The sequence below is a fragment of the Dasypus novemcinctus genome, chromosome 13 (genome assembly GCF_030445035.2).
Source record: "Dasypus novemcinctus isolate mDasNov1 chromosome 13, mDasNov1.1.hap2, whole genome shotgun sequence".
Classification (NCBI taxonomy): domain Eukaryota; kingdom Metazoa; phylum Chordata; class Mammalia; order Cingulata; family Dasypodidae; genus Dasypus; species Dasypus novemcinctus.
The window spans coordinates 22,608,929-22,681,017 of NC_080685.1; the positions used below are offsets into that span (position 1 = coordinate 22,608,929).

The 72,089-nt window shown below is 42.8% G+C and overlaps 1 long non-coding RNA gene and 8 other non-coding genes across 9 annotated transcripts; 6 read left to right on the forward strand and 3 right to left on the reverse strand.

Annotated features, from left to right (window-relative positions):
- Positions 1-11,191: 11,191 nt before the first annotated feature.
- TRNAE-CUC (transfer RNA glutamic acid (anticodon CUC)) lies at positions 11,192-11,263 on the forward strand. The gene has a single exon. It is a non-coding gene; the product is annotated as a tRNA-Glu (tRNA).
- A 591-nt stretch (positions 11,264-11,854) lies between these two features.
- On the forward strand, positions 11,855-11,926 carry TRNAG-UCC (transfer RNA glycine (anticodon UCC)). Its single transcript has one exon. It is a non-coding gene; the product is annotated as a tRNA-Gly (tRNA).
- Positions 11,927-12,559: 633 nt separating this feature from the next.
- LOC131280872 (uncharacterized) lies at positions 12,560-15,417 on the forward strand. The gene is made up of 3 exons (XR_009188525.1): positions 12,560-12,601; positions 13,568-14,713; positions 15,239-15,417. It is a non-coding gene; the product is annotated as an uncharacterized lncRNA (long non-coding RNA).
- Positions 13,253-13,324, forward strand: TRNAH-GUG (transfer RNA histidin (anticodon GUG)). Its single transcript has one exon. It is a non-coding gene; the product is annotated as a tRNA-His (tRNA).
- Positions 14,421-14,493, forward strand: TRNAK-CUU (transfer RNA lysine (anticodon CUU)). The gene has a single exon. It is a non-coding gene; the product is annotated as a tRNA-Lys (tRNA).
- A 9,410-nt stretch (positions 15,418-24,827) lies between the features above and the next one.
- On the reverse strand, positions 24,828-24,901 carry TRNAN-GUU (transfer RNA asparagine (anticodon GUU)). The gene has a single exon. It is a non-coding gene; the product is annotated as a tRNA-Asn (tRNA).
- A 4,558-nt stretch (positions 24,902-29,459) lies between these two features.
- Positions 29,460-29,623, reverse strand: LOC111761144 (U1 spliceosomal RNA). The gene has a single exon (XR_002794596.2). It is a non-coding gene; the product is annotated as a U1 spliceosomal RNA (small nuclear RNA).
- Positions 29,624-35,386: 5,763 nt separating this feature from the next.
- Positions 35,387-35,550, forward strand: LOC111761143 (U1 spliceosomal RNA). The gene has a single exon (XR_002794595.1). It is a non-coding gene; the product is annotated as a U1 spliceosomal RNA (small nuclear RNA).
- Positions 35,551-58,661: 23,111 nt separating this feature from the next.
- Positions 58,662-58,733, reverse strand: TRNAH-GUG (transfer RNA histidin (anticodon GUG)). Its single transcript has one exon. It is a non-coding gene; the product is annotated as a tRNA-His (tRNA).
- Positions 58,734-72,089: the final 13,356 nt, after the last annotated feature.

Consider the following 72,089-nt stretch of genomic DNA (forward strand, 5'->3'; position numbering starts at 1 on the left):
AAAACCAACTTGGGGGAGCCAGTGTAGCTGCTCAGTGGTTGAGCACTGTCTTCCCACATACGCGGTCCCAGTTTCATTCTCTGACCCCAGTACCTAAAAAAAAACAAAAACAAAAACAAACAAAAAACCCAGTAACTTCGCTGTGACATTCCAAGTGGGATACACTTTAATGATAAAAAGAAGTGCAAACATACCCTTAGTCATATTATTGGTGGTAGTGCTGGTATTGTTATCCTTAGACTGTTGTGGGTATATTGCGGGATAAAGTAATAATACTGTTACTGTCTTTGAGAACCAGGATTTGATTATGAAATAAAGACATGCAGAGATATGATTGATGGAGGTAAGTAAAATCTCTGTAATTCTGAATTTAAGTGGAAGTATGAGAGAGAAGGCTCATCTCCAGCGCGTGCGGAGCGCCGCCCGCTCTCCCATCCTGGGTTTATAGCATTAGGGCCTCGAGGACCCTTGGCCACGGAGTCGGTGGAACCCAGGAGCCGGGCCCTGAGCGCACGCACGGGCCCCCCGCGGGCAGGGAAGGCACGGGAGCTCCGGGAGGGACCGCGAAGAACCGAGGCAGGGTAGGCGCGCGCCCGCGAGCGCGAGGAGCTGTCTCCCTCGCGCAGCAGAAGCTGCGGCCTCTGGCCGGGTTCAGGGTGTGTGGAAACCCCTATCGAGCCCTGGGTCTGCAAAGCATTGCAGGGGGACGGTGGTTTGACCCAGCACTACCGCTGCTAAGCACCTGTTTTAAGGTAGAAATAAGAGGTGCATAGAAGATCTGCCTACATCGCGGTTATTTATAGTAGCAAAATGTTGGAAGGCCCTTCGTGTTGACGGAGTTAAAGTGGATGTTTGTGTGAAGAAAACACGCAGCCGTGGAGAAAATTTTGTACGAAGGCTTTGTAAGGCTAGAGGGGCAATATGCATAAAATGCTAAGTGATAAAACCAGATACGGATCTACGTGTGATTTCAAGTGTGTAGGGAAAAAAAATGTGCCAGCATGGAGAAGGGGCTTGAAGGAAATCCTGTAGATTAGTAGCTCTCCTTTACTCTTTTAAGCCCATATGTAATTTCCAAGCCTTACAATTCAAGTGTTTTAGTTCTCATAATAAATTTTAGAAAGTGCTTTGCACATTGAAAAATAAATAAATAAATGGAAGTATGACTATGAATTCAGGGTATACTTTATTCTAAAAATTTTACTAACTTAACTTTATTCTATGAAGGTATAGAAACAATGACCCAGTAGCAATGAACACTTTTTATATCCAAATTGGCTATATAAATATAATCTCCTATTAAAAGGAACCAGGGAGAAATGATTGATTCAAGTTTGGGACTGGAATTGTGGAGGTAAGCACAGAAGCATTTGAAGACTATTAGGATTGCATCAGAATTACTCAGAAGCCAATTAGAATTGTGCCTACTGGCCAAAGATGGCACAGTTTGAGCATTAAAATGGATAATATCTTCAATGGATAAAAATACATTTAAAAACACATCAAATATGTTTAAATCCGTGAGTTCACATTGCTATTTGAAAAATAAAAGCTCATTGATTATCACTGGAAAATGCTAGAGGAATGACTCATTATTGTGAAAACTGCTAATAATCAGAAAGAATCAAGCATTTATCCTGCTTTTACTCTAGGAACTGTATCTCAAAATGAGGGGGAATTTTTTCTTTATGAAAGTGTTCTAGGAAATAAATGAAGAAGAAAAATATAATTAGAATATCAATATTTTATGGGAAACAGACTTGGCCCAGTGGTTAGGGCGTTGGTCTACCACATGGGAAGTCCAAGTTTCAAACCCCCGGTCTCTTTGACCCATATGGAGCTGGCCCATGCGCAGTGCTAATGCACACAAGGAGTGCGGTGACACGTGAGGGTGTCCCCCAGGCAGGGGAGCCCCACCCGCAAGGAGTGCCTCCTGTAAGGAGAGCCGCCCAGCACGAAAGAAAGTGAGCTGACACACAAGATGATGCAACAAAAAGAAACACAGATTCCCGGGCCGCTGACAACAGAAGCGGACAAAGAAGAAGACACAGCAAATAGACACAAAGAACAGACAACGGGGGAGGGAGGGGAGAAATAAATCTTAAAAAAAATATTTTGTAACTCCTAGTGAATTAATAGGTACAATCAATGATCAACAATGGCCATTATCCTTCACAAAAAAGAGGGGCAAGCAAACATTTCTTCCTGATGGAAGTACACAACTCCACTTATGAAGCTATCTTGCAAAAGAACTTGAATTTGAATTTGGTCAACCTCTAGTCTAGAGCTAACTACCAATATGTGTTATAGGAGACATCAAATGACACCTCAGAGATGCAAATTCAGACTGGGAAATTCTACAGGACAGATGATTTGGGCTCTTCAACAAATAAATTGGGAAAAAATGGAGAGGGAACTTATAGCCTAAAAGAGACCTTCTTTTTTTTAAGATATCAAATAATCACAGAGTTTCGACCTTCTTGGATCTTAATTTTTTAAAAACTTTAAAAAATGAGACAGTTGGGGAAATTTGCATGCTGATTGCACTTACAAGATATTACATGATTTATAAAGGATTATTGTTGAACTTGCAAATGTGATAAACGGTACTTTTAAAAAGAGTTCTTATCTTTTAGAGACATATTCTGAAATATTTGCATATGAAAAGATGTATTTAGTATTACTTCAAATAATATGGGAAGGGAAAGAAGTGGGTTGGGGTAATGATGAAACAAGATTGAAACGTGCTGATACTTGCTGAAACTGGGTGATGGATACACCGGGATTCAGTATACTATTTTCTCTCTTTTCATAAATGTTTGAAATTTTTCATAATAAAAGTATTTAAAAGCCATAAGTTATCTGTGGTCCCTTTGATAAGTATATATTTGTTCTTCATGCAACAGACTGATATTGGAAAATTTGACCATTTTCTTTTGGGTTAATTTGATTTGCTGCAGCAAGGGAGAGAATGGTCCATTGGAATTAAGGGAGTATTTCAGCACAGGGAAATTAGGAGGAGCCTTGTATAGAGTTTGGGCTTCTCTTGAATGGTTCTGAAGATGGATTAGAATAGCAAAGTCTAATTTCAGTTGGATATTATAAAAAGGTGGGGACTCTAGGTGATTGAATATCTAAATAATTTTAGCTAGGAGGTGGGAAGATTAAAGAAGGGTCATTGGTAAAGAAGTAGCAATTATTCATATTAATCAGAAGAGATGATGTTTGGCCATTTTTGTGATTGCAGGGTGGTCTTTTTTCTATTTTGTTCCAAAAACAATTGTGATGTGGCTCTGCTAAGCTTTGTATTAAGAGTGCTGAAAGATAATAATTGACAGCCTAGAATTTTATAATCAGCTAAAATATTATTCCAGAATAAAACTAAGTAAAACATTTTTTTTTTTTTGCTTTTTAAAAAATTTTAATGTAAAACATTTTCAAACAAACCAAAACTTGCAGGAATTTACCACCCATAGTTGCTCATCAAAAGAACTATTAAAGGATTTTCTATGGAAATAATTATTTTTAGCTCCAAAGGATGGATGAAAATTAGAGAAGAAACGATAGACAAAGAAATAAGGAAATACGTGGCTAGATTTAAGCAAACAATTATTACATTTTTAAAAGGACTGCTTCTGGAAGGAAAAATCAAAAAGCACAATAATACATATGACAGAATTTAAGCTTTCTGAGGTGCTCCTATTATTAGAGAGGAATACATTGAAATTGATTGGATATATGCTTTATTAATGTAAGTATGAATTTTAAGGATAGCCACCAAAATAATAGAAAAAAATAGGGTATCATTTCTGAACCAAAATAGGGGGAAAGGCAATTAAAATAACAAAAGAAGACAAGGAAAAAAACAAGAGGAGAAAAAGCGTAAAACAGAGTGTAAACTAAAAGCACAAAATAATAATGTGGTGGGTTGTATTGTGTACCATGGGTATATTGGTCTTGATCTGTATCTTTGTAGGTGTGTAAATAGGATCTTACCTCAGTTAACCAAATCAGTCTGGGTTTTAGTCCATATTGCTGAAATCCTTTATAAGAAGAATAAAATGTAGTCATAGAGAGGGGAAGCCACAGGGAGCAGCCAGAAACTCAAAGTCAATGGAACCCAGAAGGTGAAGAAGACGCCACCATGTGCATTGCTATGTGATGAAAAAGCCAAGGAATCCCAAAGATTGCCAGCCAGAAGATACCAGCCCTAGGAAGATGCAAACCTGTTAGCCTCTGAAACCACGAGCCAATAAATTTCTGTTGTTAAGCCAACTCATTATATGGTGTTTGTTTTAGCAGCCTGGAATTTAATTCATAATCTAAATTTTTATTTTTATTTTTTATTAGAGAAGTAGATTTACAGAAAAGTCATGCATAAAATAGTTTCTATATACCATCCTATTATTGACATCTAGCATTGTTACAATTCATGAAATAACATTTTTATAATTGTACTATTAAATATCTTTCATTTACAATAGGGTTCACTGTTTTGTATAGTCCTATGCTTTTTTTTTTTTTTTTTTTTTAATTTAATTCCCCTCCCCTCTCCCGGTTGTCTGTTTTCTGTGTCTTTTTGCTGCGTCTTGTTTCTTTGTCCGCTTCTGTTGTCGTCAGGGGCAGGGGAAGTGTGGGCGGCGCCATTCCTGGGCAGGCTGCACTTTCCTTCCGCGCTGGGTGGCTCTCCTTATGGGTGCACTCCTTGCGCATGGGGCTCCCCTACGCGGGGGACACCCCTGTGTGGCAGGGCACTCCCTGCGCGCATCAGCACTGCGCATGGGCTAGCTGCACACAGGTCAAGGAGGCCCGGGGTTTGAACTGCGCACCTCCCGCGACGCCTTAACCACTGGGCCAAGTCCTCCGCCCTGTCCCATAATTCTTAAATGTATAATTAGCAGGAGTTCCAGATGGTGGAAAGTTATCAGACTTCTTAGACCAGAACCCACTTAAAATTGGGTTTTTCATGCACCCGGTGCTCACTTTCTTTCCCTTCCAAAAGATGGATGTCTTACCTGAGGCTTCCTCTGGACTCAGCCTAATTCTAATATGCCCAAATAAACTTTGGAGAGCTCAGATCTGAGAACTGGCCTGTGACCTCCACATGTAGTAGAGCAGTAAGCACAAAATGGCTCCACGGTTACTTTCACCTGGTTATTCATTGCTCTCGGGATGAAGGGGAGTCTGCTTTGTATCCGACTTCTTAGGTCAAATTTCGTAAAAGAGAAACTGAGGAAATTAAAAGTTTTTGTTAAAGTTTATTTGGGCAATAAATGATCGCAAATCTCAGGCAGGCAGCACCAAATGCCAAGTGGTAAGGAACTTCACCTCCAGAGGGAGTAGAAAGTGAAAGCTGACCCACTGGCTAGAACCTATCTGAATTGTCTAAAGGTAGCGGCAGCTGAAGCTGATTGGAAGAAGCCTCTTTGGAACTAGTTAACAATGTTTCACATCTGCATGTTTCCCTCTCTGTAGAAAGCTTGTAGAATTCTGAACAAACGCAACATTTCTCTGCCAGTAACCTTGTATAAGACTCTATTCCTAAGTCCTTCACATCTTCACCTCCCATACTGCAACTTTCTAAACTCTGCTACCTTGCTTTCTCTACCCAAAGATGGAGAAGACCACAACTGTGTCAATCCAGGTTCTCTGTTTTCAACTCTTCAAGTTGACCTAAAGGAGACTCTGCTTGAAAATCCTGAGTTAGCGATTTATGTTGACTGATCATTTGCAAAAGACTCCCAAAAGGGAGTGGATGTGTCTCAAGCAATTAGGCACCTCCCTGCCACATCTGAGGTCCTGTTTGGTTCACAGTGCCCCTATAAAGAAGACCAGCACACAACAAAGAGACACAGCAAATGCCAAACAATGAAGGGGTAGGGAGAAAAAAGTAAATAAAATAAATCTCTTTTTTTAAAAAAAAAAGACTCCCAAGGAAATTTTCAGGCAGGATATTCTATAACTCAATATGAATTAATAGAAAAAGGGAGCCTCCCCCAATGTTAGTCTGTTGAGCCAGAAGAGCTGTATGCCCTGACCCAAGCATGTCAGATTGCCAATAACGAAACTGTAAATGTTTAGACTGATAGTAGATATACATTTGGAGTGGTCCATGACTTTGGTATGCTCTGGAAATATAGGGAGTTTCTACACTCTAATGGGGGCAGATGCAGCTCAGTGATTGAGCACCTGCTTCCCATGTACAAGATGCCAGTTTCAATCACCCATACCTCTTAAAAGGGGGGGGGGGGGCAGGTTAATGAACTCTTGCCTGCTAGCTTATTGCCCTTACAAATTGCTGCCACAAAAATTGAGGCCCACACCCTTAGAGCTGAACCTGAATATCAAGGAAATGAAAATTGTTGAACCAGCTAGGGTGTGCAACTTGAATGAATTCCATAAAATTGATGCAGGAAAAATAACTTATGACAATTTGTTTGACTGACCATGCTGTGCACCTGACTTGCAACAAGAGAAATGGGAACTAGAATGATGCAAATTTAATTTAATAAGAGACCTCATGGAGTACCTGGACAGCTGTCTGGTCCTTCCTGAGTCCTTAAAATTACCTCTGCCAGAAGTCTACTTTCCATCACCCACCATTGTGTTGATAAGATGATTCAAATAATGAAAAAATATTGGTGGGGAGATTGCTCTAAGGTGGTCAGAATGGTTTATAATCAATGTCTGATCAGTTAAACTCACAACCCAGGAAAAACCGTTAAGGTCTCAGACAGTGCATTTCCACCACCTGCTGGTCCATTTGAACATTTACAGATGGATTTCATTCAAACACCCTCTTCTATGGGCTACCAATATGTACTTATTATAGTAGTATAGCTGTTTGGAGAATGCAGGAAAGCCTTTCCTTGCAGGAAGGTAACAGTCAAAGAAATTGTTAGAAAATGTGTTCCCATTGTATCCTTTATGAAAGTGATAAAGAGACCAACTGCATGAGCCAAAGAATAAAACAAATTCACAAAGTTCTCCAGACACTCTGGCACTATCATTGTTCCACTATCTCTAATCATCAGGAAAGGCAGAAAAAATGCTTAGAAAGGTAATACAGTAACTACGATGTTAGAAGCAAAAAATCTCACTTAAGATTGGATCTGTCATAACAAACCTAAGTCCATTCATGACCTCAGAAGACCCTTTGGTCTACCTGATTACTAATGTCTCTCTTTTTCCAAACGCTTGTTTCTTTTAATCAAACTACACCAATAATTGCATATGGGGTACAAATACTAGACTCAAGTCCCCTTTACATTGTTTTGACTTATCTTGGACGTGTGACCTTATTTTAGATGTAACTGGTCTAGAAAAATATAAAGGTATCTTAACAGAACTAGGACACCTTTTAGTACTAGTCCACATGCTTCTGCAAACTACAAATTTTCTTAACAGCTCATGTACAAGATTAAAGCTGTATATGCCCCAGAAAAACATGTTCTTACATTTAATCCATTTCTGTGCAGTAGGAATTAGAACATTTTAATGAGACTTCTTCAGTTAAGGTGTGACTCCTCTCACTCAGGATGGGTCTTAAATCTACTATTGGAGTCCTTTGTAAGAGGATGAAATTCAGACGCACATAGAGAGAAAGCCATAGAGGAAGCAGCCAAAAGCTGAAATCAATGGAAACTGAAAGAGAAGGGAGAGACAAGAAGATGCAGCCGTGTACCTTGCTCTGTGACAAACTGAAGATCAAGGATCACCAGCAGGCTGCCCCAGAATGCCAGTCTTTGGGAAGAAAGAATTGCTTTGATGATACCATGATTTGGACTTTCTTTTAGCCTCAAAATGGTCAGCTCATAAATTCCCTTTGTTTAAGGCAGCCTATTGCATGATATTTGCTTGAGCAGCCTAAGAAACTAGACCAGTGCATATCCAAGTACAAACCCCAAACCCCAATTGTGTGAAAAATTTAAAAGGTGATTACACTATATTCATTCTTTGTTTGTACTCCCAATGTCACAGACCCATGGTTACTCAGGGCAAATGATAGTTTTCCCAGTGATTAATCTATAAACAACACTACCCTGGCTAGAATTACATGTGTTCCACAAGGCTGCTTTTATTTGTGGATACCCCAAGAGAACAAATACCCCATTTCCCTGGGCACTGAGTTGTCTTAATAGTTGACAAATGACTGGACAATGTGCCTGGTCTCCTCACTACCCCTTTATTCGTGTGTAATAAATCAGAAACTGAGTACAAGACTACTTTAAATTTTCATAATTTAGTAAGACAAAATTTGCCTGGGGGCATCCATGATTCTGGATTTGATTCCTTTGGCAAGTCTCTTCTCCCTTTGCTGGGAATGAAATGTTAATGAAGCTATGATTAGAAATTTATCTGCAACCCTAGGTGAACTTGCTGATGAAACTGCTAAAGCCATAGCCACCCAACAGAAGTCTCTTGACTCCCTTTCTCATATAGCTTTGGACAAGATAGATTTAGACTATTTATTGGCTGATCAGAGCAGAGTCTGGGCCAATAATACTTATTGCACCTGGATAAACATTTCTGGTATTGTAGAAACTCAATTGCATAAAATTACTGGACAAGCCACTTGTCCTACAAAATGTTCCTGTCTCCAACTCCTTGGATCTGTTCAGCAACCATTGGTTTGGAAGTTGGGGACCTTGGTTGAGGAATGTGATGGTTAGGCTAATGTGTCAACTTGGCCAAGTAATTGTGCCCAGTTATTTGGTCAAACAATCTCTGAGCTGATTATAATACAAGGACATTTATGGACTTTAGTTATCAGTGAATTTACTGCATAGGTAGCTGATTACATCTACAATCAACCACGGAGATTGCCATCAGCAATGAGTGGTGCTTTATCCAATCAGTTGAATGGCTTAAAAGGGGAAGTGATTTCAGCATTTAGAGAAAATTTCCCACTTCATCTGTGGACAGTCAGCGTCTCCCAGGAGCTCATCAAGGACCTTCATCGGACTTTCATCAGAGCCCCTGGTTTGCAACCTGCCTGTGGAATCTGGACTTCTGCATCCCCACCACCATGTGAGAGAATTTTGTAAAATCTCATACTATTTACAGGTATCTACTGTAGATTCTGTTTCCCTAGAGAACCCTGATTAATACAAGGAGTCTCCTTCAATTTCTTGGTATTATCCTCCTTGTAGTCATCATAGTACTGTCCCTGATACACTAAATTCTCTAGAGTCTTAAATGCTTGTTCACAACCACTAACCTATTACATGGTTACATTGCAACTTGAGCAACAGAAACAAGAAGACAAAGAATGGATGTTAGAAAGAAATCTTCTGGAAGAAAATAAGGCTCACTCGATTGTGGAGAAGAAAAGAATTTATTCTCAATCTTGCAAGAAGGGGTGCACAACCAGAAAACGTGCCTGGTGCGCCGAACAAAGAAAAATGACACAATTTATACCCCTAAGCCTAGCACACAAGCCCTTCCTCTGTTTCTCCATAGATTGGATACTTCAGAAGTTACAGCCTATCCAAGAAGATCTAACTTTCCCGCGCAAAAGTTCGTGATTAACCGCTTCTCCTATCACATCCAACTATTTTAGTTTTTTTACCTGCTCCCCTTTGCCAAATAAAGAATGGAATTTAGTGCTGAATTGGTATTGACTTAGCTCTTTCTTGGGCATCTTTTTTACTGCCTATAGGACTGGCTTAAGCTGGTTTCCTTTGTTGCTGTTTAACCCGGGTGTAGGAGACTGAGGCAGTAGGCTGCCAGGTTACATTAATCAATATTTTCTTCCTTTATGTGAAAACGAATCTAATCTTCGTTTCTTACAATGGATACCACCAATAAACCTGACCTCTGACCTGCAACTTCTTCAGAGAGACCAAATATGTTTAAAACAGTGGTGACAGAGAATGGCAATAAACTCAGGTTTTGGTCTGTTTCTCAGAGCTGAGAGGATGACCCAAACGGGGGAAATTGTTAAAATAAAATAGGAGGACATCAGAATTGCCCAATCCCTGACCTACAAACCCAAGTAACATGATCAAAACTTGGGAGAGGTAGCCTTTTGGTGAATACCTGCTGTACTTAGGTGGAACTTTAACACCAGCCAATCAGAAATATACGCTTTAGGCAGGGGCTTTCCATTGCAAAGAGCCCAAATAAGGCAATGCAGCTTCAATAGCCAATCAGAAAAATTTCTTCACTTGCTTCTGCTCTTTTTAATATAAAAGCTTCCACTTTCCACTCCCACTGGAGGTGGATTTCCTTATCACTTCCGGTTTGGCACTGCCCGTTCAGGAGTCGTTTGTTGCCCAAAATAAACCTTAACAAAAATGTTTAATTGTCTCATTTTATCTTTTAGACCTTAAAAGTAAAGTAAGACAAAAAAGGCCCACAAACACTACAAATCCTACCACCCCTTTTTTTTCTGTCAAACACTGCTAATAAGCACATTAATATAATTGATAGTTCAATATTTTAATTCTATTTTTCATTTATTATTAGAAGTATTCTTCTGATGTAAGTATGATGATAAGATTGTTTTTAAAAAAGGTCTATTTGTACTCAAACGCAGAGCATTAATCACATTGTGGTCATCTTACCAAAAAGGCCAGGCGGAGAATTTTTTTGTTCCATTTTTGTTTTTCCTAACTTTAAAAAATTTCAAACCTACAGAAAAGTTGAAAGGATAAAATAATGAATGACACTTGATTACCCTTCATCTAGAGTCACTGTTAGTTAATATGTTACCACATTTGTTTTCTTTTTCTCTCTGATATATATAAAATATAAAACTATGTACATCGATAAGGATTATTTAAAAAGTTCCTGTAGTCCAGGCATTCGCCCTGATTTTCTTGTATTTTTATTTCTTCCCTCTCTTCCTTTCTCATATTTAAAAAATGTAAAGCTCTGAGACCCAGTTCTTCTTTCAGATAGATCCTGGTGTGCATAGAGCCTATGACTGATAGGCTGACTTACTTTTCTGAAACATTTGTTTTAACCACAGAAATTGGTCTAAACTCACACGAGATGAAAAAACCTGCAATAGTCCCAGGTTTCTTAAGGTTACCCACACGATGTCCTTTTTATTCCTTAAGGAAAAGGTCTCTGCAGTTTTTGGCAAAGGCCAAACCGGAGCCCTTTTCACTTTTACTGATTACGAGTCAGGAGAACTTTCGCTTGTTAGAATTATATAGAGTATATTGCAGCACTTATAACAGGATCCCTGGTGGTCTAGTGGTTAGGATTCGGCGCTCTCACCGCCGCGGCCCGGGTTCGATTCCCGGTCAGGGAACTCAAGTTTTTCTTTTCCGTGGGGTGTGTGTTTTAATGATTAACATCATTTCTTCAACATCGGTTCTTATGATGTATTCCTTCATCCACCAAAATCGCTAGAACAGGAAATGTAGAAAAACACGGAGAAAATGAGTAAGGCCTCTCAAGATTCTACAACCCAACTAACACCCGAGTTTTTGAAACATAAAATGAAATCATGTTATACACGTATCATTTTACTACCATATAATTTTTAAACTTAATATTATTTCCAACACTTTCTAGTGGAAATAAATATTCTTCGGCAACGTGACATCTTATTTCCATTTAATTTTTGAAAATGTAATATATTTACACGGTCAGTCCTCGAATATGTAAAGGGATGTAACTAAAAAACCTGACTTCTTTCTCGGCCATCTACTGCCACTCTAATGAAGCAACCAGAGTTAATAACTTTTTAAAGTATAATGTTGAAGAAAATTTTTTTTAACTCTAAAAAAATTTAATAAATAAGGTATCCATTAGAAAACTCTTCCTCTTCCACCTTTGGATTTATACGAAAACCGGATGATCTAGTTCTAATATAAAACCCATCAAGAGCATTTATAGTGCGTTGGTGGTATAGTGGTGAGCATAGCTGCCTTCCAAGCAGTTGACCCGGGTTCGATTCCCGGCCAACGCAAACTACAGTAGTTCTTTCGGTATTTTTTTTTTCTTAAGTTTAAGAATACGGAAAAAATTATATCGAAAGTATAAGGGATTCCCATGTACTCCGCCTTCTCCCCCTCTCACATTTTCCCCTATTAATAACGTCTTACAATTGTGTGGTACATCTCTTAAAATTGAATAAATATTGAAGCATTGCTGCGAACCAAGGTCTATAGTTTACGCTGTGGTTTACACTTAATTCCAATGCCCCACGTTCCACCTCTTATTGCCGCCTTCTCCCCTCAGAACCTCTGGTAACCACTATCTTTATAACAATGTTACATGATCTTCCATTACTAGAATAATAAAAGTCTACTTTGTCCATGGTTGCATTTTCCCTTTACGTTTGTTCATTCCTCAGCCTTGAGGATTTTGGGATGGTGATGCCAGATCTGCCGCAGATTGAGATGGTGCTTAGATCCTACGGGGCAGGTGGAACTGCTTTGCTTGCAGTTGTAGATACTCCCCGTTTATTGCGATGGGGGTGCCCCAACTTTTAAATTTGAGGTCCTAAAGGGACTTTGGCATCTCCTATTCTCTGAGACCATGAGCTCTCGGGAGGGTCTGGTCTCACGAGAACGAGCCCTTCCACTTCCTGGGGCCTAAACCCATCTGTTGGGCTCGGAGGCTGACGTTGCACGAGTTAGCGGTAAATATTCATTTGGGTATCGATTTTCTGAATCAGTAGAAGTAGTTTTGATTTCCCGAGGAGTGAGGATAAGGAAGTCAACGAAAGAGCGCTCGGCGCCACTAGCACCTCGAGGGAGCAAGAAAACGTAATCGGGAAGGGGACACTCCCCTTCCCGCAGCTCACCTCCCCCCCTCACAGACTTCTCTTCCGGTGTCACGGTTCCGGGGACCGAAAACTCAATTCCAGGCCACAGGCTGGAAACGTAAACCTGAAAAGTTCTTCAGGACTGCCTCTCGCACCCCTGGGCCAGGCGGCTTGATTTTTTGGGGGGAGGAGGTGAAAGAGATAAGTTAATGCTAGAGACGCGGCGGAGGACGCGATCGGGGACTACAGCCTCTTCTCTCTTTCTCGCTCCCTGCTCGAGTCTAGACCTGGACCGCCACCACGGCGGGGGCGGCGGGATGTGTGCGGGAATGACGAGGGCGCTGGGATCATGGGATTTAGGGCCTCGGAACCCGATTCGGAGGTTACGGTTTCGAAGTTGCTTAGAAAATGATTGGGATTTTGACCGGTGAGAATCACAGGGATTGGATAGAGAGGACGTCAGTTGTGCTTTTCTGTTTCAAATACTATTACTTCGAACGCTTCTTCGCTGCCTACAGGTGGCGCGCCGTGATCGTATAGTGGTTAGTACTCTGCGTTGTGGCCGCAGCAACCTCGGTTCGAATCCGAGTCACGGCAAGGAGGCTAGTTCCTTTTGAACCTCTCAGGGCAGGGGTATGTGCGTTTGAATTGAAATTTAAAGAAACGTTACGCTTGTGGGACGTGTGGGTGCGGGTGTGATATATTTATTAAATAATACGCAGCATAGTGGACTTAGGGGTCGTGGTTTTCACCTGACTGGCAAACGGGTCCGACCCGTGGGAACAAAAAAGGTTAATAACCCTTGTCTTAGGGTGATACAAATCCTGCCTTTTCTCCCAGCCGCCCCCAGCAGGGTACTCGAGTTGGGTGAGTAGTAATAGCTTCCCTTCGGCTCACTCGGCATCTCATCTATTGAGGAGAATCTGAGCCCGACAGAGAGAGACGCCTAAGTGCTGGCTGAAGATGCGCGAAACCGACGCCACGGCTGCAGGATGCCCGCGGGGTTAGCCTTCACCTGCGCAGAGCAGCGTCCCTTCGCGGGTTAACCCAGAGCCTAGCGCGTTTCCAGAAGCTGCGGCCTCAACGCTTGGCGCCGTGGACTGAAAGCTCCCTGGAGCGCGTACATCCGAGGTTCTGACTCCTACCCGAGTTTAACGCTCGTGGCACCGCTACACGTAATTAATATGATCTTTCTTTCACTCAGGTCACACAAAATTTTAACATTTCAAAAAAATTTTGTGGCCCAAATAATTAGCGAATGGATCTATTTTCCCAGGAATGTGTCCCTACCCTCACCCCACGCCGTCGTTAAGATTTAGGGGAGAAAAGGATTTCAGACCCGGAGGAAGAAAACAGGGACTGTAGCCCCAAGGTCCCGAAAGCACGAATCCCCTTCCTGCTCCCTCGGCAGTTTGCGGCCTTCAGCCTAGTTCTCTCGCGCTCTTCCCTCTTCAAGGTCCCATAAACCGGCCAGGCGTGTTCCCCAGCGCGAATTCCGTGAAATGCTCGTGTTCTCAGCGAAGCTGCTCGGTCTCACGCAACCTCTATTAGCTTCTTCGAGCCTCGGTTTTCTCAGTGGTAAAAAGCAGAAGTGTGTTCGTTGAATCCTGTTCTTCCCCGCTGAAGTGGGTGTAGACGGTTCTCTCTTCGTGAAAGCATGTGATAGTCATTTAGGGGCCTTCCAGCACCGGGCGCCCGGCTAGCTCAGTCGGTAGAGCATGAGACTCTTAATCTCAGGGTCGTGGGTTCGAGCCCCACGTTGGGCGTTGCTAGAGTTTTCGTGTTTTGTTGAAGCATATCACAGCCCCCGGCCCCCCCAAGCTTCCACATTATCGTGGCTATGTCTGTAATTTTAAACTTTGGTAACTGACCTCGAGAATTTCCTACCTTCGCCCAATTTCAACTGAAAGAAGAAAAAAGAATCCGGGCCGGGATTCCAGCGTCTCTGACCCGCAGCCCAGGCTGATGCTTCTCCGGTGGGCGAAGGTGAGACTAGCCTGAGCGGATCGGAGGGGAGAGTCCCAAAGCTTCTGGGGTCCTCCTTGGTCCTCCCCGCACTCTGCTCCAAGGACTCACGCCTTAGGACGTGACCAGATGGAAACACATTCATTCTCTTATCGTTGGGAATTTTTGGATGAGATTTTGAAGGGCCTCTTTTAGCTAGTTAATATGTTTTCCTCCAGGTGCTGGGGAGCATCTGTCTTTGCTTTTTAGATTTACAAACGTTCTTCAGCCGCAAAGTCTGTAAAATACAGCTTGTGTAAGAAGGCCCCCAAAGAACGCCCGGGTAAAGCAGCTGGGGAGGCGGGAGGAGGGAAGGGGAAAGGGAAGGAGGGTGGGAAGGAGGGGAGCTCTAGGGGAAGGGGGCGGGAAGGCCCGCGGGCGTTCCCAGCCGCAGTGTTAGCGCTTGCGTTTTGAGGCAGTTATTGATCCACGGGAGAAACTTTCTTCTATCCCGGAAGCCTGAAGTTGTTGGTCTGACATTTCTTCTTGCTGTGTTTCCTCTCACAGTTTGGAGGGGTGACGTGAATTAAGTTGGTTTGCAAGATGAGTGGAAGCCGAGCTAAGCACCATTCAAGGGTGACCAATAGGCTTCCCCACAGCAACGGGGACATCCCTTTTTATGTCCTCCTCCTCTCCCTAAGGATCATTTACCAGTCTTTTTTTTTTTTTTAATAAACTTGTAAATGGGTAAATATGCTTTAGTATTCCCTATATATCCCGCCAACCATCTCCAAAACGACCAACACAGTAGGTCAAGTATTCGCAAATAATTGGTCCCAGGACAAGCATCAGCATTATCACTTGTAAACTGCGAGAAATGCAAATACTCGGTGCCCACCCCAGACCTACTTAATCAGGAACTCAGCGGGTGGCCTCAGCAATCTGTGACTTAACTAGCTCTCCGGTTAATTCGGCTGAACGCTGAACTTTGAGAACCACAGCACTAGGGCGGTAGCGCTAGGGACTTTCCTTGGCCTCAAGAAGAAGAAATAACAATCCTATCCCACCAGGCCTCCCAGTCAGTCCCTGTCACTTCCCTGGGTGACCCTGAATTTCCCTCAGACTGAAAGGGCAGAGAGCCAAGGCTGCTGGGCTCAAAAAGTGGATGTAGCCGCCCCAAAGGGACTGCACTCTTTTCCTCGGCTCATGACTCATTTTTCCTCCTTACTCTGAACCCATGCTCTACTACGTGGCCCTGAGACCCCTTTTAAAAACTACATTCCTAAATCTTGCCAAAGAAAAGATTGTACCTGTCAATGTTAAACAGGCAAGGGTGATTTTATTCAAGAACAACTGTAGCAGAGAAGAGAAACTCAACTGGATCCAAAGGACAGCAGGGTTTTTAAGGGCTGGGGTGGGGTAGTGCAAACTACTAAGGATGTGAAAGCGGGTTGATTGCTGGGATGGGCAAGTGTTTTCCTACGTTTGCAATAAGGACCATTTGGTTTGTAATTTTTTTTTTTTTTTTTTTAATGCTGTGATTATGTCTTCTGGACCCTGTAAGGGCAGGGAGAGAGGAAGAGGAAATAAGGAACCACCTAGTTAGTCTCCTGGACTGCTTAAAGGCCAAGGTGAGAGGGAACAGAAAGTAAGACTTTCTCTTATATTCTTTGCTGAGCTTGGCCAGATTTAGTTGTGTTTGTTTTTGTTTTTTGTTTTCTTTGGAAAAAAAAAAACAACCCAGCCGAGACACACTTCTCCCCTTGAAGAACCTGGATGTCCCGTTTTGTTCTTATTTGATGATAATCATGTATCCGGATACAACCAAAACCTCAGATCCTTGGACGTCGTGAGAAATAAAGAACTTGAGAGCCAGTTTTTCCTGAACAACATACATGATTGGTTTCTGTTAGAGAAACGGCACTCACTGGGACATGGAGACTGACGATTGCAGGCAGGAAGTTTATTGAGAAGCTCTCCCAAAGGAGGGGGTCTGAAGATTAGATTTCAGCCCACTGGGGGAAGGTGGTGGGTATGACTTTATACAGTACATCAATAGGCGGGGAAACATTTGTAAATCGGTTGAGAGGGGGTTAGAGTCTGAGTACAGCCTGGGGTCAGTAAGGGGCTGTAAAAGTGAATTCTTCTTGCGTATGGCTTGGGGGTAGTGGGCTAGGAGGAAGGGTATTCTTGGAATGAGGGAGGGTTTGATGGGCCTGGGCCCGGAAGGGGCCTTATGTGCTCCATTCCTGCTGTGATATGGCTCGTCTGTTCATTCTCGGGGGGAGATGCGCTGCCTTCCCACACATAGGCACCTTGCTCAATCTGACAGAATGGAACCACAGCTTTACGACCTGTCAGTCATTGCAAACCTTGTAAGGGGGAACCTCTAATAATCCTAGTCTTTGATTATACATATATATGATGAAGGACCTAAGTAATGGGAATACTGGGCAGAACGGAAGGGTGAGGGCATTCAGAGTGTTGACTCAGTCTGGCTACTTCCTGCTATTAGGGGTGGCAAAGGGTTCCCTTCTATTCCGTCCACTGGGTTCTGATTTCTGATCCCGAAGAAGTTGGTATTGGCACTCATGTAGCAAAAAGATGCCGTTCGCATATTCCTGAATTGTTGAATGTACGATTCAGAGAGTGGATCGGACGAGAAGCAGTAAGAGACGAAGACCAAAAAGAAGCAGCAATCCTATCAGTAATGATGCTATAAAGGGTAAAAGGATTGATTTTAGGGGTGAGGAAAAGTAAGAGAGAAATGAGGATAGCCATGATTGATTTCCATAGCTGTTGTCTCGGGCCCGCTGAATGATTTCTATGTTTTCCTTAACGGTTTTGAGGTTTTCTTTTACCTGCCCTGAATACCTTCTATATTCTGTTAATATAGAAACAACAAGTTTCATTTATGATTGCACAAGTGCCTCCTGTGACAGTGGCGAGGACATCCAATGCTCTTCTACTTTGTATGACAACTAATGCCAGGCTGTTAATTTCCAGTTGTTGATTGTTTATGGCCTGCATGGTTGCATTCCAGGATACCTGTAATGTGAAGGAGATATTTAGGATTGCTTGTTCTAACATTGGGATACCTGCAAACCAGAACAGGCTGTGAAAGATGGTGTGGCCTGTGACAGGCTTTCCAGGACTGGGTTATCACGGGCATCATATCCAAATTCTGGGTCCCCTAAAAAGCACTTCTTTTTTCATTCAATCAATTGTTGAGGTTGGAGTGAGGTCCCACAAAGACCTGAGATTAGCTATTTGTCCAGAGGAGGCCATATCTTGGGGTTTTAGGATGGTGGCATTAGGAATAGTAGATGCAATAGTGCAAGTTCCCGTCCATACGGTAGGAAGTGTTAGGTATGCAGTGTTACCACACAGAAAACAGAAACCTGTGCCCACAAGCATTAGTGCCATTGAGGGGCCTGAGGGAATAAAATAAGAATGTGGGTGATTGGAAATATTGAATATTTGGGTTCCACCATATACTACATTAACACATAATGCAGGGTTTGGAAGTTTTGTATATTAGGTTAGTCTGACAGAGAAGATTTCAGAAAAGAAAAGTGAAGAGATTTTTGGGTTTCTTCTAGGTTTTAATTTGGTTAAATTATAAATTGTCCTAATTGTGCTCCTATCCCAAATAACATGATTTGTTTATAAGAGTTATTGAAGCACAGTATGTCTTCACTATAATTTTTATTGCTTACTCATGTAGGTAGTGTTTGATTGATGCCTGAGTCGTTCCAAAATAGAGTTGAATTAAGATGCTTGTTTGGCACTTTCACATCTACCTGCCAGTGCAGTGTTAAATAGTAGAGTATGATTACAAGATGCAGTGGGTGTATGTCCTAAATTAGTTGCTAAGGTCGTGTGGATAGGTATTTAAAGCATAAAAAAGGTCTGTCCATTAGGACTGTGACCACACTAATAGATTTTTAATTTTCCCCCAAATGGAGATGTTTCAGGCATGACAGAATAAGTATACCTTCATATTCTGGTAAACCTATGTGTGTGTGGGGGGTGGTTCTGTAACCGTTTGGCCTCCAAGACCAATTTATTGTGGGTAGACATGCTGGAGAGTTTCTGGGCTTAGAGGAAAGGCGAGTGAGGATATAGTTTCACCATGGGGTGCTCACGACATCTCCAGCAATCGGAATGGTTAATTGAAGTTGCTGTGGTTTGGATGGTGTCTGTAAGATGATAAAAGGGTGTTTTTGAGAGGGTAGTACAAAGAGGAGTGAAAGGGTAAAATATAGGATGCCCATTGTAGAGGGACCTTAGTCAGTAAATAAAAGGAATTGGGTGGCAAAGGAGCAGAGGATTTCTTCGGGGTAAAAATCAGAAAGATCTCTTTGTAACCACAGGTCCTGAATGATGTCAATGTATTGCTTGAGTGAAAGGGTAGAAGGGGTGACAAAGTCGGTTAAGTGTGAGGAGAGAGAATGATACAAAACTTGTTGGCCTTGAGTAATAACTTATGAATAGGCACCGCCAGATTTAAGTGTAGTTACGACTGAATGGCAGGAAGGAAAAGGGAGAGAGATTAGAGGGAAAGAGGGGCGGTACTAATTGGAACGTTGTCAACTGGTTTTTTTGTGAGTTTCAAGTATAGGGCTCTGAGAGGTTCACAGGTGTATATATCTTGAGCTTCAGGATCTTGTAATTTGCTGTCTACAGAAGGCAGAGGAGTAGGCTTTAATCTGGAAAAGTATCTACAGTGGAAAGTTTAAAAGTTTTGCTGCAGTGGAAGTGCTTAGGAGAACAAGAAAAGGACCTGTCCACTTAGGAGTTAGAAGGCTCGGGGTGTAAGTCCTTTAGGTACACCCAGGCACCTGGATGAAGAGGCAGCCAGGGCACAGAAGGTTCCAGCGCAGGAAGAGTAGAGTCAGCTGATGCAGGAATAAATGGATTTGTGTTAGGCCGACTATATTATTTTCGAAATCTGCTGATTGGGGGGTATATTGGTAAGGCTGAAAGGCTGTCCATAAATGATTTAGGAAGTGTGATTTTCAAGGAAGGGTTCAAATTCTCACGAGAGCAAAGGGCAGAAATTCAACCCATGGTGTCTGTACCTGCATTGTTAATTTGGTTAAGTGTTGTTTTACGATCCCACATTCAGCTTTTCCGGAGGACTAAAGTCTGTAAGGAATATGTAACTTCCAGGTAATTCCTAAGGCACTACAAACCCCTTTTTGTGATCCTTTGTTGTTGTTCAAACTGGACAACATGATTCTAAAGTTTAAATAGAAAAATAACAAGCAGTGATATCCAGAAAATCTCTCAAAAGAATAATATGGAGGCCTAATCTTCAAATATTCAAGTGCTATAAATTAAAATAATTAGAACATAAGCTATAGTGTGGGAATCCTCAAAGATAAATGAATGAAGTTAAATATATACAAGGTTATTCATGGATCATTTTTTGTTATAGCAAAAGATTGGAAACTTTGGGGGGATAATTAAATAAATGACAATACAATTAAATACAGTTAAATACAGGTCAGCTAGCTATTAAAAAAAATAAGGAAGCCCTTTATATTTTAATATAGTACTCTGATAGATTGGAAAAAAATGGTCATAATATATATTCTGCAGATTCTCCTATCAAGAGGTGGAGTCTATTTCTATATAAATTGCTTTAGGCAAGAATTAGGAGCTTAGTAAACCTGACTATAGCAGTTTTATATAGTTATGAATTCAAAAATAGATATTAGATTTTGTTTGTAATCCAGTCTGTATCTGGATTTGACTAAGTTATGATGAGGGCTTTGATTGGGCCACATCATTAGGGCATTCGGAAGAGAGGAACCCTGAGCCCAGGAAGAGGTAAGCCCTGGGAAGAGAGGAACCCTGAACCCAGAGAGAAGCAAGACCGGGGAAGGAAGGAACCTTGGAAGCCTGAACCCTTGCAGATGTTGGCTCCAACACATGAAAATAGACTTTGGTGAGTGTATTAGTCAGCCAAAGGGGTGCTGACGCAAAACACCAGAAATTGGTTGGTTTTTATAAAGGGTATTTATCTGGAGTAGGAGCTCACAGATACCAGGCTATAAAGCATAGGTTACTTCCCTCACCAAAGTCTATTTCCATGTGTTGGAGCAAGATGGCTGCTGGCATCTGAGAGGGCTCAGGCTTCCTGGGTTCCTCTGGGCTCAGCTCCTCTGTTTTCTTCACAAGGTCAGCTGTAGACTATGAGGCTCTCTAGACTTTGCCTCTCTCCACAAGGCCAGCTGTAAACTATCAGGCTAATGGCTCTTTCTCTCTCCCTGGGGTTTCTGCCTTATCTAAGGAGCCATCTCTATTCCTCTGTGTTGTTCTCCTTGCTCAGGTCCTCTTCTCCTGGGGCTTGCTTCTCTTTCCTTTGCATGTTGACTTCCTGGGGCTCCAGTTTAAGGCTTCAGCATCAAACTCCAACATCAGAAACCCTCAACTCCATCCTTTGCCGTGCCTTTTATCTGTGAGTCCCCACCCCTTAGAACTAATGACATGGCCCAGTCAAAGCCCTAATCATAATTTAATCACACCCAAGTTCAGATCAGATTACAAACATAATCCAGTATCTATTTTTGGAATTCATAACCATATCAAACTGCTGCAGTGAGGGAAGTAACTTATTCTTTATGGCCTGGTAGCTGTAAACTCCTACCCCAAATAAATACCCTTTATAAAAACCAACTAATTTCTGGTATTTTGCATCAGCACCACATATACTGATACAGGCAGAGCCTTGAAAAATATTTGCACATTGGGATTTATCCCTTTCTGCTGCTCTTGGAATCATAAAACCATAATCTGAACACCCCAACCTAGGCTGCCGAAGCCATACATGGAGAAAGAGGTTCGCCCATCCTATCTTTTCCAGCCAACACTTCTATACCCCAAACATGTGAGTGAGGCCATTGTAGACATTCAGCCCCAAATGAATGAGCCTGGACCAGTTGAATTTGAAGCCAACCCACAGAATCATGAAAGAATAATAAATTGTTGTTATTATAAGTCACTAATTTGGGGATGGTTTGTTCTGCAGCAAAAGCTAATTTATGCACTAACTGAAGATTCTAAGGCAAGGAACAATCTTATGCAATCACACAGTAGTCATTGTGGGAAATAAGTATACATCTTTAATTGTGAATGTGTAATCATCTCTGGAAATATAAGTAAATATAAATACAAGAAATATAAATTCCCACATTAAAGAGCCCAGCACAGTGGAAGAAAACAGATCCACACTGTGGCAGTTTGAGATTATTTTATGAATCCCACAAAGAGAAAGATTATGTTTTTAAACTAATCTATTTCTGTGGGTATTATACCCTTTGACTATATTAAATTAGATTACTTGATAAGATCAATTTAGGGCTTTTGATTGGAATACTTCAATGAGGTGGGACTCAGGTTGAGTGTCTGCCCCCTTGATGGGTCTGATATAAATGGAAACACAGAGAGATACGGACACAGGCAGAGGAAGCCACCACATTCGATCCTGCCCTGTGAGAGAATGGTTTTGCCCACAGCTGAGCTGTAGGAAGAGAAGCCCTCAAGAGGCTCAAAGAGCTGAGGCCCACGGAGAAAGGCGCCATATGTCTGTTAGCTTCCAGCTGAATTAGGGAAGAAAGCGGAGCCGCTGACACTGAGAGAGGAGGCCCAGTAAGAGACAAGCCCCGTGCCAGGTTTGCCTACAGCTGCAGAAAGGTGGGACCCCAGCAGAGATCAGAGGCCCTCTTGCTTCCCCATGTGGCTGCTGACTGGTGAGAAAGCACCTCTTAGGGTGCCTTGAGTTGGACATTTCACAGCCTTGGAATTGTAAGATTTTACCCCAAATTAATCTGAGGCAGGCTAGTTTAGGGAGTGGGAAGATGAATCTGCAAAACACGACCCGGCCATGGAACCGGCCTGGAAACCCCCTGAGGGAAATCCCCACCGGAAGGCTGCGGGAAAATCCTCCATTTGGAACGAGCTTTCATCCAGGGTCAAGGAAAAGCCCTGGGTATTCTCAGGGGGCCTTAACGTTGACCCCACCCCCACCCCTGGGGGGAATTGAGGGATGGGGTAATCAATCAAAACAGCAAACAGCTGGGACCCCTCCGCTGAACATTAGCAAGGAGAGGAGTAATTATTGGTTTAAAAAGTAACTACACAAGCTAAATCTCTCTCTGCCTGCAGCAGCGGCAAGTACTCCTGGGGACTCGTAATCTATTTTCTCCCATTTCTATCCTCTTCTCCCATTTCCTTAATAAACTACTGGCCTAACTAAACTAGCATGTTCTTAAATTATGTAACACAGCCAAGAACCTAGGAGAAACTGGCTACAAATTCCCTTAATAAAAGCCAACACATTTATGGTACTTTGCATCAGCAGCCCTTTGACAAACTAAAACACACACAAAACATAACGTTATAAAATTTCAAAACTGTAATGACCAATAAAATATCCTATAAGATTTTGGGAGGGAAGATGGGAGAACGGTTTAATACAAACAACTAAGGATCAGAATGGCATCTGTCTTCTGTACAGTGCTGATGCCCTCCAGTCAACAATTAGCAGGACTAATCTATGGTCACACAAAGTTGGGCTTATTGGCTGACTGCAGCAAAGAAGACAGCACACACCATGTGGAGGAATGCTATGATTGGGAATCTTAATAATTTCTCTCTAGAAATTGAGAGGAATGGAGCAAGCCTAAATAAATAATCAGTAAAAAAGCAGCAGTCACTCGTAGTAGTTGGAAAGGGAGATGTTTGATCATTTTTGTGGTTTGGACAGTGTTTTTATGTTTGTGCACATACATGATCATGAAGTAGGCTTGTTTTTATCTTGCCTCATCATGGTCAGAGAGTGACTGTTTGATATTGGTATTCTGTGAAATTTTTTATTTTTAACAGAAGAACATCATGGCTTGCTGTTTGAGCTAGGCCAGCTCTAAGCTGACAGCTCTCAAGGGCTATTTTTTCTTTCTCAACAGCAACTCTGGAAGATAGAATACAATGGAGCAATACCTTCAAAAATCTGAGAGAGAGTTATTTTCAATCTAAAATTCTTCATTTAAACTCTCTCTTCAAAATATCAATTAAAAATACAATATAAAATGTCAATGAAGTGTATGGGTACAGAAGACATCCTAAGACAGGCAATGTCTCAAAAAATTGTTCATAGAAGGTAGAAGTGAATGGAGAAAGAAGACTCAAGATTCATGAAGCAGGGGATCTAAGAAAAGAGAGACAATGGAAATCCCAAGACGGTGGGGAAATAAAGGGAGATATTGCTGTGGGGAAGGTCTGAAGACCAGTAGCTCAGCCTGGAGCAGGACTTTAACTTTTGTAAGGGAACGGCTGTGCGGTGGTACCCTGGCGACTTCGCACGTACCCACGTAGAGTCTTGAACTGACGCTGTCAGAACACCTGGTGAGCCTCCCAGAACAAGAGCGCAACGGGGGTTGTGAAGTGGTGCTGTGAGACTTCCCTCTCTCTCACCTGAGCAGGCGTCGTGGGACAGTTTCTCATTGCCTCACAGGTTCTGATGAGATGTGAATTTAGCTGCAGACTGTAAAACACTTAGCTGCTGTCTGGAATCGGCTTCTCAGTAACTGGGTATGACAACTTGCAGAGCGGTCATTTGACCCCTTTTGTTTAGGTATTATCCTTTGCAGTGTGAGATGAAGAGCCAAGATGTTGATAACTTTGGCTACTCATCCTTTTGCAGTTTATTTAAAAAATAAACTGTCTGAATCTAAGGATAAACTTGTTACATCTTTGACAACTGAATCACTAAGGCCTTGGCCTTGCCTACTGATATGATGTGCTTGACTAATTGCATTTAGCCACCAAATTCTTAAACTCTTTAGGTAGTTCAGTGTATTAATCTTTTCCCTTAATGCTGCTGAGTTTTATGTCATTCAATTGTATTAATCTTTTCCCTTAAGACTTCATTCTTAGAAAAGTTTGGTTCCAACAACTGAAATTCTTCTTAGGCTTAGTTGTAAGGAAGAAATGTGTACTTTTTCTGCTAATGAGCTGATGAGAGACGCAACTTGAGTCTTTGCCCTGCATTGTATGGGGTCTAAAGTTGGGTCCCCGAAAATCCAGAGGGTTCTGGGTATAGGATCATTAAAGAATGCCTAAAATGGACAGGAAAAGCGAGGCTGAGCGTCCCTGGGTGGGCTCGAACCACCAACCTTTCGGTTAACAGCCGAACGCGCTAACCGATTGCGCCACAGAGACTTAGGAGGCCATCGCTGCAAGTTCATCTCCTGATGCCATGAGCTTCTCTTAACCGGCGGTGGCTGACATCCTGTCATCTTTTTTGGACTTTCTAACCTTGTGCGCTCCAAAAACCGGGGATGCGGGAGGTACTGAGACAAGAATCGTGTGGGGAAGGCTGGGGAAACCCCGATGCCTGAACTCCAGGTCTCCGGCCTCCGCGCCTTTTCCTGGCCCCCGCGTAACCCGACTGCCCACTGCCCGAGTCCCTCCTTGTGCTTAGAAGCGGGTCGATCAGTGGCCTCCACCGAGACTTTGTTCCGAGCCCTGGCACGGAGGAAATCATTCAACTCTGCAAACCTCAGTTTCCTCACCAGCAACCGGCAGACGATTCCTTCGGTCTTGGGCTCAGGTATTTTACGTTTAGGCAACTGACCTCAAGCTGCTTTCTAGAAAGCAGAGAAACTCACGACTTTTCATCTTCCCGCCAGCTTAGTTTGTAGCGTGCACCTTTTAAAACTTTTAATTTTAAAATACTGTCCAACTCACAGGACAGTTACAAAAATAATACAGACCCCATAAAGAGAACTTCAGCATATAGCTAGATTCCCAGATTCACCGATTTTAACGTTTTGCCACATTTGCTGTGTCATTCTATCTATTCATCAATCTATCAATCCATCCATCTATCTACGTGTCCGACTTTTAATTCCAACGCTGAGCATCGCCCAACGTCCAGTGCATTTTGCTTGGTTTTCTTTGGACCCGGTGCCGGCAGCTCCTGTGGTCGTGCCGATCCCCGCAGTGACCACGAGAGGGCGCGTGATCCCTCACCTTCGGAACTCTGCTCCAAGGACCACAGCTTTTTCTGTATGGCGGTTAGGAAGAACGGTGTCCGGTGGCTTCGATTTCCCTGAGACCGGCAGGCCCCAAGATTTCCTATTTTCGACTGTTTCAATTCTGGGGTTATCTTGGGTCGATCGCGCTTCTAATGCCCGGGGAGTTGTTTGTGGACTCTCAGCAAGCTTCTCAGCTTAGCTCGGGTACTGCTTTTCTCTATCAAACTGTGAAAGTCTTAGAAAGAGCTAGATTTGAAAATAAGAAGTCTCCTTTGTAACTGTAAATGTTCTGTTCTACACTTAGAATATTTATTAACAATTGTTAGTATTAAAAGCCATTATTACTAAAAGAGTGCGCAGGCTTCGGCAGGCAGGCCATCAAAATCCTCTTTGGAAGGGTCATCGCAGTACCAGCCTGCAGGCTGACGCGCTGCATAAACGTGGGTGAGAATGGGGAGAAAGACTCAAAGGAAAGAGGGACAGGGTTGAAAGGAGGAAGAGGAAAGGGGAGGAAGATATGGAGACGGATTTCCAGTGCAGACCTACTCACTTGCCACCAGTAGTGGCAGCTTGTCTCTTTGCCCTCTGCCCCCCACTTCGTGCTTCACTGCATCTTCTCATTCTGGGGATTCTAGCATTGTTTACAGGGTCTACCTTAGCAGGACCAGTACTGGCCCCGTATGGGTCTCCTTTGCCAATCCTCTTTTGTGATCCCAGGAGAGTCAAAAGCAATGAAACAACACCCCAGAGAATGAATATTCAGTCCAGGCTTCCTTGTGGTGTTGTGGATTTCACCATTCTGAGAAAGAATCATCTAGCTCTCTCAGATCATTATTGGTTGTATTTATTTATAAAATAAAAAGAAAATCCTTGGTCCAGATAATTTGTAAATATGAAAAGTGGGCTCTTGAAAAAAGTGGCCTGGCAGCAGGGATTCAGGTCATGCATCGGTTCAGCAAAATGTGGTTCCACTGGCCAAGGCTAATCTGGCTACAGCCACTACTGAGTGCCCAAACAGCCAATAGGAGAGCAACTCTGAGCCCTGATATTACACCAGACCTGGGGGTGGGGGTCGTGTGTAGGGAGAGGGGTAGTATCTGCCAGCCACATGATCAGTAGGACCCTTCCATCATGGAAAGGGCAGTGCTTTGTTTTCACTGGAATATACAATCCCTCCATATAGTTTTGTTTTCCCTGACTGCAATGGTTCTGCTAAAATAACCATCTGTGTGGACTAATGAAATGCCTTATTGCCCATCATGGTATTCCACATAACTTTACTTCTAAGAACCCATATGATAGTTGCATTGAGCATTGAATGGATTCACTGGTCTTGCCCTGAAGTAGCTGACCTGATGGAACAGTGGAAAACTGTTTCATTGCCATCTGGATTACAACACGTTGAGGATCTGGGTAATATACAGGATGTGGTATATGCTCTAAATCAGTGACAAATAAATGGTGCTCTTTATCCCAGGTATGGGAATCAAGGGGTGAAAATACAAGTAGCTCCTCTATTACCCCTAGTGATACCCTAATGAAAATTTTGCCTCCCACCCCAGCCTGGCTGAGGTCTGCTGATCTGGAAGTCTTCCACCATCAGATGGCATAATGGCAGTGATAAAGAAATCATCGAAGCTGCCACCTGATCATTTTGGACTCTTTATGACAGGGAATCAAGAGGTAAAGAAGGACATTATCTTACTGGCTGGGATGATTGTTCTTGTGGTTACGGGGAAGCTGTTGGCACTACACAATATGCGTAAGGAGGAATATGTATGGAATACAGGAGATTCCCCTGGGGGTGCCCCTTAAGACTCACCATGATTAAAGTAAAGCACCTTATGATTAAAGTAAATGGAAAACGACAGCAACCAATACAGGCAGTACTGAAAATGTTTCAGACCTTTTGGGAATGAAGGTTACCACACTGGGCAAGGAACCAGAGATAAGGTATGTCATTGTGGTGCTTACTGAGGGCAAAGGAAATGTGAAATGGGTAGTGAAGAAGGTAGTTATAACTACCAGCTATGAGTGTGCCCTTAAGGATGTGATTGTAATAATTACAAGTATTTCTTCCTTATTTTTAAATGAATACATTTGTGTATATTTTAACAAATATTTTTCTTTTCTTATTCTTTCAATATTCCATTTCCCTACCAGTTAACATAAGATTAATAGTATTTAACCATATTTCTCAGTATTTCAGCTTGGGATATCAAAAGGAGAAAGACTAAGCTAGAAATGAAATGAACATCACTCAAAGACGAATAAGGGATTTTGTATCCTCTTGTGGAGAAAGCATTAACATGTTTTCATTATATGAGGAAAACATGATTTTGCAATCATCTTTATTTGAAAGTTAAGAATGATTTAAAAAGGAGGACGATGAAGAGGGGAAGGAAGAGGAGAAAACTGTACATGGATGCCAAGTCAACAAGAGGCGGTCTGTAGTGGATTTGTATTGTGAATTGCAAGTTCATTTCCCAAAATTCCCATCTCTGCATAGGTTGGGGTTAGCTTGGGCCATAGGAGACATTTGCTGATATTTGGAAGGTAGAATTGAAGTGACAACCATATTCTTTTGGATTCTGGGAGAGACAGGGCAGGGCACAGGTTGTTGCAGCTCACACACGTTGCCATTTTATCTGCTGTCTCGTCTGATGGGCATGGGTCAAGCAGTCAGGCTTGTAGCACCTCAGCACCTGCTGGGTGTCTTCCTTCAGCTTCTCTGATTCAAGTCAATGGCTATGATGAAAAGCACCAGCTTCTCCTGTAGGACACTCCCACACTCAAGGTTGTAAGTTTAGAGGCTGTGAGAGAATGAGGCAGGTTCCAGTCTCTATTTTTTTGTGGGTTTTATTACATTGTACATGCAAACATCTGCAGAGGATTCCAGAAAGGGCTTTGTCACATCCAATCTGATACATGCTCTCATGTTATGGAAATCACAGGATATATGTGGGAAAATATCGTTAGAGTTTCAATAGACTCTCTAAAAGAACAAAGAAAATGAACAAACCATGGATACCATGAACCAAGGAAACCCATGTCTAAAACAACCCAAACAAAGCAGAAAAATTGCACTAGACGAAGTTAAAGGGTAAGGATAACTTTATTTAAAAGCTATTATTGAAATATGGGAGAGAGGCTAGGACTCAGTAGATACAAAAGGTGACAGGGCTTTAACGGATGGAGTGGGCTAGTAGAAAAAGTACTGAAGAATGGTAAGGGATGGATATTGGACCACTAAATGGGTAAATGACTTACGAAATTTGCAATTAGAGGCATTCGTCTTGAAACATTTTCCTTTGCTGTGATTCGGCTACCTGGACCTTGTAAGAAAAGTCGCGTCAAGGAAAGAAAGGTAAAGCACTCTTTAGGGATCTGGATAGTTTATAGAGCATATGAAGAGCAGGGTGAAAGGGGCTGAACAGCTTTTGTTTAGGAGAAACATGTCCAAAACCTAAAGGCTATTGGCATCGATTTCTCTGTTCTGTTCTCTGATGTGTGCAAGGACCACTAATACAGAAGGGATGAAGACTAAAGGTGCAACGTCAGTAAAAACACACCAGCGATGCGGTCCTACCGTTTAAAGGCGCACTTTAATACCCTTTAAAAACTACAAGAAACATAAAAGGATAGAAAAACACACCCCCACCTCCAAAAAAATATAAGGAAAAATTAAATAATGCAAAAACACTATTACCAAATGATGTCTACTATTTAACAAGAAATACCAGGGGAGAGCGCGAACGCAGTCCCCCACTACCACAAATTATGCAGTCGAGTTTCCCACATTTGGGGAAATCGCAGGGGTCAGCACATCCGGAGTACAATGGATAAGCCTCGCCCTGGGAAAACCACCTTCGTGATCATGGTATCTCCCCTGCCAGGTAAGTATGAGTGCCTGCTTCCCCGCCGCACCACAGCCTCATGCTCCTCACACTGTTCACACACGGTCACCGGGCTCCCCGCGACCCTCACCGCACCCCCTCACCCTTCCCAACCCCGCCAAACACCTCGTGAGCCCAATCTCGGCCAACACGCCTGGACTCCTTCCACCGGGGGGAATCGTTTCGGGTTGAAGCCGCAGATGCCCAACCAGCAGCCACTGCGCCGTCTCATCTACATAAGCCCCGCCCCGCCACGACCAGCCACCGGAAGCGCCCCGGCCTCCGGCCCGCGCCGCGCACCCCCGCCCGCTGCTCGCGCCTCCCACCGCCCAGCCCGCCCTCCAGCCCCGGCAGCCCGAGGCGGCGAGTGACGTCCGCCGCCTGGTTCCGCCCAGACGCGCGCCCCGACTGCGCCCGCCGGTGGGGAACTTTCTCCTTCGGCGATCGGCTCAAGCCCGTGCACCCTTCTCGGAATAGGGTCTTTTTTTAATGCATAGAAAGAACATTGAAGATTTAAAAGGACACCAGTTTCTTTTGGGAAATTGAAATGATAAATGATTTTATTAACCGTCTTGATTTGCTTGAGCTTCCATTTTATCCTGGGAGTTATAAAGAAAAACCGGAGGTTAATTGAAGCAGGCTGACATGCCAGTAATCCTTTAGGTGCTGATAAAACCCCCTGCCCCAGCCTGGGAGGAAGAATTGTAGCAAAGGGTTCAAGCAGACACCGAAGGCCTGCTAATCTTCACCAGATATCTACAACTATACGTGACACCCTGCTTGCTAAATTAATGAACTGGGCCTTGAGGGCACCCTGCTCAAACAGCCCCATGAGCTAGGAATGCGCGAAAAGCACAGAAAACAGTACCAAGCATAGCTCACGTTCCCCTCAGCTCTCCCCATTTCCCTCACCTGCCCTTTGTCTCCAGCAGCCCTATAAGCTGCTCCCCCAGCTGTCCCTGCGTTAATGCAACTTCAGTTCAATAGACTTACACTGCACACCCCCTTTTTCTTTGCACCCCTTTTTAAGTCTTTTATTTTCAGCATAGTACTTCAAATCCAGTTATCTACTGATTGTCTTTGACAATCCTTGTCTTGTACATCATCTTAGGGGGAAAGTTTTCAATCCATCACCACTAAATATAATGATAAGTGTGGATTTTTTGTAGATGAACTTTGTCGGTCTGAGAAAGTTCCCTATTATTCCTAGTTTTTTGTTTGGTTTAGTTTTAGCGTTTTTTCTTAGGAGGAAATTGGGTTTTGTGAACTACTTTTTTTTTTTTTTGCAACTGAGATGATCTTGTGGTTTTTTGTTGATATAGCTAGGAAGAAAGCCAAGCAAACTCCAAACCTGCAGTCCTTACTGGTTTTATTTACCATTATTGGTTTTATAAAGACTGTTGTCCAATCTAATTTCATGAATCCAGTGGGATTTTTTTCAAATATAAAAGCATGCCACCACAGCACAGATGATTGCTTTTTTTTTTAAGATTTAAAAAATTTCTCTCCCCTTCCCCCTACTCCCCACCCCCTGCCAGTTGTCTGCTCTCTCTGTCCATTCGCTGTGTGTTCTTCTGTGACCGCCTCCATCCTTATCAGCAGCACCCTGAATCTGTGTTTCTTTTTGTTGTGTCATCTTGGGTCAGTTCTCCTTGTGTGTGGCGCCATTCTTGGGCAAGTTGCACTGTCTTTCATGCTGGGTGGCTCTCCTTACGTGGTGCACTCCTTGCACATGGGACTCCCCTACATGGGGGACACCCCTGCGTGGCACGGCACTCCTTGCACACATCCAAACTCACATCACACATGGCGAAGGACTTGGTCAACTCTCTGATGGCCATTTCCAGTCCTCAAGTGTTTACCTTATATTAGCACTTCTGTTGCACAAAAGCAGAGACAAAAACTATCCAAATCTGACAAAACTGTTCTCAGGGAAATTTTTCCTGAGGTGCTTAATAGATGATTACATATAATTTTCACAATTGCATATAATCAAATTACATATAATTACATGTAATTATCATAAACCAGGAAAAATTGAAGACAGAACATGGCTTGGAACACCCAACTCAGAGACTGCTTGCATACTTACAAATGGATTTTATTCTGCTCCAATCCCAAAACATGAATGGGGGAATTCTCCTCTGGACATATAAAAGCAAAGAATCTGTGATATCATGGCCAGTGAGCACACTGGAGGACAGAGCAACTATGTAGCAAAGAATTAACCTTACCCTAGTTACATAAGCAGATAGCTGTTTCTCAGGAAATACACATAGAAATATTGTGTTGAAGGAGCATGATGTTAACCTTCTCCCAAATCGTTAGAAAGCAGACAAATTAGATAAATAGATAATAGATGGATACTATGATACAGCAAATATGGTAAACTGTTAAAAGATGGTGGATACAGTTACCTGGGGGGTAAGTTGGAGTTTTCTGTGTGGGTTTTCCATCATTTTTGCAACTGTCCTATATGTTGTTTTTAATTATTTCAAAATTAAAAGTTAAAAAAAAAAAGAAAGAAAAATTCACCTTATCAAAGAGAACTTGTATCCTGGTATTGTAAGGACTTAAATCCCATGTGTTCCCTTGCATCTTTGAGCCTGACAGGGCTCCAGAGGCTTAGCCATGAACTAGCCAGGTACTCTTCCTCACCCAGAGGGAAAGACCCCACCCCTGGCTAGTTCTCCTGTCGACCAGACTAGCTGCTATCCACCTGGTTCTCAACCTAGTTAGTTTGATTTCCCTATCAGCCCACAAATTTATTCAAACAAACCAATCACAGCCAGCTCAGGAACTGGAGATTACTCCACCCTTTTGTTACTACAAAGCCTGCCTTCCACACGCCTGCTAGCTCAGCCTGCTCCTGAGGGTCACCTCTCTGGGGCTACAGGGGCTGGTAGTAACTATAAAACCTGAGGTCAATCTCATCTGTCCAGTGCCAGCTGTCCTGTTTTCACCCATCCCCAGAATTCTAGGGTGAGGAATGCCTCTCTTACAAATGGACTGGACAGAAGTGTGGCCTTTGCCCATGGCTCCTGGGAGATGATTTCTAAACCCTTGGACTGTCCTGCCTTGTAAGAACAGTATTGTTTACCTGGAGGCCTGATAATGTGCTATATGGGGGCGACTTTGGACTGCGTGGTATCAGCTTGACCCCCAGAGGGGCTGGAGACTAAACATCTGTCAGGTGGGCGGTCAACCTGCCCTGTTTGGCTGTGAACCTACAGAAAAGGTCCCATCAAAGTTCGATGAGCACTTTAAATGGAAGAATGAAGCAGTATACTAGTAACAGTTTGTTAGAGAGCTGACAGACAGGAAGCTGGTCTTGGGTGGCCACAGGACGTTCCAAGTAGTGCTATGCCCTGCCCAGATGGTTACAGAGAGTTACCTAAGGCAAGAACAAGGAAAGCAGTGAGCCAAGTCCAGGCTTGCAAGATCATAAATATGTTTATTTGAAGTTACTGATTCATAGCAGGAGTAGTTTTAGTACAGATGGCTATCGTATTTAGGAATGTATATGTGCTCTTTCTGATATACATAGAGAGTTTTTTTGGGGTTTTGTTTTTTTTTTTTGTCTTACTAGGAGTTTATCTCCTCTTTGGATTATGGCCTCACAACCCCAGTAATAACTCTGAAAACTAAAGTCTTGGGTGAGCTTTCCTAGTTGACAATAGTCCATGTATAAAGTCACACATAGTAACCTAGGAAAGGCAATGCTGCCTGCAACTCCCCTGGAAATGGACAACTGGAAGCTTCACACTTGGAACTTTCCTGACTGTCCCATGGTCTCTTCCCTTGGCTGACTGTAATCTGTACCTTTTGCTATAATAAACTATAACCATGGGCATAACAGCTTTCAGTGAGTTCTGTGAGTTCCTTCTAAAGCACTATGAAAACTGAGAGTGGTCTCAGGGACCCCTGGCCTTGGGATTGGTGTCAGAAGTGAGGGTGGTGGTGTGGCTACTCCCTAACCCTGCAGCACCATACAAAAGACGAGGGATTAGGTGACAGTTGTCAGAAAGAAATCTCTTTCTGGAAGAAAATAAGGCTCACCTGATTATGGAGAAGAAAATTTATTCTCAATCTTACAAGAAGGGGTGCACAACCAGAAAATGTGGCTGACTTCCTGAAAAAAGGAAAATGCCACAATTTATACCCCTAAGCCTAGCATACAAGCTCTTCCTCTGTTTCTGCACAGATTGGACACTTCAGAGGTTACAGCCTATCTGAGAGGTCTAACTTTCCCATGCAAGTTCCCCAGTTTTTGATTAACAGCTTCCCCCATCATATTCCAACTGTTTTGGCTTTTACCTGCTCTTTTTGACAAATAAAGTATGGAATTTAGTGCTGAGTTGGTGCTGACTTAGCTCTTGTTTGTGGATTCTTTTTACCAGCAAAAGGACTGGCTTAAGCTGGTTTCCTCTGTTCCTGCTTAACCCAGGACTGAAGCAGTGGACTGCCAGGTTACATTAATGAATATTTTCTTCTTCCCTTCTTTACATTACTTTTCTGAAAAAACTAAACTGATCCCTTCTCTTACAACAACAAAGCAATTGAATGCTGAGTGCTAAATCCCCCATCCATTCCCAGAATTCTGGCAGTCGGACTCAACCTCCAGGCAGGGGTGAGGATCTCTTTCTGGAGAATTTGATCATCCTGAGTGCAGAGACCTGGCGTGACCTTACAGTGGAGCTCAAAGTTGAGAAACTTCATTTTCTCAGAGTTTTCAGTCAGTTTTTTAGGTCTCTCCTCTTAATCAAGGATTACCAGGCACCTGAGGATCTGACATTAGTGAAGGCTCTGATAGGAAATATGAGGTACAAACAAAGGGCATGATTTGAAGCAAATTTATGACAGGAATATTTATAAATGTGTCTACAGGATTAAAAGAATCCGATGAAAGATGACTGAAGCACCTGGGACCTGAAAACAACAGGGAAACCATTGCTGCTTCCAGGCCCAGATGAGGAAGAGAAGGGAGTGGTTACCAGACCCACGGAAAGAAACCTGTAGCCTTGGGGTGGGTCACTGGGCGGGAGGACTCCATGGTCTCTGGAGGAGGAATCGGTGACTGTCAAAGGAATATGAAGTTTAACTTACATATGGAGACAAAACTCACTTTTCCAAAGAGGGTTGGGAGAAGTCAATTAAAATCACTACCAAAAGAGAGAGATCATACATCTCAGTGACTTACAACTCAGTTACAAAATAGCTCACAATCAGCAGGTAATTGGGTTTGAAACTAACCGGTCTCCTTTTAAATCTTCAATGTTCTTTCTATGCATTAAAAAAAGACCCTATTCCGAGAAGGGTGCACGGGCTTGAGCCGATCGCCGAAGGAGAAAGTTCCCCACCGGCGGGCGCAGTCGGGCGCGCGTCTGGGCGGAACCAGGCGGCGGACGTCACTCGCCGCCTCGGGCTGCCGGGGCTGGAGGGCGGGCTGGGCGGTGGGAGGCGCGAGCAGCGGGCGGGGGTGCGCGGCGCGGGCCGGAGGCCGGGGCGCTTCCGGTGGCTGGTCGTGGCGGGGCGGGGCTTATGTAGATGAGACGGCGCAGTGGCTGCTGGTTGGGCATCTGCGGCTTCAACCCGAAACGATTCCCCCCGGTGGAAGGAGTCCAGGCGTGTTGGCCGAGATTGGGCTCACGAGGTGTTTGGCGGGGTTGGGAAGGGTGAGGGGGTGCGGTGAGGGTCGCGGGGAGCCCGGTGACCGTGTGTGAACAGTGTGAGGAGCATGAGGCTGTGGTGCGGCGGGGAAGCAGGCACTCATACTTACCTGGCAGGGGAGATACCATGATCACGAAGGTGGTTTTCCCAGGGCGAGGCTTATCCATTGCACTCCGGATGTGCTGACCCCTGCGATTTCCCCAAATGTGGGAAACTCGACTGCATAATTTGTGGTAGTGGGGGACTGCGTTCGCGCTCTCCCCTGTTATTCCTTGTCAAAAAATAGATCTGCTTCTGCGAAAGTTTATTTTTTGGGTAAACAGAATATTGGTATTCTGTCTTACTATTTTTCTACTGTTCAGGTTATAAGCATGTAAAGTAGCTTAGGTTTGTTTTTTGAGGTTGTGGCGAAAGTTTGTGATTTTTGTTAGTATCGTAGATTTAGCTAAATGGTTTTTTCCTACACTTTCCTGGAAAACCGGTTGTTGGGTAGTGTAAAACCTACTTGAGAGATCGCTTTCCTGATAATCAACTAGAGGACTTTCAAAAGCTACCGAGATTCCGCTCTGTGCTGCGTATGTTATTTTACCAGTGAAAATCCCAGTCTGTTTTTACAGCACCTCTGGTTACTTCATTTGCTGTCTATAAGTATCTGAATCAAAACAGGGCTCGTTTCTTTACTGAACTTGTCATGCGTTGATTTGCCTTGCCCTCTGCTTGGTACCTTGTACTCACTTTGAATTTTACTGAACTCCAAGGCATGGTGGGTTTACCAGAATTCTGTGCTCATAGGGGCTATCTAGAATGTTGTGAGTGAATTGGGTTAACGTATTGCACACATCTTTTTCCGTGTGCGTGCTCCATTATCCCATTGGATTTCACTTAGAAAACAAGTTCAAAGATAAAATTAATAAGAATTTCAAGAGGATGACAGCAGAACGTTAAACCCAGGGTGGGAATCCTGAGTGTGGTGCCCTCTGTGACTGCTTAAGTCACATTCTTATGAAGCTGGTTCTGCATGGAGGTCCAAGAGCAGATGTCACCATTAGTTCAAACTCCTCAAAGAGCAGAGAAAAGCTGCCATTCTGCAGAGCTATCCAAAGAAGAGCCAGAAGGTACAGGAGATGATAGGAGGAAAACGCTTTTGTGTACAGTCTTCCCTTTCCTTGGATTCCTCATTAACTACTAATCGACACAGCCTCTGGCTCCATTCGTTATTTCAATTCAGTAGAAATTGTAACACATTACTTTTCGTTGTGAGGGGGAAAAAGTAGTTTTTTCCTTTATCTGCAAATATCTGAACATTGAACTATATTTAGGAAAAACTCTAGGTCCTGTACTGGCAGTGGGGGACATTTTGTCAGGCTCACTCAGCATGTGTTCTTAACTCATTCTCACTTGAGATCAATAATGTCCTGGTAAACTGAAATTACTCAGAATCTTTTTTACTAGCCAAACAGAAAAAAGCCAGTGGTTCCCTTACGGAAAGTATCATGGCGCCTCACGTAGCTACCATGGGGACTGCACACAAGTGACCCACAAGGCCCCAGGAGCTGTTGGTGAAACTATGCCAGGTAAACAAGGGCAGGTCCAAAGAAAACCAACTAAAAGGCACAGAATGCTAAGAGAGTATTCAGGACACCAATAATATTAATAATAGAAGTCATATGCCCTATGGACTGATCTAAGTCCATGAAGAGGATGCGATCAACTTTTCTTGGCTGAATTCAGCAACAGCAGAGAGGTTTTCTTGCCCAAATAGAAAATATCTGAACCAAGACCGAAATTTATTATATCTTACCAATGAGAAAACTGGGATTTGTAGAGAATTTAAGGAATTTCCTTGTGCCCAGGCTGTTAGCACTGAGTTATGCTCCAGATCCCTGATGCAGACGAGTTTCTGACTCAAAGGAGTTGATCAACTTAGTGGCTAGGAACTGCTTGGCTATTAAATATACCGAGGTTATTACAAAGACATCCAGTCAGGTCTGTGCTTAGGAGCACTGGTTCTGGGAAAGCTTCCCTTCCAGTCCTGGGCCACCATTTGCCTGCTGTTTCACCTTGGACCAGCTTCTTCCCTTTGCTAGGCTTCAATTTTTTTAAGGACCATATGAAATTAATAATATTAAATACCTCGTAGAGTTGTTTTTTGTGCAGATTAAATGAGATGACTCAATAATACCCTTGACGTAGTGTATGGCACATGGCACATATTAAGTATGTGTTGATAGGAAACAATATTCAAGATAGTTTTTTCCCTTAATTGGAAAATATAAAGGAAAGTGTATAGATCTCTACATTAGGTCATGATAGAGTAATGGAGATGGGATTTACCCTCTAATTGTAAACAATTAGAAACAAAATAAAATATATGAAACAGCCCTTTTCAGATATTGGACCACAGGAAGTGCAGACGCACTCAGAACATACACTGAGCCAGGCACAGCATGTGTTCTCATCAGCCTGAAAGAAAAGACCATCTAACACATGGTATTAGTCAGCCAAAGGGGTGCTGATGTGAAGTACCAGAATGTTCATAGCTTTTATAAAGGGTATTTATTTGGGGTAGAAGCTTATAGTCACAAAGCTCTAAAGAGTCCAACTCAAGGTACAATAAGAGGTAGTTTCTCACCCAAGGTCATTAGCCACGTGCTGAAGCAAGATGGCAGGCGACGTCTGCAGGGGTTCTGTAATAGTCAGGGTTCTCTAGAGAAAGAGAATCAACAAGAGATATCTCAATCACCGGACATTGTAAATCCTCCCAGGGCCCACTGGATGGAACGTGGGAGAGTATGGGCTATGATGTGGACCATTGACCATGAGGTGCAGAGATGCCCAGAGATGTACTTACAAAATGCAATGGATGTGTCATGATGAAGGGAGTGAGTGTTGCTCAGGGGGGAGTGGTGGGGTGGTGGTGGTGGGGTTGAATGGGACCTCATATTTTTTGAATGTATTATTTTTATAAAATGAATAAAACTAAAAAAAAAAAAAAGACAACCAAAAAAAAAAAGGAAAACAAACGAGATATCTGCCAATAGTATGTGATTCTATAAGAGTTTCTCACATAGTTGTGGAGATGCACAAGTCCAAGTTCCCCAGGCAGGCCGAACCAGGGGCTGCAATGAAAGTCCAATGAAGGTTCTTGACGAGTTCTGGGAGATGTTGGCTGTCCAAAAATGAGGTGGGAAATTCTCTCTCAATGCTGGAATCACTTCCCCTTTTGAAGGATTCAACTGATTGAGTTAAGAGTCACTCATTGCTGATGGCAATCTCCCTGATTGATGTAATTGTAACCAGCTATCTATGATTTACCACTGCAGAAAGTCAATAGTGACTAAAGTCCATAAATGCCCTTGTATTACATTTAGCCCAGTGCTTGCTTGACCAAACAACTGGCACAATTACTTGGCCGAGTTGACACAATAGCCTAACCATCACATCAAGGGAAGTAGGTATAGCTCACTGGTTGAGCACCTGCTCCCCATGAATGAGGTTGTAGGATCAATTTTCAGTACTTCCTGAAAAATATGTGTGTGTATATATATATATATATATGCCATGTGAAAGAAACTAGACACAAAGTATATATTTGTATGATTCCATTTATGTATAATGTAAATATGAATAAATCTATAGAGAAAGAAATAGATTAGTGGTTATGTAAGGCTAGAGAAGGAAAGAGGGATTGAGAGGTGACTGCTAAAGAGTATGATTTTTTATTTCCTAAAATGGATTGTGGGGGGGCGGACTTGGCCCAGTGGTTAGGGTGTCCATCTACCACAAGGGAGGTCCAAGGTTCAAACGCCGGTCCTCCTTGACCCGTGTGGAGCTGGCGCATGCGCAGCGCTGATGCGCTCAAGGAGTGCCCTGCCATGCAGGGGTGTCCCCCGCGTAAGGGAGCCCCACGTGCAAGGAGTGCGCCCCAGAAGGAGAGCTGCCCAGCGCGAAAGAAACTGCAGCCTGCCCAGGAGTGGTGCCACACACACGGAGAGCTGACACAAGATGACGCAACAAAAAGAAACATAAGATTCTCATCCCCCTGACAACAACAGAAGCAGACAAAGAAGATGCAGAGAACAGTGGGGGTGAAGGGGAGAGAAATAAATAAATAAATCTTTAAAAAATATATCTATACGGGAGTTCACCCATTGTTATCTCTGCATTTTCCTGCTATATCTATAGGTTCTTCTTCTGGGTCCTCGTGCTAGGACCAAGCCCCAGGAGCAGGATCTCTTGCAATCCTTGCTGCCAACTTCTCTGTGGCCTCTTATTCCTTATTCCTCTATCTTGCTCCAGGCTTTTATTTAGAAAGGCCATCCACTAGATTTCGGTCCACACGGGGGAGACTGAGGGGGTGGTGGCAGCACAGAAGCCTAGAGGTAGTGGTGGGATGGTAGTTATTAGGTTCTTAACCTGGGGACTCATTTTCACTAGGGCTTTTACTTAGTTATTTTTTCTGAGACACCTATTGTATAGTTAAGAATTAACCTTACCCAGAGACAAGTTTGGCCTTTGCCTTTGGCTACTAGGAGGTGAGCTCTAGGCCTCTGGGCTGTCCTGCCTGATAGGAACGTCTTTTCTTATCTGGGGCCTTTGGCCAGTGAACAGTCTGTGATTGAAGATGGGGAGTTTAGGCCAGCTGGTATCTGTTCTGACTTCCAGAGGCGCTGGTGATTAAAGGTATGAGCCCGACCTCTGGCACAGGGCTAGAGACTAAAAGTCAACCTCATAAAAGTTCTGGACATCAAAGATCAAAGTCTCAGGTGGACTTTCCTGGTTGACAATACTCTGTGCCTATTGTCAGACCTTCTGTCTGGCGGAATTAATGCTATCCACGACTCCTTGGGGTGAAGATGACTGGAAACTCTGAGTTTGGACCCCTCCTGGACTCTGCCCTATGTGTCTTCCCTTCTCTGATTTTTTTAAGTACCAGAGCCAGGGATTGAACCCAGGACTTTGCTTGTGGGAAGCCAGAGCTCAACCACTCAGCCACATTGGGTACCCTGAGCTGTTTCTTCGTATTTGTTTTATTTTGTTAGGAGACATCAGGAACCTAACCCAGGACCTCCCATATAGGAAGGAGGCGCTCAACTGCTTGAGCCACATCTGCTCTCTTGTCTGATTTTAATCTGTATCCTTTCCCTGTAATAAATCATATCTGGGAGTATAACAGCTTTCAGTGAGTTCTGTGAGTCCTTCTAGTGAATTTATTGAATTTGAAGGTGATTTTGTGAACCCCTGAACTTGCAATTGGTGTCAGAAGTGAGGGTTGTCTTGTGGGGACTGTTGTGAATCTCTGTGTTTTGGCTAACTCTGGGCACCTGAAAGCAGAAAGCTTTAAATGTCAGTATTTGCATTAAATCTTTCATCTTATTCAGATAATTTTCCACCACTGAAATATTTGTGAAAGATAAAAGAATTATCACCTAGGTTTCAGGAAACAAACAAAAAACCACAACAGTTGTCAGTTATTTGCTAAAATGTAGTTAGAAGATTCTAAATGTTCAAACTGAGTGCGTTATGGGCATGGAGCCAGAACGTCAGTTCCATGAGGAGAGGTGTTTCATCTTGTTCTCCACTGAGCTCTATGCTTATAACAGTGCCTGCCACAGAGGAGGTGCTGAATAAATACTTGATGGATGAATGAAGGATGTTTACACACAGAGAGAATTTTACCATTGAAATATTAATGCCCAAACATGTCTTACTATTTTCTCCCTGTCTCTCAGTTTTTGAGAAAGCTACATGGCTGGACTTCCCCCTCCATTTGCCAGTAGTTGCTCTGGACACTTCTAAGGTTCCTTCAGGAGCAGAGAACATTCTGCTAGAACCAGGTGCTAAGGAATCAGTGAACCCACAGAACACTGGGCTCCATCCTGCCACTGGAAGCTGTGTGGAGTTCAACAGTAGCTGGACCCGAAAGCCCCCTTGAGGCTGGAGATTCCCTGGGTAAGTACCAGATTGGGCAAACCTTCCTGCTGCCCTAGGGTATAGCTGAGACAGCCTCATCATAACCCTCAGGGAAGAAAAACTCACTTCTATGCACTTTTCAGGTATAGCAAAATGAAAGGCTGATGTTCAAGGATCACAGCCTTATCAATCCCTGCTTCCCAAGAAGAGATCAAGGAAGAGATGATCTAGAATGCGCAGTACCAAGGGATATATTGGTTCAATATTTGCATTTCAAAGAGGAAGAAATCATTGTCAAGTAGGCAGGCTCCTCCTGTCCTCTACCTGAAAAAAAAAAAAATCACTGAGTTAGATAAATCTGTCTCACTGAGACTTCTGGCATTACTCAATTATTTAATGCCAGAAGATAAAAGAGCTGTATATATAATGTTCTGATGGAAAGAAAATATAAATCCTATAAATTATACCCAGACAAAATACATTCATGTTAAAAAACAAGCAGTCAAAATTCTCAAATATGAAAGGAAATGTATCCAATCAAGAAAATGTGGATCCTTTTTTAAAAAATAATTTTAATTCAAATTCAAGAAAAATAAAATAATGTTGATGTGGGAGGAGTAGGGGGGAAGTGGGGGGTATATAGAAACCACATATATATATAATATATATTTTATATATATATATAAAAAAGATTTATTTCTCTCCCATCCCCCCCATTATCTACTCTTTGTGTCCATTTGCTGTGTGTTCTTTCTGTGTCCACTTGCATTCTTGTCATGTGGGACCAGGAAACTGTGTTGCTTTTTGTTGCGTCATCTTGCTGCATCAGCTTTCCATGTGTGTGGCGTTACTCCTGGGCGGGCTGTGCTTTTTTCATGCAGGGCGGCTCTCCTTGCAGGGCACACTCCTTGTGCATGGGGCTCCCCTATGCAGGGGACACCCTGTATGGCATGGCAGTCCTTGCATGCGACAGCGTTGCGTGTGGGCCAGCACACCACACAGGTCAGGAGGCCCTGGGTATTGAACCCTGGACCCTCCACATGGTAGGCAGATGCTCTATCAGTTGAGCCACAACTGCTTCCCTCTTATATTTTTTAGTGTAACATTTGCATGATGTACGTATCTTTAAAAAAAAGATTAAAAAAAAACAACATAGCCTGTACAACACAATGAACCCTATTGTATATGAATTGTAACAAATGTACCACATTATTGCCACCTGGTAATGATAGGGTGGTATATGGGAACTCTGTAATTTGTATATTGAATGCATAATCCACTTCCTGAACACTTGAGTGTAAATTGTATACATCATGTTCCTTGAACATTTAATACTGACATGTGCCTTTCCTAGGAACAAGGACATTCACTTATGTAATTACCTTAAGTGCAGTTATTAAGTTCAAGAAACTTAACCTTGATATAAAGCTTACAGTCCATATTCCATTTCCCCCCCATATGTCCCAGTAATGTCACTTTGAATCTTTTCTCTTTCTTTGCTAGAATGCATCCAGGACCATGTACTGCATTTACTTGTCATTTCTCTTTAGTTGCTCTTTTTTTTTTCTTTCTTAATTGTGGGAGCATATATTTAGTGCAAATTTCCCCATCTAAACCACTCCCAGGCATACCATTCAATGGGATTAGTCACATTCAAAATACTGCAGTGCCCCCACCACCATCCATTACCAAAACTCCCCCCCCCCCCCCCCACCAAGCAGAAACTCTACATTCCTCATGCATTAGCTCCCCATACTCCCTGTCCCCCACCCCTGGCAATCTGTACTCTAATTTCTGTCTCTACGAGCTTGCACATTCTCTGGTATTTTCTTTGTAGTTACCATAAAGTTTAATTTTAACATTCTAAATCTGTAAACAATCTTGTTTGCTTTGGCATTAACATAACTTCAATAGTATGTGGTTAAGGTCATGTGTCAACTTGACTAGGTTATGGTGTCCAGTTGCTTGGCAAGCAAGCACTGGCCTGATTGTTACCATGAGGGTAGTTTGTGGATTTAATCAGTCAGTTGGTTGCATCGATTGCCTCCAGCAATAAGAGAAATCTCATTCAATCACTTGAAGTCCTTAAAAGGAAAACTGGCGATTTCAGCAGTGAAAAAGGACTTCTATCTCTACTTCACCCTGCCAGCTTCTCCTGGGGTAAAACCTTCATCAGAGTTCCCAGTTATGGCCTGCCCTATGGAATTCATATTTGCCAATCTCCATGGTCAAATGAGCCAATTCCTGAAATAAATCCCGTAATACTTACACATATATATCCTGTCAGTTCTGTTTTTCTGAAGAACACTGACTAATAACAGATTTTGGTGTCAAGAGTGGTTCTTGAGAAACAAAGTATTTTTTTTTCTTTCAAATTCTACTCAATTTATTCATTTTTTAAAAAGATATTACATTAAAAAAATATGAGGTCCCCATTCGCCCCCACTGCCCCCACCCCACCACTCCCCCCACAGTAACACCCTCCCCCATCATCATGTCACATCCATTGCGTCTGGTGAGTACATCTCCGGGCATCGCTGCACCCCATGTCCCGTGAGAAACAAAGTCTTAAGGATGAGATTTCTGAGTTGGTTTGGGGGTTTTTAGAATTAGTTCTCGAATCTGACTAGATTAAAAGCCACTAATGACTCTATTTCTAATGATAAAGAAGGCACTGATAGTTCATGGTGTGAAGTGGCAATAGAGATAAACAAAATGCCACCACTGGATACTATTGAATACTGATACTCAAATGCTTATAAAGAGGCCCCTTAATGGGGTTTTGTGGGATTAAAAATTATAGGGATGGGGAAGCAGACTTGGCCCAGCAGTTAGGGCGTCCGTGGTTCAAACCCCGGGGCCTCCTTGACCCGTGTGGAGCTGGCCCATGCGCAGTGCTGATGCGCGCAAGGAGTGCCCTGCCACGCAGGCGTGGTCCCCGCGTAGGGGAGCCCCACACGCAAGGAGTGCTCCCCGTAAGGAGAGCCGCCCAGCGCGAAAGAAAGTGCAGCCTGCCCAGGAAAAAGTATAAGGATGTTGGTTGGTTGTTCTGAAATATGCTGGATACAGTTGTGTGTTTTTTTGAAAGATTTATTATTTTATTTATTTCTCCCTGCCCCCTTGTTGTTTTGTGCTTGTTGTGTCCATTCGTTGTGCACTTTCTGGGTCTGCTTGCATTCTCCTTAGTAGGCACCTGAACTGAGCCTGGGACCTCCTATTTGGGAAAGAGGTGCTCAATCACTTGAGCCACCTGCACGCCCTGCTTTGTGGTGTCTCTCATTGTATTTTCTCTTTGTGTCTCCCTGTTGTGTCATCTTGTTGAATCAGCTTACAGCACCAGTCCACTGCACCAGCTTGCTCTCTTGCTTGTCTTTTTTAGGGTACTGGGAACTGAACCTGGGACCTCCCATGTGGTAGGCAGGTGTTCAAATGCTTGAGCCACATCCACTTCCTGGGATACAGTTGTTAAAAAAAGACATGAGCTCAAGGCTTCAAATTCCCAGGTGAGGTGCCTCATGAAACACATATGTGTCCTTAAAGAAACTCATTTCTTGTAGCTGCAGATTTGAGATTTCTGAAACCAGACCCAGAGTCTAATTGTGAGGGGCTGAATTATAATTTGAACAGAATTCCCAACCTTCAGGGTATCTGCTGTTAAAGTGAAGGCAGAGATTGGAAGGAGTGGGATCTTGAAAATTGGAATGGAGACTCATGGGCTGATAAAGATGACAGTGGGACTTTGAAACCTTAGATTCTGCTGAGTCTTCTTTGTTAGATAAACCTATAAGGGTCTGCCCTGAGGAATGAGTCGTCTGGCCTCTGTCTGAAGAGATTAACCCTGCTTCACCAGATGAAACTATAATGGAATGCCCTGAGGTAGTAGCTAGCAAAACACAGCTAATTCCTCTCATGACCCACCCCACCACTTGTCTTTCCTTTCCAACTTCGAACTAGGCTGAATCCCAACAGGTCCCAAAAAATGAGGTACAAAGTGTGACCCATGAGCAGGTGTGGTATACTCCAAAAGAACCAAGTTTTTCCAACTAGTATAAACAGAAATCAGGGGTATTTGTGTGGGAGTGGATATTAAGCTGTGTGGGATAATGGCAGAAGGAATGTAGAGTTGGATCAGGCTGAATTTATTGATATGGGCCTACTAAGCACAGATTCTGTTCAGTGTTGAAGTACAAGTTGCTAGAAAGGATTCTAACCATTTGCTTTGGCGGTTGCCCAAAGCATGGACCAAAAGATGGCCTACATTACTGTTACATGTCAAAGTGAGGCAATTGGGATGTGGAGACCGGCAGTTGCAGGCAAGGATTTATTGGGAAGCTCTCCCAGCAGAGGGCGTCTGAAGAATAAACTTCAGCCTGCCCCTGGCAGAGGCTGCATGAATTTATATAGTACTTCTATAGGTGGGAACATGCTTAGTTAGTGGAAGTGGGTTTTGGCTTGGGTGAGATCCAAGGGCCTATAGGGATGGCTAGGGGGTGGTGGGCTAGAGGCAGTAATTTCTAGGGCTGCGGGAGGAGTTGGTGGGGTCATGTGGCTTCTTTATCTATTCCTGTGAGGAAATGAACTGTATCTGGATATGTAGGCTCAGGATGGGGGGCCGTTCAATGTCATGGGATGTGGCTCCTTCTGAGTAAATGGCTGGTGGCTCTTCCACAATGGGGCAGGTTAATAAGCTTGCGGGAGGTGAATTTGGCTCAGAGTGTCCGCCTACCAAACCCAGGGCCTCCTGACCCGAGTTGTGAGTTGGCCCATGCGTAGTGCTGATGCGCGCAAGGAGTGCCGTGCCACGTAGGGGTATCCCATGTGAAGGGGCGCCCCATGTGCAAGGAGTGCACCCTGTAAGGAGAGCCGCCCTGTGCAAAAATAGTGCAGCCTGCCCAGGAGTGGTGCTGCACACACACAGAGCTGATGTAGCAAGATGAGGCAACAAAAAGAGACATAGATTCCCGATGCCACTGACAAGAATAGAAGCAGACACAGAAGAACACACAGCGAATAGACTGCAGACAACTGGGGAGCGGAGGAGGGGAGAGAAATAAATAAAAAATAAATCTTTAAAAAAAATAATAAACTTGCAGCTTCTTCAAGTCGTGGCTGTTATTCACGTTGGGAGCTAGGGATGGGACCTGGATCTGTCAATTACTTGACGTCAAAATGCCTGAACTGCCCTGGAGTGAGGTAGATTAGGGAACCCAGCGACTTAGGGAAACGGAATTAGAGTGTATTTATCATGTAAGACCTGCACATCCATCCCAGGAATGTCCAGAGGACCCACCTTTCACCAGGACTATGAGGAATAAATTTGTGAGAGCAGCTTCATCATCCCTAGAGAGCTCTGTGGTTGCTCTTCTCTGTAGGACAATGTTACTGTGGAACTGTTGACACTAAACTTGGATCCTAAAACACAATGGGGATGATTGAATCCAGGGTTGGTATGAGCCAAGTGGCAGCACTTAGTCACCAAAGACAAAGTGGACGTGGCTACCATAATAGATAGCAGAGTCAAAGCAGTAATCAGAAAAGTCTGACTCACAGAGACCGAAAACACTGGCTAGCTGATCATGAGGCCTAGTAGTGAAATATGTGGGCAGTCTTAAATTCTTGATCTATTTAAGTAGAAGAGTTATAGTCCAGTGAACAAAAGCCTAACTTGGATCACTAAAACAGTCACAGCCCTTCAAACAATTCTCAGGCTTGATAGTTTATAGACCCAAAACCTCTTGAACGAATGGAAGAACAGGTCTCATGGGGAAGGACCCTGTTACACTGCCAAAAATTTATACCATTGCTTTTCCTCCTAGCATTCCCCAAAGGAACTTATAGACTTTTACCAGGGTGAATAGTGAATATGTACTGGGGGATGGGAAATGATTAGACATTTTGGGGATTAATAGATACTGGCTCTGAACTTGCATTAATTCCAGGAGATCCAAAACATACTGTGGTCCACCAGTCAGAGTGGGAGCTTATGGACGCCAGGTGATGAATGGAGTTTTAGCTCAGGTCCATCTCACAGTGGGTCCAGTGGGTCCTGGACTCCGTTCTGTGGTGCTTTCCCTAGTTCTGGAATGCATAATTGGAATAGACATACTCAGCAACTGGCCTAATCTCCACATTGGTTCCCTGACTTGTGGAGTGAGGGCTATTGTGGTAGGAAAGGCCAAGTAGAAGCCACTAGAACTGCCTCTACCTACCAAAATAGTAAATTAAAAGCACTACTGCATTCTTGGAGGGATTGCTGAGGTTAATGCCACCATCAAGAATTTGAAGAAGGCAAGTGTAGTGATTCCAACCACAACCCCATTCAACTCTCCCATTTGGCCTGTGCAGATAACAGATGACTCTTAGAGGATGACAATGGATTATTGTAAACTTAACCAGGTGATAACATTAATTGCAGCTCCTGTTCCAGGTGTGGTATCACTGCTTGAGCAAATCAACACATCTCTTGATACCTGGTATATAGCTGGTATTGATCTGGTAAGTGCTTTTTCCTTGACATCTGTCTGTAAAGACCAGAAGAAACAGTTCATTTTCCCTTGGCAAGACCAGCAATACACCTTCACTGTCCTACCTCAAACATATATTAATTCTCCAGTCCTATGTCATGATCTAGTTTGCAGAGACCCTGATGACTTTTCCCTTCCACAAGACATCACACTGACCCATTGTACTGATGACATTATGCTGATTGGATCTAGTGAACAGAAAATAACTATTCTAGGTTTATTCATGAGGCATTTTCATGTCATGGGGTGGGAGATAAATCCAACAAAAATTCAGGGGCCTTCCATCACAGTGAAATTTCTAGGCATCCATTGGTATGGGGCATGTTGAGATATTCTTTCTAAGGTGAAGGATAAGCTGTTGCATCTGGCACCTCCTACAACCCAAAAGGGTACACCATCTAGTTGGCTTTCTTGGATTTTGGAGGCAACACATTCCTCATTTGGGTGTGCTACTCTGGCCCATTTACAAAGTGACCCAAAAAAATGCTTGTTTTGGGGACTGGTACAAGAGGAGGCTCTGACACAGGTCCAGTCTGGTGTGCAAGCTGCACTGCCACTTGAGCCATATGATCCAGCAGATGCAGTGGTGCTGGAAGTTTTGGTGGCAAATCATCATGCTGTTTGGGGCCTTTGGAATGTCCCAGAGGAGAATCACAGTGCAAATCCTTAGGATTTCAGAGCAAAGCCCTGACATCTTCTGCAGATTACTCTCCTTTTAAGAAATAGCTTTTGGTCTGCTACAAGTGCTTAGTAGGTACTGAATGCTTAACCATGGGCCACTAGGTTACCATGAGACCTGAGTTGCCCAACATGAACTCAGTATTGTCTGACCCACCAAACCGTAAAGTTAGGCATGCACAGCAGCACTCCATAATAAAGTGGAAGTGGGATATATGAGATCAGGCTTGAGCAGGTCCTAAAGGTACAAACAAGTTACACAAGGAAGTGGCCCAAATGCTCATGACTCCCACTCCTGACACTTTACCTTCTCTTTCCCAGATCACAGCTATGGCTTCTTGGGGAGTGCCCTATGATCAATTGACACAGAAAGAGAAAAGCTGAGCATGTTTTACAGACAATTCTGCAGGATATACGGGTATTACCAGAAAGCAGACAGTGGCAGCACTACAGACTCTTTCTGGGGCATCCCTAAAGGACAGTAGTGAAGACAAATTCTCCCAGTGGGCAGAACTTTGAGCAGTGCATCTAATTATATTGTCTGGAGGGAGAAATAGCTAGAGGTGCATTTGCTTACTGATTTATGGGTTATGACCAAGGATTTGATTGGATGGTCAGGAACTTGGAAGGAAAATGATTGGAAAATTGGTGACAAAGAGGTCTAGGAAAGAGGTATGTGGACAGACCTTTATAAATGGGCAAAAGACATGAAAATGAGGTGGATTTTATTTGTCAAGTGGATAGGATGCTGTGTGCTGTGTATAACAGGAAGTTTGTTTCCCCAGCCACTCCTGTCATTGTCCAACGGGCTCATGAACAAAGTGGCCATGGTTATAGGGATGGAGGTTATGCACGGGATCAGCACATGGACTTCCACTCGCCAAGGCTGACCTGGCTGCAGCCACTCCTGACCGCCCAGTCAGTCCCCCATATGGCACTATTCCGCAAGGTGATCGGACTGCTCTTTGATGGCAGATTGATTGCATTAGACCACTTTCATCATGGAAGGGGCAGGATTTTACTTTTACTGGAAACATATTTCAGATACAGTTTTGCCTCACTAATGCAATGTTTCTGCCAAAACTACCATCCAAGGACCTTACAAAATGCCTTAGTCACCATCATGGTATTCCACACAGCACTGCTTCTTATCAAGGGGCCCTCTTCACAGCAAATGAAGTATGGGAATGGGCCCTCATGGGTTTCATTGGTTTCATCATGTTCCCTACCATTCTGAAGCAGTTGGATTCATGGAATCATGGAATAGCCTTTGGAAGATAATCACAGCACAACTACATGGCAATACCTGGCAGGGCTGGGGCAATGTTCTCCAGGAGGCTGTACATGCTCTATATCAGCATGCAATCTATGGTGTCATTTATTCTATATTCTGGATTCACAGGTCTAGGAATCAAGGGATGAAAATGGGAGTGACACCACTCACTATTATCCCTAGTGATCCACTAGGAAAAATTTTTGCTTCCTGTCCCCTCAACCTTATGCTCTGCTGGTCAACAGATCTTTGTTTCAAAAGGAGGAGTGCTTTCAAAAGAGACAGTGAAATGATTCTACTGAACTGGAAGTTAAGACTGCCACCTAGCCACTTTGGGCTTTTCATGCCTCTGAGTCAACAGGCAAAGAAGGGAATTCCTGTACTTTACTGGATTCAACTTGATTATCAAGGGGAAATAGGACAGCTGCTACATAACGGAGGTAAAGAAGAGTTTGCCTGGAATATAGGAGATCCCCTAAGGTGTCTTTAGTAATACCGTGCCCTATGATTAAAGTCACTGGTAAAGTGCAACAACCCATTCCAGGCAGGGCTACTAATGACACAGGCCATTCAGGAATGAAAGTTTGTCTGGATACAAGCCTACATGGGCCAAACCCTAAAATAAATCTTATAATATTTACGTACACATATATTCTGTTGGTTGTTTCCCTGGAGATCTCTAATACAAATAGTATGCACAAATTATGTTCCTATACACTTCTATCCCCCCCCCCCACTTCCCTAGTTCTTGTCACAAATTACTTGTTTATACATTATGAGCCCAAACACTGATTTATCACTACATTTTATGCATTTGCCTTTTAGATCCTATAGGAAATAAAAAGTGGCATTACAAACCAAAAATTCAATAGTACTAGCATTTATATTTACCCATTTGTTACCCTTCTGGAGACCTCCCTTCCTCCCTTCCCTGCCTCACTCCCTCCCTCCCTCCATCCTTCCTTCCTTCTTTCTTTCCTTCCTTCCTTCCTCCCCTCCCATTGTCTTGCTCTCTGTGTCCATTTGCTGTGTGTTCTGTGTTCACTTGCATTCTTGTCATATGACACTGGGAAGCTGTCGCTTTTTCTGTTGTTGTTGTGCCATCTTGCTACATCAGCTCTCCATGTGTGCGGCGCCACTCCTGGGTGGGCTGCGCTTCTTTTGCACTGGGTGACTCTCCTTGTGGGGTGCACTCCTTGTGCATGGGACACCCCTGCACGGCATGGCACTCTTTGCCCGTGGCAGCACTGCGTGTGGGCCAGCTCACCATGCAGGTCAGGAGGCCCTGGGTATCGAACCCTGGGCCCTCCATATGGTAGGCAGATGCTCTATCAGTTGAGCCACAACCGCTTCCCCATATATTTTTTTAAAGATTTATTTATATTTATTTATTTCTACCCACCCCCCGCCACCTTTGTTTGCACTCGCTATTTGCTCTCTGTGTATGTTTGTTATGTGTCTCCTTTTTTTTTTTCTTAGGAGCCACTGGGAACCCAGCCCAGGACCTCCCATGTGAGAGGGAGGTGTCCAATGGCTTGAGCCACCTCTGCTCCCAAGGGCCATATGTTTTGAGGTGATGAGGCAGGGTTCTGACCCACAGATGCTTTTACAGAAAAACTCTGCTTTCTGAGAGCTTGAGAAATCATTCCCATTTCAATTTCTCAATATATCATGATGCAGAAATTTCATAGTTTATAAAAAATGTGTAATATCAAGGTACCCAAGAGCATTCTTTACTGTCATAGTGTATGTGTATCCAAGTTGTTTTAAAGCATGTATGGTATTACTACATTTATGTACACAAAATACCACAACACTAAATATTTATATAAATGGTAGATACAAATTCTGTATTATATCTTCCTCCCCCCACCCTGTCCCCATGGCTTCCTTCATCTATTTGATCTACGTCTACTCATTGTATTTATACCAGGAACCAAACCAGGGACCTCCCATCTGGAAGAGGGGCACTCAACTGCTTGAGCCACATCTGCTCCCTGTATTATATCTTAAAGTAATCTGTTACTCCATCATTTTATCCCCAAACCATTTCTTCCTTGGCTTAATGCACAGAACAGGAAAATTAGGATGAAAAGAAAGAAGTCACTGGTTATCACTGGAGTCAGAGAGACCCCCTCGTGTTACTGAAAGAGTGAGGTATTTTGTTCCCAGAAACAGGGTAAGGATTGAATCTATGAAGAAGGCTCAAGAAGAAGTTCACAGTTGTGGAGAGAGGAGATGAAAATTCTGGAGCACCAAGAAGTTGAGTGGAAACAAATAGCACACAACATTCTTCCAGGAGAATTTCAGGATCAGACAAGATTCATGATTGCAAGCAACACAAATGGGCTCCCGCTGATTTAAAAGAAAATAAATACTATTGAAAGGCTGTTGAGAGGTCACAGAATGGCCAGTGTCTTAGTTTGCCAAAGGCTGCCAATGAGAAAATACCAGAAATGGTTGGCTTTTATAATGGGAAATTTATTAGGGGTAAAAGCTTAGAGTTTCGAGACTGTGAAATGTCCAAATCAAGGCATCAGAAGAGGTGCTTTCTCACCAGTCAGTTACTGGTGATCCTGGCATTCTGCCACATGGCAAGGCAAGATGGCAGCCATCTCTTGAAGGTCCCTGTCTTCCCTTCAAGACGCACAGTCTCCCAGGGCTCAGTTGTGGGCAACCAGGCACAGGGCAGGGCTCATCTCCTTAGCCTTAAGCTGCTCCATGGGCCCAGCCTCTGTTTGCTGGTTCCAGACTCTGGGACCTCTCTCAGCCCTTGGTGTTTCTCTGTTTTCCTGCTGTCCTGTCTCTGACGTGGCAGGATAAATAAGGCAGCTTCCTTTTCCTCTGTGTCTCCATGTATACCAGACTCAGCAAGACGGTGGAGACCTAAGCTGGCTCATGCCTCACTGACATAGTCCAATCAAAAACAATCTAATAAAGTGATCTAAAGTGAATTTAATGCAATCAAAGTGTACCACACCCACAGGATTAGATTAGTTTTAAGAACATAATCTTTCTCTTTTTGGAATTCATAAAAGAACCTCGAAATATCACAACCGGTATGCAAATATATATTCAAGTCCCTGCTTTGAAATTTTTGGATACATACCTAGAAGTGGTATTGCTGGGTCATATGGTAATTCTATGTTCAGCTTTTTGAGGAACTGTCTTCCACCAAAGCTGCACCATTTTACATTCCCACTAACAATGAACGAGTGTTCTTATTTTTTCACATTCTCCCCAACATTTGTAATTTTTCATTATTAAAAATAGTAGCTATTCTAGTGGGTATAAAATGGCATCTCAGACCATCTCAGGGTGGAGCATTTTGTCTGAGAGGAGAAAGATAAGGAGACTCCCTGCCTCTTCTCCCAACAGCAAATGTAAAACCTCTTTGTGTTTCAGAGAAAGTGAATTTTGGATAGTCTTAGAAGATTTTCAGACTGACTTCAAGAATTATAGTTTAACCCTTCACGGATACGGTCTGTCTCTGGCATTGGACGTGTGTCTGCGGTTTTTCATGGTGGGTGGTTGATATTTCACATGTGGTGTGGTTTATGGATACATCTGCATCATCAGCTTCTGGAGTGAAACAGTAAGCCCTGGATCTTTAAAGTCAGCAGGGACTTTAAAGCCATCTAGCCCAACCTCATTCCTCTGCCACCTCCCAAGGCAGAAATGCCCCCTTCCGGCCATTGTTGGAAGGCTTCCAGAGATGGGAACTCACTGCTCAGAAAAGATCGAGCTGAGCGGAGGAACTGCAGCTTGTATTAAAACACAAATACGGATGAAATGCCAGTAAATGGCTTGGGCAGTCCTGAAATCAGGTGGTTAAGTAGGCAAATAAAACATACTGTGTTTTGAGAAATGGCCCAAGAGCAGGCAGTCATTTTCAAGGGCTTCGCCGAGACAAACTACTAATGTGCATCGTGAGAATGCTGTGTATACCTCACGTACTGTGTACTTTGTACAGATATTTTACCTTTTATACTTAAGTCTGATGTTTTTGTTGTTTTGGCCCTGAGATTTGTTTTGTTGTTGTCCGTGTCTGTCCGAATAACCTGCGTGTCTAAAACCACGTGAAATGTGAATGATCGTTGGCAATTTTACCTTGACTGAACCGTGGGACTCGGAGAGGAGCGAGCGCAGAGGCCTCTGTTGCATGAACGTTCTCATGGTTGCTTGACTTGTATCTGTGATACATTATCCGGCTGAGGACTCTGGGTCAGTAGGGGCTTCTGCGGGGAAAGCTAGAAACACTAGATCCTTCCTGTACATGTGTACAGATGTGAACACTGAGACAGATGTCTGACTTGTAGAGAAATTTTAATAAATCTGGTTTCATAAAAAAAAAAAAATGGCATCTCACTATAATTTTGATTTTCACTTCCTTAATGGTTAATGATGTTGAGCATCTATTCATGTGCTTTTTGACCATTTGTATGTGTTCTTTGGAGAAATGTCTATGCAAGTCCTTTGCTCATTTTTAAATTTTATTTTTTGTTGTTGAGTTATAGAAGTTCCTTATATATTTTGGATATCAAATCCTTATCAGACAGGTGGCTTTCAAATATTTTCTCCCCTTTTCTAGGTTGTCTTTTTACTTTCATGATGATACAAAAAAATTTTCAATTTTGACATGTCCCATTTATATGTTTTTTTCTTTTATTCTTGTTTTTGATGTGAAGTCTAGAGAACACTGACCTATACAAATTTCTGAGGATGCTTCCCTATGTTTTCTTCTAGGAGTTTCACAGTTCTGGTTCTTATATTTAGTTTTTTTTTTAATCCATTCTGAGTTGATTTTTATATATGTTTTGAGGTAGTAGTCAACATTCATTCTTTTGCATGAGAATATCCAGTTTTCCCAGCACTATTTGTTGAATAAATTATTATTTCCCACTTGGGTGGATTTGGTATACTTGAAGAAAATCAGTTAGGCATAGACATGAGGGCTTATTTCTGGACTCTCAGTTTAATTCCATTGGTTTATATGTCTGTGCTTTTGCCAGTGCTATGCTGTTTTGATTACTGTGGATTTGTAATAAGTTTGAAAATCAGGAAGTGCGAGTTCTCCATCTTTATTCTTCTTTGTTATTTCTTTCCTTCTGGTCACTTTAGGTTTAGTTTGCTCTTATTTTTTTTAGATACTCCAGTTGTGAGGTTAAATCTCTGATCTGTGATGTTTTTCTTTTATAAGGTAGGCATTTAAGTCTATAAATTTCCTTCTTTTTTTTTTTTTTAAAGATTTATTTATTTTATTTAATTTCCCCCCCTCCCCTGGTTGTCTGTTCTTGGTGTCTGTTCGCTGCGTCTTGTTCCTTTGTCGGCTTCTGTTGTCGTCAGCGGCACCCGCTTCTGTTGTCGTCAGCGGCACGGGAAGTGTGGGCGGCGCCATTCCTGGGCAGGCTGCTCTTTCTTTTCACGCTGGGCGGCTCTCCTCACGGGCGCACTCCTTGCGTGTGGGGCTCCCCCACGCGGGGGACACCCTTGCATGGTGCGGCACTCCTTGCGCGCATCAGCACTGCGCATGGCCAGCTCCACACGGGTCAAGGAGGCCCGGGGTTTGAACCGCAGACCTCCCATATGGTAGACGGACGCCCTAACCACTGGGCCAAAATCCGTTTCCCTAAATTTCCTTCTTAGTACTGCCTTTGCTGCACCCCATAAATTTTGGTGGGTTGTGCTATATTTGTCACAAGATATTTCTTAATTTCCCTTGTGATACCTTCTTTGACCCAAGGTTGTTGTTTTAGTTCCCTAGGCTGCCCAAGCAAATACTATGAAATTGGTCAGGTTAAACAAAGCTACTCTATTTTCTCATGTTTGGGGCTAGGAAAAAGTCCAAATCAAGTCATCATCTGGGCGATACTTTTCTTCCCAAAGACTGTGGCATTCTGGGGCTGGCTGCTGTCAATCTTTGGTCCTTAGTTTATCACATAGTGAGGCAATGGCAGCCAATCCTGGCCTCTCCATTCTCTTCTGGGTTCTGTTAAAGTTCAGATTTTTCCTTTCATGGTTTTCTCTTTGCCTGTCTAAATTTCACGCTCTTACAAAGGACTTCAGCCATGGGATTAAGACCCACCCTAATTGAGATGGGCCACACTTTTCACTGAAGTAACCTCATCAAATGATTGTACTTACAATGGGTTCACACTTAGAGGAATGGATTGGATTTAAGAACATGTTTTGCTGGGATACATACAGCTTTAACTCACCACAGTTGTCTAAGAGTGTGCTGTTTAATTTCCATATATTAAGAATTTTCCAGTTCTCCCTTGGTTATTGGTCTCTAGCTTTATTCCACTGTGATCAGAGAAGATACATTGTATGATTTTAATATTTTTTAATGTATTAAGTCTTGTTTTGTGGCCTAATGTATGATCTATTATGCAGAATGACTCATGTGCACTAGAGAAGAAATTGTTTGTTGCTATTGGGTAAAATGTTCTCTATATTATATGTAATAATATCCTTCAAGTCTTCTGTTTCCTTATTGATCTTATGCCTATATGTTCTGTACTTTGAGTAGTATATTTTAGTCTCTTACTATTAATGTAGAACCCTCTGTTTGTCCCTTCAAGTCTGTCAACGTTTGCTTCAGATTTTGGGGGACTTTGCCCTTAGATTCATATAGATTTATAACTGTTATGTCTTTTTTCCCCCTTTTTCATTATCTTTGTTTTCCCTTTTATTATCTTTTTAAAAAGATACATAGATCACACAAAATATTACATTAAAAAATATGAGGTTCCCATATACCCCACTCCCCATTGCCCCCAAATGTTATGTCTTATTGTTGAATTGGCCCCTTTAGTCAACTTTCCTTATTCCTTATAACAGTTTTTTTACTTAATATCTTAAGTAAAATCTTAAGTAATATTTAAGTAATAAAAAATTAAGTAATATCTTAAGTAAATATCTTAATATTTACTTAATATTTTATCTCATATTAGCACAGCTACCTCAGTTCTCTCTTGTTGATTTGCATGGTATATATATTTTTCATCCTTTCGCTTTCCACTTATTTGTGTTTTTGAATTTAAGGTGAGTGTTTTGTAAAGAGCAAATAGTTGGGTCATGTGTTTTTTCTTTTCTTTTTAAAATTTTTAATCCTTTATGCCTATCTCTGCTTTTATTAGAGATAAATTTACATTTATAATGCATGATTTTCTTCTAGCATTTTGCTATTGGATTTTTGAATGTCTTTTACCTCTTTGTCCACCAACTCTTCTGTTAATATCTACTTTCATATTATTTGATTATTTGGTAGTGTACCATACAAGTCCCTTCTTGCTTATTTATATATATATGTATTTCTTTGTGTTTACCATGGCTTAAATTTAACATCCTAAACCTATAACAATCACATTTGATTTGATAACAATTTCACTTCAATAGCATACACATAAACTCTACTTGTACCCATCCATCCCCCCACATTTTTGTTATATCTGTTTCAAATTATATCTTTTTTAATTCATTTTTAAAAATATTACATTAAAAAAATATGAGGTCCCCATGTACCCCCCACCTTCAAATTATATCTTTATACATTATATGTCCCACAACATAGATTTATCATGACTTTTATGCATTTGCATTTTTGAACCAGTAAGAAGTAAAGAGTGGAATTACATACCAAAAAACACAATACAGTATAACTGGCTTTTATAATTATCTATATGGTTACCTTTCCTGGAGGTCTATATTTCCTTTTTTTTTTTTTTTCCTGCTTCAATCCATGGTCTAAAATCCTTTCCTTTTAGTCTGAAGAACTCCCTTTCGTTCTTGTTGGGCAGAAAAGCTTTTCTTTTTCTGGATGTATACATAAATACAACATAAAAATTTCCCCATTTAACCCTCTTTCAAATATCAATTCAGTAGTACTATATTCACAATACTGTGCTACCATTACCCAATTCGTTACCAACATTTTTTCAGGCCCCCACACAGAAATTCTGTACCTATTAAGCAATTACTTCACTCTACCCTCCCCACTCTAGATCCTGGTAATCTGCAATCTACTTTCTATCTCTATGAATTTGCATATTCTAAGTATTTTATGTAAGTTCTTTTTTGTCTGGCTTATTTCACTCGATATGATGTCTTAGAAGTTCGTCTATGTTGTAGCATTTATAAGAACATTCCTTTTAATGACAGCCTTATTCATAATAGCTAAAATTAGAAATAATCCAATTATCCATCAACTGTAGTATGCACACACGTTGAAATAACACTCATCAATAACTCTAAAATGAACTACTGATACACAGACAACACGGCTGCATCTGAACAACTTATCTTGTATAGGCAGGAAAAGCCAGATGCAAAAAGCAAATTCATTCATGTGAATTTCAGGATCAGTCAAAACTAATCTGTGGAAATGGAAATCAGAATGCCAACAGCCCTAAGTGGGGGTGCGGTTGGGATTGACAGGAAGAGGGTCTTACCTTTCTGGGCTGAGGGAAATCTCCTAAAACTTGATCTTGGTATGGTTACTTTTGTCAAAACTCATCCGGCTGTACACTTAGATTGTGTATTTGACTCAATGTCAATTATATTTAATAATTTTCTGTTAGCCTGTAATATGGAGGTGGGGTGGGGCATGGAGGATAGCTTTGAGTTTAGACTTTATTGTCTTAATTAGATTTTATTGTAAAATTAACTATCGGAATGAGAACTTTGATTTTATCCCATTTCTCATCTCATAGATTTGAAATATCTAAACAAAGAAATCGCGTATCAACACATCACCCAAGGAGTATAAACTATTAACAAGGTTGATCAAGTGGTAGTACTACGTCTTTGGGGGATATTTCTGTCATGTATTTCTGCCCACGTTCGACGTGGTTAGTTCACCTTTTCCTGAATCCTGGGCCCCAGGTTGTGTGCAGCAGGGGTTTCTTTTTTCTACTACTGACCACTGAGATCTGGAGCCACGGTTGAGCACCACTGGTGTGGAGATCAAAAGGGAACACCGGAGTCTGCCGTGACTCGGATTCGAACCGAGGTTGCTGCGGCCACAACGCAGAGTACTAACCACTATACGATCACGGCGCGCCACCACCGAGCACCGGAAACCAACTTCTAAAGGTTCTGCATTCTTTCATTCTGTGACGTGTAATCAATCACAATCTTTTACTGCCCAGTTCTCAGGAACGCTAGGTCCTTGCACTTTTCTCTTTTTCGTGCTCTTTCTCCATTCTCCCTCCTCATTCTAATACACAGTACGAACAATCCTCGTCTACCCAGGATCCTCCCTTCGCCTCCGCACAGACTTCCTCAGAGGTCTGGGTGACCTCGTGGACGTCCCCTCTGCTCTCTTTCATCCTCTTCGGGTTCCCATTACAGCTCCACTCCTTGGTCGCTCCAGCTCAGGAACCCACCGAGCCCCCCGCTGACCCCGCGTGCAGGGGAGCGCGCGGAGCTCGTGCGAGCAGATGTGTCCGCCAGGACTTTCCGTCGCCCCGCCCTACGCGACACTGTACACTTGAAACTAGTTCCCGGAATAAAAAGGTACTTGGAAAATGACTCGCTCTTTAAGGAAACTTTCATTATTTACAGTCTCAGGGTTCTTCAAAAGACCAAAAGCTCAAAAACGACAATGTATTAATTCAACAAATCCTTACAGAGTGCGCGTCCTGGTGTGTACCAGACCAGTTAGAGGCGGTGGGAGGCGACGAAAGAGCGACCACCGCAAGACGCCTGCTCTCGCGGAGGTGGACGGAGGAATCCGAGGGGGGAAGCGGAGGCGTCAGCCGTCCGGAGGGAGGCTCGGTAGGGCGGCAGAACACTTCTCTTCAGGGACTACGGCCTTCCCACGTCCTCCAGCTCGCGCCTCGGTCCAGGTTGAGGATAGAGCTGGGGATGAGCGGGGACCCCGGTGAAAGGTCGCAGCCACGGGAGCCCGCGGGCCTCCAGCCTTCCTCGGGCCCCACTCGGCTCTGGCGAGGTGGGTCGGGGGTGAGGAGGGCGCCGGCTCCGGAGGCAGGTGAGCAACCAGGGTCAACTGTTGTAGCTTCGGAGCCACAGGATACAAACCCGATGAACAACACGATTCGTGGCCCCAACCTGTCCAGTTTTTCGAGACCTTTTGGAGCCTTCGCAACTGTTCTGCAGAAGGGGGTGCTCCTATTGGCATTTAGTGATCCCTTTCCCATTCACGAGACCTTAGGAATAGCTTGCTTGCTGTCTGGCGCTGTTAAGGCGTTCCGCCCTTAATTAAAGGTTGAAGAGTAGATCCTACCCAGACACTGTCACTCCCCCCCCCCCCACTATCACTTTTAACCTGTTAAGATGTCGCCTGCAGAATCCTATCCAGTGAAAGCAGTAACCTTACCTACCCTCCCGATCAAGTCCTATCTACCTCACACATGATACCTTTTCAGGGCCGTCCCACTTTCTCCCAGAGTATATCAAGAGCGTACCCAGGTCCACAGCTGTGGCCCCTGAAACAGAGAAGACAAGGGACCTAAGAGCCCATGCTCTGGTGGGATAAAATCCCAAGTTTTCCCTTTTGTAAACTCGAACTAGTAACTTAAACTTTCTGTGTCTTTCGTCTGTCATATGAAGGAGACAGTAGGATCGTATCCCGAGGACGTGCCTGGATTAAGAAATTGTTCTGTCAGTAATGTTGTGGTCCCTAGAAGCATCATCATTACAATTATCCTCTGCATTATTTTTCACAGGGACGTTTCTTCCATTGTTTAGGATCTTTTTTAAATACTGCTTTTAAAATTAAGTTGGTTTTGTTTCTTGTGTATATATTTTTGACCGCTTGTGCAGGTATTTCTGCAGTGGAAAGAACTGGGAGTACAACTACTATATCATGTGTTTATAGGCTGTTAATTTTAGTAAATCCTACAAATTTGCTTTCCCCAGGGCTGTAACAATTTATATTCCAATACATTTTTTCCTACTCCATGAGTGTCCCTTCCTTTATACATGTGTCAACACAATGAACTTTCTAAATATTTGTCTTTGATATTCTAATAAGAGGAGTAGTGCTATCCTGACTTAACTAACGGGGATGTGCATCAGAGGACATGACAAGCATTATGCAGAGATATCCTACTGCATATGTTTGACAATTAAAGTTCCAATTTTTTTAAGGTGTCCTTACACAAGGAGAAAAAAAAACCTTGTTGGTCCCATACAGTATTTCTTCCTCCCCTTTCTTCTTTTTAAAATAAATCTTGGCTTTTTCCTTTGAAGAAAACAGTCTAATACCTGGTATCCCGCCTATACAAGCATGAATTAGCATGCTATTAACTGTCTTTTTATTATTCCTTGACAGTTTTTTTTCTATTTCTACAAAAACTAGGTGAACTGAGACACATCATAAAAGCCAAAATGGACTCTTGTGCTTATGTGACCTGGACCCTTAGAGTTATTAGCTTGGGTTCTGTATTAGTCAGTCAAAGGGGCGCTGATGCAAAATACAAGAAATTGGGTGGTTTTTATAAAGGGTATTTATTTGGGGTGGAGCTTACAGATACTAGGCCATAAACATAAGTTACTTCCCTCACCAAAGTCTATTTTCACATGTTGGAGCAAGATGGCTGTCCATGTCTGTGAGGGTTCAGGCTTCCTGGGTTCCTCCCTTTCAAGGTCTTGCTTCTCTTTGGGTTCAAGTTTCCTTTCTTCCTGGGGTTGGCTTCTCTTTCCTCTGTGAGCTTACTTCCCGAGGCTCCAGCTTAAATCTTCAGCATCAAACTCCAACATCAAAACTCCAAAATCAGAAAACCCTCAACTCTGTTCTTTGCCATGCCCTTAGTGGGTGGGGACTCAACGGCCTAATCATAACATAATCGTGCCCAGGTACAGATCAGATTACAAGCATAATCCAGTATCTATTTTTGGAATTCATAACCATATCAAACTGCTACAGGTTCCTTTGTTCGGAACCTGTTTGTTAAATCTCATACAAGAAAAGGAAAATATCGAGTTGATAAAAAGGAGGGATCTTTAATACTTCTAAATGATATAAAGAATTTTAACATTTGATATATAATGTCGTAGAAAGTGCCTATGTTATATCATATTTCTTATCAAGATGACTTCTTGGACAAATTAGACTAGCTTAATAATTTTATTCTAAAAGCTTTATAAAAGCTTTATAGGTTTTCTGTGAGATTTTCTCATAATACAGAAAATAATGATAGCATTATATTTTAGCTTATACAAGTCTTGGTGTTATTTCTTTTGAAAATCCTAGTTTAACTGAACTTCTTAAATTTCTTACACTGGTTGTACTTGTCAAAGAACCTAACATTGCTTCCAATAAACTTTTAAATGTATAAAATTTAAAAATTATACATTGAGGTAAAGTAGGCTAATAATATCTTTCAAATAGGGATTAATTTTTATCAATCTAGAAACCATAAAGCACAATTGTTACACTTACAAGTTCTAGGTAAATATTTTAGGTATCAGTTACTGTATGACTACAGCATTCTCTGTGTCAACTTAATTTGTGATTTCAAGATGTGTAGTTAACTTTAAGACCTCCTATAATATTAACTGAATTAATGAATAATCTCTGAATTTCGCATTAGGGTTCTCTGGGGAAACTAAAACAATAGGAGATATTTGTAAATAGTATGAGATTTTATAAAATTTTCTCACATGACCTTGAGCTTGCACAAGGCCAAGTTCTGTGTGGCAGGCTACAAGGTGGGGACTCTCATGAAGGTCCTTGTGGCTCTCCCCAGGAGACGCCTCCTGTCTGAAGTAGAGATGGGAATTCTCTCCCTGAATGCTGAAATCACCTCTCCATTTAAAGCCTTCAACTGCTTGGATGATACTTCACTCATTGCTGAGGGCCATCTCAGTTGATTGTAGGTGCAAGCAGACATCTATGTGGTCAACTCACTGATAATTAAAGCCCATGCGGGAAGCGGACTTGGCCCAGTGGTTAGGGCGTCCGTCTACCACATGGGAGGTCCACGGTTCTAAACCCCGGGCCTCCTTGACCCGTGTGGAGCTGGCCCATGCGCAGTGCTGATGTGCTCAAGGAGTGCCCTGCCACGCAGGGGTGTCCCCACGTGGGGGAGCCCCACTCACAAGGAGTGCGCTCGGTAAGGAGAGCCGCCCAGCGCGAAAGAAAGTGCAGCCTGCCCGGGAATGGTGCCGCACACACGGTAGAGCTGACACAACAAAAAGAAACACGGATTCCCTTGCCACTGACAACAACAGAAGCAGACAAAGAAGAACACGCAGAGAACAGACAACTGGGGTGGGGGTGGGGTGGTGAAGGGGAGAGAAATAAATAAATAAAATCTTCAAAAAAAAAAAAAGTCCACAAACGCCCTTGTATTAAAACTAGCCCAGTGCTTGCTTGATCAAACATCTGGTCACCATTGCCTGACGGACTTGACTAATTAGCCTAACCATCACAATTTCCTAGAACCCGCTCCCCTTCTGGTCACTTTTATCTCCTAATAGATTGGCCTACAACAGTAATATAAGTATGTCACTCTTCCTGGGGAAGGCTGATGTTTCCTGGCTCTCATCTAGTTCTACATTTTATGGGAGTGTGGCTAGTGCTGTGGCTATTATTCTCCTGATTCTTGGGAACTAGTACTTTTCCACTGTCTTTATTGACTCTGGGAGACAAGAGCCTGTTGCATGTGTCTGCAATTCCTGATTGTTAGATGTTGCGGTGAGACAATTGGGATGGGGAGACAGCAATGGCAGGCAAGGATTTATTCAGAAAATCCAACGGGAAGGGGACTGAAGATAAAAACTTCAGCCCGCCCTGGCAGATGCTGCATGAATTTATACAGTACATCTATAGGTGGGAACATGCTTAGTGAGAGTGGGTTTGGGTTTATTGAAGATCCGAGGGCCTAGAGGAATGGCTAGAGGGCCTTGGACTAGGGGCATGAATTCTAGGGGTGCAGGAGGGGTTGGTGTGGTCATGTGGCTTCTTTGTCTACTCTTGTGAGGAAATGAACTGTATCTGGACACGTAGGCTCAGGATGGTGGGCTGCTCTATGTCACGGGATGTGGCTCCTTTTGAGTAAATGGCTGGTCACCCTTCCACAACAGGGCAGGTTAATAACAAACTTGCAGCTTCTGTAATTTGTGGCTGTTATGGGGCCTGAAGCTGGGGCCTAGTCCTGTCACTGATAGTCTAACAAGTGGATCAGATAGGATAAATGCCAGGACTTACGATACATTAGGCTCACAGAGCCCAAGAACCAAGGACATTTTCAAATAAAGCCAAAACTAAACTTTGAATTATTAAATCTTCTTGTAATTTCAAATAGCTGCCACCTAATGAATATACTGGCTTGTGTCAAAATGTCAACTAATGTCAGAATTTAGCATAAGTAAAATGAGGTCACAATTTTTTTTTCTATCTGGTTACATTGTTATCTTTTTTTCACTGGTGACATGCAGAGGCCAGTCTGGGACACCTTTTTTCTTTTTTTACTGGGAGGTCCTGGAGTAAATGGGAGCTAATTGCTTGAGCCACAGCCGCTTCCCAGGTCACAATTGTTTTACCCCCACTTACTTTTCCTCAAAAAGGTGAAATGGTTCTTACTATGGTTGGTAACCTTCTTATGATCTTTCATAAATAAAAACTGGTTAGATGGTTTGATAGAGGGAAGTCTATAGGAGTCATTAAATTAAGAGTGTTCTCTCTATATATTAAGTTAATATAATTAAATAATACATTAATGCAATTGTATATAGAACACTCAGATCAGGCTAAATTCTTTTGATCACCAATCTTTATTCCTCCTCTAATTTATTTATTTTTATTTTTTTTAAAGATTTATTTATTTCTCCCCCCTCCCCCTCCCCCTCCCCGTCCCCCTCCCCGTCCCCCTCCCCCTCCCCCTCCCCTTCCCCCTCCCCCTCCCCCTCCCCCTCCCCGTCCCCGTCCCCCTCCCCCTCCCCCTCCCCCTCCCCCTCCCCCTCCCCCTCCCCCTCCCCCCGTTGTCTGTTCTCTGTGTCTATTTGCTGCGTCGTCTTTGTCTGCTTCTGTTGTTGTCGCCGGCACAGGAATCTGTGTTTCTTTTTGTTGTGTCATCTTGTTGTGTCAGCTCTCCGTGTGTGTGGCACCATTCCTGGGCAGGCTGCACTTTCTTTCATGCTGGGCGGCTCTCCTTACGGGGCGCACTCCTTGCACGTGGGGCTCCCCTATGCGGGGATACCCCTGCATGGCAGGGCACTCCTTGTGCTCATCAGCACTGCGCATGGGCCAGCTCCACACGGGTCAAGGAGGCCCGGGGTTTGAACCGCGGACCTCCCATGTGGTAGACGGACGCCCTAACCACTGGGCCAAGTCTGCCGCCCTGTTTAATTTATTAAAGCATCCATTTCCCCAGGTGATTTAATATTTTTCACAGAATCAGAAAAGCAGTTTAGTGCAAACCTACCTTTGAATCCCAGACCTGCCATTTACTACTTGTGTGACCTCAACAAGTGGCCTGACCTCTCTTTGGGAAGTTAGGTGGCTTAACAACCTACTTCTTTTTTTTTTTTTAATATTTATTTATTATTATTATTTTTTAATTACATTAAAAAATATATATGCGGTCCCATTCAACCCCACCGCCCCCGCCCCCCACTCCCCCCACAGCAACACTCTCTCCCATCATCGTGATACATCCATTGCACCTGGTAAGTTCATCTCTGAGCATCACTGCACCCCATAGTCAATGGTCCACATCATAGCCCAGACTCTCTCACGTTCCATCCAGTGGGCCCTGGGGGGATCTACAGTGTCCCGTAATTGTCCGTGAAGCAGTATCCAGGACAACTCCACGTCCCAAAAACGCCTCCACATCTCATCTCTTCCTCCCGTTCCCCACACCCAGCAGCCCCCATGGCTACCGTTCCCACACCCATTTCACATTTCCTCTGTGGACATTGGATTGGTTGTGTCCATTGCACACCTATGTCAAGTGAGGGCTTAGATTCCACATGGGTACTGGATGCACTCTTCCCGCTTCTAGTTGTAGACACTCTAGGCTCCAACAACCTACTTCTTAGGAATGTTGAGGGGATTCAGTGAATTAATGTGATGTGCATAGAACAGTGTTCGGCATCTATATAAGGACCATTCCTAGATACGCTAATGCAGGATCTCCAATCCTGTGTAAAGTGTTCCACAATTACTTCTGAGCATCCCCAGGGATGTCTTACATGGTATCTGGCCATCAGCCTACAGAATAGGCTCTGCAAGAGTTCGATGGGGGGTGGGGGGGGGGGCGGAGCAGAAGCAGAAGCACACTTAGCCCAATGGACAGGGTGTCCGCCTACCACATGGAAGGTCTGCGGTTCAAACCCCGGGCCTCCTTGACCCGCGTGGAGCTGGCCCACACTCAGTGCTGATGTGTGCAAGGAGTGCCGTGCCACACAGGGGTGTCCCCTGCGTAGGGGAGCCCCACGCGCAAGGAGTACACCCCGTAAGAAGAGCCGCCCAGTGGGAAAGTGCAGCCTGCCCAGGAATGGTGCGGCACACACAGAGAGCTGACACAACAAGATGACGCAACAAAGAGACACAGATTGCCGCTGATAAGGATAGATGCAGTCACGGAAGAACACACAATGAATGGACACAGAGAGCAGACAACTGGTGGGGGGGGTGGGGGGGAGAAATAAAAAAAATCTTAAAAAAATAAAAGAATTAAAGGAAAAAAAAAAAAAAGAGTTCGGTGGGCACTTAAGACCGAAAACGAAAGGCCACTCCATATAGCAAAATAGTAACAGTATATTAGGGAGTTTACAATCCGGGAAGCCATTCCTGGGCAGTTGCAGGACATTCAGAGTAAAGATCAGAGCTGCCCTGGAGCTTCAGTGGTGATGTCAGTTATATCAGGTTATATCAGGTAAGAAGAAGGAAAGCACTGATCCATGTCAGTATTTACAAGACGGTGAATATGTTTCTTTGAAGTTACTGAAGTAGCAGGAGTAGTTTAGTGCAGATAGCTATTGTGCTTAGGAATATGCACATGCGCTTTAGGATGACTCTACAGAGAGCGGTTTTTTGCTTTATCTAGGAATTCCAGCTTCTCTGGTTTATGGCCTCACACGTAGGATCATAGATAAGGTCTCCCTAAGATAACATGGAATCAGTCACTATCTCTTTAATAACAGTGAGATTTCCCATCTCTAAAACAAAACAAATAAACAATCTGCTACATACCACAACAAACAAAGAAACATATGCCTTGGTGTTGTCAACTGCACAATTTCTCAGAGCTGCTCTGACTGCCACCTCATTTCTTGTTACATGTTGATTTCTTTATATGGTACTTGGCTGTAATCATAGCAACCACCAAATTCCCAGCTTGCAAAGATATATCACTGAAAGGAACGTAATGGGGAATTTTACTGTATGAAAATTATACCTCATTAAACCTGAGCAAAAAAAGAGAACAATCCCAAATGTTGTCAAGATGGAGAGCAATGGAAACACTCAATTATTTCTGGTTGGAGTCTAAAAATCCTCAACAACTTTGGAATATTTGTTGATAGTATCCACTAAAAGTAAGACATCACGTAAATATATGCTGTGACCCAGCAAGTCTACTTTTAGCTCTCTACTCTATAGCTGTGTTGCTCAATATATTGTTCAATATTAAACAGTTGAAATTTTGCTAGTGTCACATGTTCAAATAATAGTATTTTGATATATAAGATTCAATAATATATATTGTTAAAATTAACTTCTCATCTTTCTTTTTACTTTTCAAAATATCTGTACTAGAAAATTTAAAATTACGTATGTGGTGAGCATTGTACTTCAACTGAATGCTTTGCCCTAGAGATATGTGTGACTCTGTCCACTGAAAAGCATAAAAATGTGTATATTTATTCAAAACAGCCCCAGACAGGAAACAACTCAAATATACGAATAAGAGAAATAAATTTGTTGCAATAATTCATACAAAGATATACACATTGAAAGAAAGAACTACACAATACATGGGTGAATCTCATTGCCATAATATCGAGTGAAAGATGGCAGACCCATGTCTCTAGACCCTTCAAACAGTACATACTTTATGATTTATATATATGAAAGCTGAGGGCAGGAAAAACTAACCTATATTAATAGGAGTAGGGAAAAGGGATAGCTCTGTGGGGTCACTGTAGCCTGGGAAGAGGCATGACAAAGCTTCCTGGAGTCTGGAAATGTTTACACCTTCATCTGAGTGGTGGTTGATCAAGGGAGCTACATATCAGAAAAAAATTTTAAATTGTACACTTTGTGTGCTTTATATTTGTCATACCTCATAAAAAATTTAAAGCCACTTGGTTATCACTAGAGTGATGCTGATATCTATTCTCCTTGTTAGGCCTATGCTAAGGTACAAAGGACGTTCAAAATATTTATTACGTGTAGGGAGCAGGTGTAGCTTAATGATTGAGCACTTGCTTTGCTTATATGAGGTTCCACATTATTCATATAAATATACTATGATATATATATAAGATATATATATAGATAGATAGATAGATAGATAGATAGATAGATAGATAGATAGATATAATATATATATTTAGGAGGTACTAGGGAACAAACCCAGAACCTTGTACATGGGAAGCAAGCACTCAACCACCGAGCAACATCCACTTTCTCTCTCTATGTATTTATTGTGCCATTTTTGCTGGGCTCATAATTTTGGCCTTCCTCTGCCAGCTGATATCATGTTACGTCTATTTTCCTTACAACCACTATCTTGAGATGACACTCAACTGTTAATGCTGAGTCCAGGAGACTGAGGCGCTCATGGACAAATTTGTTTTTTAAGAGTAATTTTGGGGAAGCAGATGTGGCTCAAGCAAGTCGACTTTGGCCTACCACATGAGAGGTCCCAGGTTTGGTTCCCAGTGCCTCCTAAAAGGAAGATGAGCAGACAGCAACCGGACACAGAGAGCAGACAGTGACCCCAAACAAAGTGGGTGGGGGGGAAGATAAAGAAATCTTTAAAAAAAGTAATTATGATACGAAAGTGGGGGTTAGAATTGAGAAATACTGATGAGAAAAATGGTGCACCCCTGGCTTAACTAATGTAGAGGTGACAATGAAAGGACATGCTAGATATTACATACAAAAAGTCACCACAGCAAAACTTCCAAAAATCTCTTGAGGGATCCGTAAACAGCCAAAGTTGTTTTCCTAATAAGTTAGCCCACTGCACCAGATTAGACTTTCAGACTGGTTGTTTGACAACTTTAAGTTCTTAAATTTTCCAAGGAAAGGGAAAACACAGCTCCCATTTCCAGAGATGGGTTTTTTGTTCCTCCTCTTTTCTGCCTCTTTTAAAAATCCTATTTTTGTCTTTGTTTAATGACAAAATTCTAATGAAAGTTTCCCTCTTTTTAGAGTAAACTTGTGTGAAATAATTCACTCATATCTCTTATTTACTGCTTTTTAAACATAATTTCATATTAACCTTAGTATGCATCATAGAAATCTTTAAAATGTATTCTGGGATGGAGACACTACCTTGCAAAATTTAACCCTGGAACCACTGGAAGACAGATGCATCTTAGCCTTTTAATAAAACCTTTACCCAATCAGTGTATGGTCTATAAACCCAATCTAGTACTTTCTGTGTCTAAATTCTTTGGTTCTGTATTTTGGCCCTTGGACCTTACCCCCTGATTCTGAGGAGTTTGGGGGACCAGTTGTGTTCTGCTTGTACCAGGGTGCCCTTTCCCTCTCAGGAAAGGAAGTGGCACACATCGTTGAAGCCCCTGAGGTCCCAGAGATTCTGTGGGCTCTGCCGTTTGGCTCCTGATGAAGGATGAGAGCCCTCTACCACCATTCAAATCCTACCTCAAAACTTTTTCCTCCCCAGTGCTCAAGACCATTGTTTCCCTGGCTTCCATTCTTATACTGCGGTCTTGTCTATGCAACAGAGAAATGAACTTTGCGCAACTCAGTAAAAGGCACTTCTTGACCTGGAGATATGGCAAAATTTCTGACATAATTGTCTTAATCTTATATTACCTAATTCACACAAATATTGTACAGCCCATTGTAGTCTCCCATCATGAGAGCCTGGAATTTCACTTACTTGTCCCAGGCTCCTTCAGAAACAGGGCAACTCCTGCAATGTACAGCACTTCACATTTGGGCAAGAAGATTAGTCTTCTAATCTTCTAATGATCTAATGAGATCAGTCAAACTTGGGAGGTAAGGAGAGAAGCCAGCACAGCTGAGGCTGCATCTAAGACGACATGACTGGTTGAGACCCCCAAGCCCTTGGTGAAGATGTGGAGATATGATGAGGAAGGAGAAACTGCAGGGGAGATGGCTACCTTGGGGCTGAACTGACATTCAGGTGGAGAAAGTCACTCAAAATTGTAAATGTGGGATCTTATTCAATCTGCCTTTTGCTGTATAAAAATAAAGCAGATAAATTTTTGTATAATGGTTACTCTAATAGATTAATCCTATACTGTATCCATTAACCACATGAGGCTATTTAAATTAAAATTAATTAAAACTAACTGAATTTAAAAATTCATTTCTCCATCATATTTGTCACATTTCAAGTGCTCAGTAACCACGTGTCTAGTGGCCACTGTGTTGGGAAATGCAGATCTAGCTCACTCATTAGTGCAGTCAGTGGCACATAATATTTTTTATTTGAAGGTCCCAAAGTCTTGCAAAGCATTAGACTCGCTCTGGAGCATTTAGTTCATCCCTAGTACCAGCAGCTCCAAGGTCTGTACTGATGTCCAGGGGGTTCTTGACCTGTGGCTGAGAGGAGGAACTAAGTATTTTCTCTTGGCCAATAAATTTATAATTTCCTGGCAAGTGTGCAGGAGTGGTGAGCTGTGCATAGCCATCGTTTCTTACATGGGTCAGTCCAGCCTCAGCATTGGCGCTGTAAAGGCTGGCCCTGCCCAGGCCTCGAGGAATGCTGAGGAAGCTCATAAGCTCTGTTACTGCTTCCCGCCTCTGTCTCCCCAGCAAAGACCCCCAACTTGCCCTAACCAGAGACTTGAGGAAATGTTCTCTCATCTCCCTCTCCAAGTGTATGAGTCCATTATATTATTCCCATTCACTGTTAGTAAACATCTATTTTAAATTTTAAAACAAGACATTACTTTTGAGGATTTGGCACCTGGTAGACCTGGGCTTGACCTTGGCTGTTTCACATACTAACTCTGTAAGGTCTGTCAAAATTTGAATTTCTTACATTTTAGTTTCTTCCTCTGTAACAATGGGGATAATATTTATTTTGAACTGCTGCTAAGAGCATTAAATTTCCTGCTGTACTTTTTTAAATAGCAAATTTTCTTGTCTTTTTTTTTTTAAAGATACATAGATCACATAAAATGTTACATTAAAATATATAAGAGGCTCACATATACCTCACTCCCCATCCCCCGCCTAGTGTACTTTATGCCAGTTCATTAGATGATCATTTTGTTTGAAAGACTTTAAAGTTTTTTTACTATAATAATACTGTCTTGTTTCCTTTGTCTTTATTTTTACAACTGCATCCCTTTTATAAAAATTCAAGTGGGCATTTCATTTGCATTTGATATAAAATTAATATTGAAGTATTTTTCCATATAATCAAGAACATATTGAACATATTGAGCCATTTATCGTAATCTTTACCATGGAGATGGCCAAATACAAAAGTGCTATGATAATTCATGAACTTGAAAAACATGACAGGGTTCTTTCTACAAGCTACCCTCCTCTCGTTACTCCAGGAGCACTCCCTCCTGCGCAGGAGTCCCCTCCATGCCTTGAACACAAAAGGTCCTGCCGACCTTGCCCATGAGCCCCTCTAGGGAGCTCCCTTGTTCAGTCCAGTAAGAAGAATCAAGGTCCACAAACACTTCTCTTTGGGAGATGTGATTGCATCATCCCTGGAGCCCTGGAGCCTGTTTGGGGAAGACTAACTACTGTTTCTTCTTTCCCCTTTTATGCTTTTTATTTCATTATTACTTCTGAGCATTTGGTAGGGCTTTTTTTTTTAGGCACAGGGGATTGAACCAGGATCTCATGTGTGGAAAGCTGATGTGGCTCAGTGGTTGAGTGCTGGCTCTTGCTTATTGCTTGCTTTTTCAGGAGGCACTGGGAACCCAACCCGGGACTTCCCATGTGGGAGGAGGGCACTCAACTGCTTGAGCACATCTCCCCTGTAGGTCTTTTTTAAATCTCTATATTCTCTTAGAAATCTTATAGGGTAAATAAGAAGGAGGAATGAAAATCTTTGTGGGTGAGCGTGATGGCTAAGGCAGGGGCTCAGGAGGAAAAGTGCCTGGGCCTGAGCCCTGCTCTCACCATCGTAGAGGTGGGGCCTTTGGGAAGGTGAGCTCAGGCGGTCAGTCCTTCAATGTTCTTACCTGCAGCAAGTGGTGTAATGAGCAACACTAACTGACAGTTGTTATGTGGACTGAGTGTGTTTTTACATG